Source organism: Lampris incognitus, chromosome 12 (genome assembly GCF_029633865.1).
Source record: "Lampris incognitus isolate fLamInc1 chromosome 12, fLamInc1.hap2, whole genome shotgun sequence".
Lineage (NCBI taxonomy): Eukaryota > Metazoa > Chordata > Actinopteri > Lampriformes > Lampridae > Lampris > Lampris incognitus.
In genome coordinates this window covers 50,913,055-50,985,143 of record NC_079222.1, presented here as the reverse complement: position 1 = coordinate 50,985,143, position 72,089 = coordinate 50,913,055, and the positions used below count along the sequence as shown (strand labels likewise).

Below are 72,089 nucleotides of genomic sequence, written 5' to 3'. Positions count from 1 at the left end.
CAGCAGTCAAATGTCTTGTGGCCTTCGCCTGATGCAGTCCCTCTCCAAAGCTTCGGGACTTTACCTTCGTATTAGTAAACGTGAACTCCTGCCTGTCCGAGATTGTTTAGTGGTTTCTGTTACAGATTCATAGCATAACTTGCCACATAATTAGTACTGCAATGGGATAACGAGAGCAACAACCAGTATTTATTCCCAGACCAGTATCGTGTGGCAAGCCTGAGCCCCCGGCCAGGGCTCTCCTGCACGGTATTTGTGGGGACAGCTTGCAGCTAGCTCGCTCTCTCCGTTTCACTGGTTCATCTGTTTTGGGTGCAGCAGAGTTTTACCTTGTCTCGGGTTAATTAGGCTGCCTCCAGTTAATTAGGCTGTCTCGAGACAGCTGCGACCGCACCCCACTTACCTATATTAAAAAAAGAAAGAAAAGTTCACACAGTTGGCTGATGGATGCGTGGCAGTAATCGTTCGCTCCGGCGTTTTCCTGCAGTTGGTTCCCTAACATGTGTTCCTCACCACTGACTTCACCTCGTCACAGTTAGCACAACGGCGGCCGACGTGGACGAACCTGTGGATCATCTGTCATCACTTTCACACTAAATGCATTCCTTCTTTTTCTGTATCTACAGACTACGGGTGTTTTTACGTACTCTTTTCAACACGGTTCAAAACCTAACAGCACAAAAAGGAGCAAGACAGCAGTTTGCTATATTTCTACAGCCGTACCGCGCTAACTCACGTTCAAAACCTACCAGAAACTCAGACCCACCACAGCTGAATCCCGTTTTAGCGCAGACCTACCCAGGGGGGTTTCTTTCTTCTAGCTGATTATACGTTTGTAGTGAGAGTAGGGTGCAGGTGGAGGAGAGCCTGGAGAGGTGGAGGTATGCACTGGAGAGAAGAGGGATGAAAGTCAGTAGGAGCAAGACAGAATACCTATGGGTGAATGAGAGGGAGGACAGTGGAATGGTGAGGATGCAAGGAGTGGAGGTGACGAAGGCGTATGAGTTTAAATACTTGGGGTCAACTGTCCAAAGTAACAGGGAGTGCAGAAGAGAGGTGAAGAAGAGAGTGCAGGCAGGGTGGAGTGGGTGGAGAAGAGTGTCAGGAGTGATGTGTGACAGAAGGGTACCAGCAAGAGTTAAAGGGAAGGTTTACAGGATGGTAGTGAGACCAGCTATGTTATATGGTTTGGAGACAGTGGCACTGATGAGAAGACAGGAGGTGGAGCTGGAGGTGGCAGAGATGAAGATGATAAGATTTTCATTGGGAGTGATGAAGAAGGACAGGATTAGGAACGAGTCTATAAGAGGGACAGCTCAGGTTGGACGGTTTGGAGACAAAGCAAGAGAGACAAGATGGAGATGGTTTGGACATGTGTGGAGGAGAGATGCTGGGTATACTGGGAGAAGGATGCTGAATATGGAGCTGCCAGGGAAGAGGAGAAGAGGAAGGCCAAAGAGGAGGTTTATGGATGTGGTGAGGGAGGACATGCAGGTGGCTGGTGTGGCAGAGGAAGACGCAGAGGACAGAAAGAGATGGAAACAGATGATCCGCTGTGGCACCCCCTAACGGGAGCAGCCCAGAGTAGTAGTAGTAGTAGTAGTAGTAGTAGTAGAAGTAGTAGTAGTAGTAGTAGTAGTAGCAGGAGGAGTAGTAGTAGAAGTAGTAGAAGTAGTAGTAGTAGAAGAAATAGTAGTAGTAATAGAAGTAGTAGTAGTAGTAGAAGTAGTAGTAGTAGTAGTAGGGGGTTATGCGTTTAGTCGTGTGTGTGTGTGTGTGTGTGTGTGTGTGTGTGTGTGTGTGTGTGTGTGTGTGTGTGTGTGTCCGCGGCTAATCTCGATAGCTACTGACCCTGTCAGGCTAAAACGTGTTGTACAGTTGTGAGGGAACGATGAAGAACCGTCGTGGTTGTGGTGATTAACAACAGTGGAAAAACGTCTGTTCTCACTAGCGCCTCTCCCTCTCTTCACTCACTCTCTTGCTCGCTCGACCAGCACTGCTTTCCACCACTGTCCTCTCTGAGTCAACAGTGCGCATGCGTGACCCACATCTAGGGTTGAATCAGACCAGGCAGCGATAGTGTCAAAAGCAAAACACGATGTGTTCGGGTGTGAGTGTTGGAATTAACATTCCCTGCTGATCTCAGCACAGGGAAGCGCTGGAACACTGGATGCACCACTAATAACTCACCTTGTTCACCTCCCCCGATGTTACATCTCTGCTATAGCAATACAAAGTCAAGATTAATCACAGCCACGGCTGCAGATCATCTCAGTAGCATCCCGCTTCTTCCAGTGGGCGAAAACAGGAGCGGTTTGTTGTCAAATCCGTGCACTGGAGGAGGCGAGATATCCACGATATCCGGAGACCTGTGCTCTGCTGAGTGCACTCCTCGTTTGTTTTGTTTTTCATTCAAGTGCATTGCCATCTATACAAATGGGAATTATTTGGAATGAGTTTTTATGGAAACATGGACCAAGCCAGAGGCAGAGGAGTGGCCGGCACAGCACAAGCGTGGCCAGGAGAGGGAGAGCAGCATGTTGGTGTAGTGAAAGATGACTGAGAAGAACACCCAAGAGCTGTAATCTCAGATGAGATTATGGCTCCTATAACTGATCATTTCATAAACCACGGGTTGTGGCATTTTACAACTCATTTGCAGTCACAGCGCGGTTTGCAGCCCATCCCGGCATGGTGACTTTCCCTACCACCGTATGCTCATTTCCCCAACCCGGAGGCAAATCATTTTCCTCATGCAGGTTGAAGGTTTGTGAACACTGTCCACGTGATCAGGTGTCCCTTCTGGATGCAGGGAATGTGGATGCTTGGCCATATCTGCAGAAGATCACCAGGGATGGATCTGCTTTGCAGAGAGATTCTTTCCCAGGTGTATTGCAAGAGAGGCCATAAAGCGTGACGTGGATGAGAACTTGTGGCCAAATTTAGAAGATAGGGTTCAGTAGCATTGCTCGATACCTACATCTGTATCGATCGGTAGATAACTTATATATAGTATAAGTATTACACCTTTTTGTGTGACAGCACTGGAATTACTGTGGCTTCAGTTTGTGTATTTTGGAAATACTATTTACAAAAATGGAAAAAATAAAGAATACTGAAGCATTTCTGATTCATTATGGCGTGGAAGAATGAGAGATAGAGATCGTATCCCATACACTGCACCACCCCGAGAGTGCTGTTTAATTTTAACACCCCGTCAGAACCGGACAGAACTGACGGGAAAGGAGAGGCAAGAGGCAAAGATGGGTTTAGAATGGCAGCTCCTGTGTCCCATACACCGCATGACCCCTGGAGTGCTCTTTTATTTTGCCTCTCCCCAGTGGTTTCCCAACAATGGCTTCCCCTAACGAGGTCACTCTGGAACACATGAATCTTGGTCACGGTCCACAGCAAGTCAGTCAGTAGCATAGTCGTCTTCCCAGCCCGAGTCAACCCCCAAACAAACAATCATCTGAACGTGATCGGAAGTCCCATGAGCCCTTGCGCTTCCCCAGCGTATAGCCGCCATCAGTCCAGCAACCATCTTCCCCGATCGCTACATAGCCCCTCCCTGAGGGGTCAATTGTCCTCGATGACTCCATCCCCCAAGACATAGTTTCTCAAATGTCCAGGGGGCCATTGCCGGCTAACAGGCCGCCCAGGGCTCACAGTAAGCACAACTGGAGGAGAAGCACACTGATCGGCGCATGGGTTGCTACTGGCACCCCTGGCCCCAACAGCAGTCAGAGCAAGGGGGCAGTATGAAGAGAGCCTGTCCTGGTGCAGCGCCACCATGCACCGCCTCAGACAGCCGGTTTACAAACTCTCTGGGCCCCTGCCCATGGCTGCAAAGCTTGGGGAAAATCTCCCTCTTACGAACGAGACAATACACCCATACCTTGTCCCCTCACATGAAGGAAGGCTGCCAAAGACACCGGGTGCTGGAGGCCTTCTTCTGCCGATCCCTCATTCTCCAGAGGTAGTCCATCTGTCCCCCCCCCCCCCCGGTAATCTCAGGCTCAGGCGGTGGCATGTTGCATGTTAAAGTCTTGCAAGTCCACTGGTGTCTGGAGTGCCCACCCGAACATGGGGGCAGCGGGTGTGCACTTGCTCGACTCCTGAACAGCAGCCCAGTAGGACCACAGGACCAAGAGCAGGTGGCGGTCCCAGTCCTGCTGGTGTTGGCTGGTGAGGATGGCAAGTTGAGTGACTAGGACCACTCCACTAGCCATCACTTGAACTGCTCCACCAGCCATCACTTTGAGGATGGAGCGGTGTTGTCCTCGTCTTCTTCACCCTCAGCCACTGGCAGACCTCACTGAAGACCTGGCACTTGAAGTTCTGCCCCTGGTCACTGTGGAGCTCGGTGGGAACTCTGAGGTGGGCGAACATCTCATCCAGCAGCCTCTCCGCTGTCGCAGTGGCGCTCTGATCTGGCACCGCATATGTCTTGTACTTTATAGTACTTATACTAGTCATGAATGGACCGGAGACCAAGGCTTAACGTTGACCTTTTACTAGGCATCTCCTCAAGTCTCTACACTCGCGCATGCGCGCTCATTACATATCAAAACCTGCTCACTACATCTCCCCCTTTTAAACTGACACTTTCAGGATCTTTACAGAAAAATTAAATCATATGTTAATAAAGCCTAATGCTGATTTGACCAACAAGGCAGGAGAACAGCTGGCACCTTAAACCGCTCTGTAAACGTGAGCATACATAGACTGGTTAAATGAACTTCACATTTCACATCTCATATCTAGACACACATTTCACATCTCCTATCTAGACACACATTTCACATCTCATATCTAGACACACATTTCACATCTCATATGTAGACACACATTTCACATCTCATATCTGGACACACATTTCACATCTCATTTTCCTTTTTTTTTAACCTATGAACATATCAAGACAAGTACATAACCTAACTGAGGGGTAGGGTAGACTACCTGATCCTCCCTGTTGTGGTATGGAGGTTATTCTGCTCCGTGTATACTCACAACACTAAACTACAAACTCAGTCTTTTAACAGGCTTGACTACCCTGCCAACCCTGGTGTGTAGCCCAGAGTCCGGCTGGCTTCCAGACGGTGAAGGCACTACTCTCAAATGAGAACGGTTTCTTCGGAGACTGCCTGTTGAGGTTTGGATCACGTATGAACGTGGTGTCCCTGCTGATCCAGAGACGACTCCTGTGTGTGGAACATTCCGTATCCAAACTCTCTGACCTGGCTGGAGTGGTGGTGTCTCCCGTGCTCTATGTCGTCTGTTGTATCCTTCAGCCTGTTGTCTTTTAAGCTCCTGGTCTTTCAACTCAAAAGCTCTCGAGTCTGGCCATGCTGGTTTGAGAGTGCGTGGACACACCGGAAGGGGTGTTTGGATGTTGCGCCCCATCAGGACCTGTGCCGGTGATACTCCATGGGCAAGAGGAGTTGCTCTGTACGCCATAAGCGCTTTGTGAGGGTCCTCACTCTTCTGCAACAAGGATTTCCCAGTCTTTACTGCACGTTCAGCTTCCCCATTGCTTTGAGGGTAACGGGGGCTACTGGTAACATGTTGAAAGTTGTAATCTTTAGCAAAATCTGCGAACTCTGCGGCAGCACACTGCGATCCGTTGTCTGTGACGAGTGTATCCGGCACCCCGTGGCGGCTAAAGATGACTTTTATCTTCACAATCACAGCTGTTGCTGAAGTGCTTGTTAAATGGGCAACCTCAGTGTATCTTGAATAGTAATCAATGACTACTAAATACTGACCCTTCTTCCACTCAAATAAGTCAGCTGCTAGCCGTTCCCATGGGCGTGATGGCAAGGGTGTGGTCATCACAGCTTCTGTGGCGTTTTGACTCTCTTTAGCACAAATTTCCCACTGACGTACCTTCTCTCTGATCTGTTTTGTCAGCCCAGGCCACCACACTGCTTCATGGGCCCTGGCCATGCATTTCACCATCCCCTGGTGACCCTGGTGAATTTTGTCCAAGATGTCCTGTTGCATGCTTGCTGGAATCAGTCTTCTCTTTCCTTTCATCAACAGGCCATCCACCATCAACAGGTCGTTTCTGTATTGCCAGAAAGGCTTTAACTGTGGCGCAGAACTGCTTCTTTCCCATCCTGTGTGGATCAGGGAGGACAGCTGCTTACACACTGGATCTTCTTCTTGTGCTCTTCTTATTTGTTGCAACTTCTCAGGTGAGGCCGGGAGTTGCTGAATGACCTCATCGATTTGAGCTGTGACGTCGTTCTGAAGCGCAAGGTCTTCCTCTGTTGTAGTACGCTGGAGTGGAGCTCTTGATAGAGCGTCAGCTGCAATAAGATTTTTCCCTGGTACATGTACGATTGAGTAGGAAAAATGCAGAAGTCTCAATCTTAAGTGCATTATACGAGGCGGGACGTCATCCAGCGGCCTTGAGCTGAGAAGACTGATTAACGGTTTGTGGTCGGTTCGCATCACAAAGTGTAGGCCCAGGAGGTAGGTCTGAAATCTTTCGCAAGCCCAGGTGACAGCAAGGGCCTCCTTTTCAATTTGGGCATATCTGCGCTCTGTTTCAGTCATGCTGCGAGATATGAAAGCCACTGGCCTCCAGTCTCCAGGTTCTTGAAGCTGAGATAAGACCCCTCCTAATCCGTAAGACGATGCGTCTGCTGACACCCTGGTCGGTTTCTCTGGACTATACTGGGCAAGGACAGTAGATGAACTGAGCTCGTTTTTCACCTTTTCAAAGGCACACTACTGCACTGCTCCTCACATCCACATGTTTTCTGCTTTCAGGAGTTCTCTGATTGGCCCAGCGAGCTCTGCGATGTTGGGAGAGAATTTCCCCACATAGTTGACCATCCCCATGAAGCGTTTTACGTCAGCCACATCTTTGGGTGGTGGCATCTCTCTAATTGCCCTAATCTTCTCAGGATCTGCTTGTATGCCCTCTGAACTGACAACGTGTCCGAGAAATTTGACCTGTTTCACTGCGAACTGACATTTAGAGTTAGGCCCCGCTGCTGCAGTCTTTGCACCACTTGATGCACCCAGCCATCATGCTCTTTGGGCGTGGCACCGAACACCAGGATGTCATCCGCATGACACAAAGTTCCTTCTAGGCCGTCAAGCATCTGCGTTAAATGCTTCTGAAAGTGTTCTGGCGCGGATGATATTCCAAAGGGAAGCCGAATAAAACAATAACGGCCAAATGGTGTGACGAAGGTGGTGAGTGGGGCTGAATCTTTGTGCAAAGGCACCTGCCAAAAACCGGCAGTGGCATCCAGTTGGGAAAAGAATCCTAGCTCCAGCTAGCTCCAGCTAGCGTCTCATCAACAGCTGGAAGAATATGTCGCTCCCTGCACACATTTTCGTTCAGGCGGGTCAGGTTGACACATATTCGCATTTTTCCATTAAGTTTTGGTACTACGACCATTCCTGGGCACCACTCTGTAGCTTCCCCTATGGGAGAAATAACGCCCATTTCCTCCATCCTTTTTAACTCTTCTTGAACTTTTCCTCTTAAGGGCAATGGCACACGGTGTGGCACAGCGAGGGCAAAGGGAGTGGCATTTTCTTTTAATTTAATTTTGTATTCTCCCTCTAGCTTACCTAAGCCTGTGAAAACTCTGGGATATACGCCCATTTCACGCCGTGGCCATCTTGGATTTTTAAAAAACCAAGTGGTGGGAATTTAGCCACGCCCCCTTCTTACTCAATCAGAAATCAACGCAGCCGGGGCCAGCAGCAGCAGCAAACATAGTTTGGACTACCAACCTCGAGTGCCTACCGTCATTTACCACGAATGAAAACTAAGCTGGATCTTTTCTTTTTCCAGTACTTTCTGCCTCTGCTGTGCCAGTGAGGAGAGACACACACACAGGGCTGTATTCAAAGAAGCTGTTTAACCACAATAAAATACAAAATAAGATACATTTCATTTTTATACTGTACATTCAATATTTATACATTAGATTGTCCCATCTACAATATTTTCATTCTTTGTCCTTTAACTTTAACAAAACTGTTGGTTCATTTTAAACTAAAATATGTTCGGTCAATTGTCATTCTGTTGTAGCAATAAACTGGAACTCACTACCAACTCAAATCATCAGTTGTTTACTAAACTAAGATAGTGATTGCTCATCTCAAGGTGTGGGCTAAAAAATGGGACTGTACTGAAATGAAGTTAAATATGTTTCAATCTATCTAAGGTTTGTGTGCGCTATTTTCTTGTCAGCTGAATTTAACAAAGGTTTAAAACAGTGGTCCCTGAACATTTGTTAGGAGAGCACACAGTCCACAGTTGGTTGACTGTTCCACTTAGTGAAAGGGGTATGACTCCATCAAAAATGTGGTACTCCTTTATGCGTCTTACTGACCGTTCGACGTGTATTCTCAAGCCAGCAATACTCTGTGTGTCTGTGAGCTCATCACAGCTAAACTGTCCACTTGGGCCTAAAAATGCAGGGATGACAAGTTTTACATCTATTTCATCGAGCAGGTCTTTGATAAGGAAGCCCTTATCGGCCATGACCTCATCACCTGACTCTAAGAGGTCCAGAACACCTGACCTCTTAGTTATCTCCTTATGACAAATACATCCTGTGTATAGATTACTTACCAGGCTAACTGACCCTGAGGAAGTGATCCCAATTAGGGATTTCAGTGTAGTTTTACTTTTATAATGGGAGTATGTCATGGTGTTCAAAACCTTCGAACTAGCTGTCTCGATGCGGATCTCTGTGCAGTCTAGTATCACTCTTGTGTTTGGGTAGAATTCCCTGAATACTGGTGGCATTAGCTCATCTATTGCTGCTCTACTAGGCCATATTGGGAGGGTCCCTAACATAAAGAGCAAATAGTTGGCCCACGTCGTACAGTTCCTGATAACTGTGGCCGGTGACACATTGAATCATACAGATAAATCAAGAGCAAAAAAGCCCTGCCTCACACGGCACAAGAACAGGAAAAACTGATCAATCAGCGATAAATGCTCTGCATGGAAGCCAGACACAGAAATGTGTTCTAGGTTATGGCTGTTCCTTTGCATTTGAGTCCATCGCACCATGGACTCTGCAGTAGGCTGTAAAGCTAGGAAGAGTGCTTTGAGGGGGTGGTAATCCTTAAAACCAGTGTAAAACCTGATCAGATTGGGCGCACACTGGAAGCGTTCTAGACCAAAACGCTCACTTTTCAGCTTTTTATTTTCGTCCTCCAGGAAAGCGATGCGTTTCTTTACTGCGTCAAGCTGGTCTTCCACAGAAAGGGGCTTCACGTCGTAGTCATGATCACGTAGAGTCGCCCAAACCTCACTGGACACATGAGGATATGTCATACATGTGGGAAGCAATATAAATCCACACATTTTCCTGTTATCAAGATGATGTGTCAGAACAGAGCTATCCACTATTGAAAGAATAGTGAATATATACACTACCGTTCAAAAGTTTGGGATCACATTGAAATGTCCATATTTTTGAAGGAAAAGCACTGTACTTTTCAATGAAGATAACTTTAAACTAGTCTTAACTTTAAAGAAATACACTCTATACATTGCTAATGTGGTAAATGACTATTCTAGCTGCAAATGTCTGGTTTTTGGTGCAATATCTACATAGGTGTATAGAGGCCCATTTCAAGCAACTATCACTCCAGTGTTCTAATGGTACAATGTGTTTGCTCATTGGCTCAGAAGGCTAATTGATGATTAGAAAACCCTTGTGCAATCATGTTCACACATCTGAAAACAGTTTAGCTCGTTACAGAAGCTACAAAACTGACCTTCCTTTGAGCAGATTGAGTTTCTGGAGCATCACATTTGTGGGGTCAATTAAACGCTCAAAATGGCCAGAAAAAGAGAACTTTCATCTGAAACTCGACAGTCTATTCTTGTTCTTAGAAATGAAGGCTATTCCATGCGAGAAATTGCTAAGAAATTGAAGATTTCCTACACCGGTGTGTACTACTCCCTTCAGAGGACAGCACAAACAGGCTCTAACCAGAGTAGAAAAAGAAGTGGGAGGCCGCGTTGCACAACTGAGCAAGAAGATAAGTACATTAGAGTCTCTAGTTTGAGAAACAGACGCCTCACAGGTCCCCAACTGGCATCTTCATTAAATAGTACCCGCAAAACACCAGTGTCAACATCTACAGTGAAGAGGCGGCTGCGGGATTCTGGGCTTCAGGGCAGAGTGGCAAAGAAAAAGCCATATCTGAGACTGACCAATAAAAGAAAAAGATTAAGATGGGCAAAAGAACACAGACATTGGACAGAGGAAGACTGGAAAAAAGTGTTGTGGATGGATGAATCCAAGTTTGAGGTGTTTGGATCACAAAGAAGAACGTTTGTGAGACGCAGAACAAATGAAAAGATGCTGGAAGAATGCCTGACGCCATCTGTTAAGCATGGTGGAGGTAATGTGATGGTCTAGGGTTGCTTTGGTGCTGGTAAGGTGGGAGATTTGTACAGGGTAAAAGGGATTCTGAATAAGGAAGGCTATCACTCCATTTTGCAACGCCATGCCATACCCAGTGGACAGCGCTTGATTGGAGCCAATTTCATCCTACAACAGGACAATGACCCTAAACACACCTCCAAATTGTGCAAGAACTATTTAGAGCAGAAGCAGGCAGCTGGTATTCTATCGGTAATGGAGTGGCCAGCGCAGTCACCAGATCTGAACCCCATTGAGCTGTTGTGGGAGCAGCTTGACCGTATGGTACGCAAGAAGTGCCCATCCAACCAATCCAACTTGTGGGAGCTGCTTCTGGAAGCGTGGGGTGCAATTTCTCCAGATTACCTCAACAAATTAACAGCTAGAATGCCAAAGGTCTGCAATGCTGTAATTGCTGCAAATGGAGGATTCTTTGACGAAAGCAAAGTTTGATGCAAAAAAAATCTTATTTCAAATACAAATCATTATTTCTAACCTTGTCAATGTCTTGACTCTATTTTCTATTCATTTCACAACATATGGTGGTGAATAAGTGTGACTTTTCATGGAAAACACAAAATTGTTTGGGTGATCCCAAACTTTTGAACGGTAGTGTATATATATACATATTATACAATGCAGTAATCTACATGTTTGAAAAATTGTATTGTACTGACAGTAACAACTCACCTATCTCCCTCATGTTCCTCTTCATGTTCCTCTTAATCTTCTTCCGCTATTAAGTCACCAATGCGACTACAAACAGGAGCAAACATTTTTCAACGTCAAACTTCTGTCTCCCTTCTAATGTTTTAGTCACAGTGAAACTGGTCACCTCAATATTATTTAACTGGCTGTACATGGTGCAACCTCTGCAGCTCAACGCATACAGTAACGTTAAATGTATATGCAACCTCTGCAGCTCAATGCATACAGTAGGCCTACATGTACATAATGTCTGTTGCAATAATAGCAGGAGGAGTAAACATTTAGCCATATGGCATCTTAATGTGTCAGTTGAATTTAGGATGGTACACAGCAGTACGACATGTTGCTTCCAGCAGTGTTTTCAATGAACTAAGAAGGGGGCGTGGCTAAATTCCCACCGCTTGGTTTTTTTTAATCCAAGATGGCCACGGCGTGAAATGGGCGTATTGTTCTTTGTAGCTTACCTCAGCTGCTGTGATAGCTTGCACAGGGCTGAGCAGGCAGAGGTCTTGTATCGCTGGTAAGCCAAGCAAAGGAGTCACTAACCCTGGTACACATACACCTGCTGCTTCACTACAATTCCACTGTGACTAATATCCGCAGCAACATGTCCCTTCACCTCTATGGGAGAGTTACTTGGTCCACACAGTCTTTTGGTTGTCAGTAGCAGCTTTCCATGTCGCTTTTGTGAATACAGATGTGCCGGGATAGCTGTCACTGCAGCGCCGTGTCCAACTTGAACGTCATCTGCTGACCATTCACTGCAACCGAGTTCTGCCAGAATGTGTTGGATTCTGTACAATTCACCGTGCCCAGGATCAATGTCTCTACGCTTTCATCCAAGTCATGTTCCTTAATTTCTTCCACTCTCATTTTCCTTTTACAAACAGTGGCAAAATGCCCCCTCTTCTTACATTTCCTGCACTCAGCAGTGCGCGCGGGACATGCATTGAACGAATTTTCATGTGTCTTCCCACATCTGCCACATTTAGTATTTGCATTATTTTGCCCTCTTTCCTTTGGTTTAAAACCACTTTTTCCGTGTGGAGAGTATTTCTGTTTGAACTTGAATCTAACTGCGTCCATGTTTGCCTCTGTGCCATCTGTGCTACTCTGTCTCAATGCAGGCTGTTGCTTTTTAATTTCCTCAGTCTGGCGGATTTGTGTGACAGCTTCCACGAGAGTCAACTCAGAATCTAGCTGTAACTTCTCTGCAAGTCCATGGTCTCTGGTACCTACCACAAGGAGGTCTCTGGTCATCTCGTCTTGGAGAATACTGACATACTGACACTGCTCAGCCAGTTGATGCACAGCAGTAATAACGCTTCAGCCGTCTCACCAGGCTCCTGGCTACGTTTGCTGAATTTAGCTCTTTCCTAGACCACATTATGCTTGCATATGAGGTGTTTATGAACGCTTGCTTTACTTGGTCCTACTTTGTCTTGTCCTCCTCCGTCAGCGCTGACGTGGTCAGAACGTCCTCCGCCATGTCTCCCATAGTGTAAACTAGCGAGTTAGCTTGATACTCTCGACTCTTTGCATTTAGTCCTGCTGCCGCTATGCGGAATCTTTCTAAACCTCGGATCCAATTAGGCCACTACCAAAGTCTCCCAGGTCAAATGCTTCAGGCGGACTTACTGAAAATAGAGAATCCATTCTGTTTTACCTTCCCAATGCTCCTCTCAAACGTTGCATCAACGCAGCTCCACGTTAGCTCTGCTAGCTCTGCTAGCTCACTCGGCCACTTCAGAAGCTCTTTTCTCACGGAGTCAAACTGCACGGATCATTCCGCTCACTTGCGTCGGGTGATTGTAGAGCCGAAGGAACGGAGAAGACCGTAGGTTCACACTTTAGCCGTGTAGGCAACTTTCTTTAATCCACGGTAAATCAGAGAGACAACCAAACCACAGCTCGACTGAGCGGAGGTGGCAAGAATAATCAGAAAACTGGCTGGACAACCATAACTTAACCCTGCGTTAACCTGCCAGGGCAACCATGACTTAACCCTTAGTTCCTGGGTTGAATTCTGTCCCCAATACGTGTCCACCACATGAGCCCCCCCAGAATTCGCCCTAGTAATCGAAGTCAGGCAGGCGCGGGGGGACGACAGGCCGTCCGCGGCGGCTCCGGATAACAGGGGCCGGAGTGTCTCTGGGAGGCATTGACGCGGGCCTGTGGAGGTCGGCCTGAGGAGCAGAAGAGGCAGCTCGGGCCTCCACGGGGGGAGGAGGCGGAGCCGGGGGACGACCGCGACGAGGAGGTTGTGCTAACTCCAACGGCTGCGTCAAGTCCAGGTGTGCGGGTTTAACTCGGTCCACTGAAACATGCTCGGCCGTGCCCCCAAAATCCACCACCAGGTGCTTAGTTCCCCGTTCCAGGACGCGGAAGGGGCCGTCATAAGGGGGTTGCAAAGGGGGGCGGTGTGCGTCGTGACGGATGAACACGTAGTCCGCTGACTGCAGACCTGGGGGCACCTGGGACACCGGAGCGCCGTTTGGGCGGTAGGGACGGGTGTGAAAGCTCTGACCCCGCCCAGCAAGGAGGCTCGTTGGTCCACAGCTGACCAGGGACGCGTTGCATTGGGCATGAAATCGCCTGGGACTCGCAGCGGCGTGCCGTACACCAGCTCCGCAGAGGAGGCTTGTAGGTCTTCCTTCGGGGCGGTCCGCAGGCCCAGCATGACCCATGGGAGCTTGTCGACCCAGTTGCAGTCCTTGAGAGTAGCCCGAAGCGCAGCCTTCATGGACCGGTGGAAGCGCTCACATAGGCCGTTCGCCTGAGGGTGGTAGGCGGTAGTGCGATGAAGCTTGACGCCCAGAGCCTCACCCACAGCACTCCATAGCTCTGAGGTAAACTGTGGCCCGCGGTCGGATGAAAGGTCGGAAGGCGTACCGAAACGTGAGACCCACGACCCAATAAAAGCCCGGGCCACATCAGCAGACGTCGTGGATGCCAGGGGAACAGCTTCAGGCCAGCGCGTAGTCCTGTCCACCACAGTGAAGAGGTAGGTGAACCCCTGGGAGGGGGGTAGGGGACCAACCAGGTCGACTTGGACATGGTCAAATCATCTCTCCGGCACTGCGAAGCGTTCCAGGGGCGCCTTAATGTGGCGGTGTATCTTAGCCCGCTGACAGGCAACACACGAGTCGGCCCACGCTTTCACGTCTCTCTTAAGTCCCTCCCACACAAACTTAGCAGAGGTCAGGCGCACGGATGGCTTACCGCCTGGATGAGAGAGGCCGTGCACAGCTTCAAATACGGGGCGTCTCCAGCTGTGCGGGACGATGGGCCTGGGCTGTCCTGTGGAGACGTCACACAGGAGGGTGACACCTGTGTCGCTGAAAGGAACGTCCTGCAGGCGGAGCCCCGTGTCGGAGGCCCGGAGACGGAGGATGCTCGGGTCCGTGGCCTGGTCAGCAGCCATCTGTGCATAGTCAAGGCCTAGGTGGACCGCTCCAATCACTGCCCTAGAGAGGCAGTCAGCTACCTGGTTAGACTTACCAGCGACGTGCTGGATGTCGGTAGTGAATTCCGAAATGTAGGAGAGTTGTCGCTGCTGGCGAGCGGACCATGGCTCGGCCGTCTTGGACATGGCAAACGTGAGGGGCTTGTGGTCCACGTACGCAGTAAACTCGCGGCCCTCTAACAGGAAACGGAAATGCCGGACGGCGAGCCAGAGACCGAGGAGTTCCCTGTCAAAAGTACTATACTTGCGCTCTCGGGGTGTAAGCTGGCGACTGAAAAAGGCCAAAGGCTGCCAAGCCCCCCCCACCCACTGTTCGTGAACCGCACCAACAGCATAGTCCGATGCATCCGTGGTTATGGAAATAGGCGCTGTAGGTGAAGGATGCGCTAGCAGGGTAGCCTGGGAGTGCGCAGCTTTAGTCTCGGTGAACGCACGGTCCCGCTCTGCTGTCCAGTCGACCGCATGGTTGGGGGACATGCCTTTCAGCGCATCGTACAGTGGCCGGATGATAAAGGCGGCTCGGGGAATGAAGCGGTGGTAGAATGTCACCATCCCGATGAACTCCCTGAGCGCACGAGCTGTTTGGGGGCGCGGAAAGGCCGCCACCGCTTCCACCTTTGAGGGCAGGGGGACCGCCCCGTCCCCAGTGATGCGGTGCCCGAGGAAATCAATGGCCGTCAGCCCAAACCGGCACTTCGCCGGGTTGACGATCAGCCCATGCTGGCTGAGGCGTGTGAAGAGGGCGTGAAGATGGGACAGGTGTTCTTCCTCGGAGGCGCTGGCGATGAGTATGTCGTCCAAATAGACGAAGATGAAAGGAAGGCCACGGAGCACTGAATCCATCAGCCGCTGAAAGGACTGGGCCGCGTTTTTGAGTCCAAATGGCATTCGTAGGAATTCAAATAGGCCGAATGGGGTAGTCACCGCTGTCTTGGGGATGTCTGAGGGGTGCACGGGAACTTGATGATAACCACGGACCAGGTCGACTTTTGAGAAGACGCATTTGCCAGACAGGTTTGCAGAAAAGTCCTGGATATGCGGGACAGGATAGCGGTCGGGCGTGGTGGCGTCATTTAGTCGGCGGTAGTCCCCGCATGGGCGCCAACCTCCATCAGGCTTAGCGACGATGTGGAGTGGGGACGCCCACGGGCTGTCAGAGCGGCGGATGATCCCCATGCGTTCCAGGTGCTCGAACTCAGACTTGGCAATGGCGAGTTTGGCGGGGTCGAGACGCCTGGCTCTGGCGTAGACCGGGGGCCCCTTCGTAGCAATGTGATGCTCCACCCCATGCTTAGCGGTGGGTGCAGAGAAGGTAGGCTGGGTGAGGTCAGGGAACTCAGCGAGGAGGCGGTTGAACTTGTCTGCCTCTGAGAGAAAGTTGGCTAGACCTGCATAGGCCGCTTCCCTCCGCGTACATGCGAAGGAGGAGAAGGTTAAGGCGTCGACCAGACGGCTGTTCTGAATGTCCACTAGCAAACCGTAAGCGCACAAAAAATCAGCTCCGAGGAGGGGAAGCGTTACATTGGCCATGACGAACTCCCACGTGAAACGTTGTCCACCAAAACACAGTTCTACAGACCGCACGCCGTAGGTGTGGATAGGGCTGCCGTCAGCCGTCGTCAACTGGGGGCCCCGCTCCCCGCCCATGATGTCGACGTCAGTAGCAGGGAGCACGCTTCTCTGTGCGCCCGTGTCACAGAGAAATCGCCGACCGGAGATGGTGTCGAGGATGAAGAGTAGCCTGCTCGTATCGCCAACACTCATGGCCACTACTGAGTGTTGGCCCTCTCGTTTCCCGTCGGCCTGTAGTTGCAGGGGGAACGGCACCATTTAGCTTTCGCACCAAATCGAGCGTGGTACATACAGAGTCCAGAGGGCTTGTAGCGGTCTGACGCTGTGGCGCCACCGTCGGGCCACGCCCGCGATGTCGGCGGGGGGCCAGTGAAGGTAGGAGCCAGCACCCCGGCATGGGAGGAACGTTGCGTAGCGACGAAGAATCGATCAGCCTCCTTTGCCAGCTCACGGGGATCAGTGATGGTGGAGTTAGCGAGCGCAGTCTGGACGTGGGGCGGCATGTTGCGCAGAAACAGCTCCATAAACAGGAAACATGGCTTTTCTTGACCCAGTAGGTTTAACATCCTGCTCATTAGCTCCGATGGTTTGCCATCTCCCAAGCCCTGAATTGCGAAGAGGCGACGTGCTCTCTCCGTTGTTGACAGTTCAAAAGTCTCAAGGAGGAGATGTTTAAGTGCGGCCTATTTACCATCGGCCGGTGGGTTGGTTATGAAACCGCTTATCCTGGAAGCCGTAGCGCCCCCCAGCGCCGCCACTACGTAGTAGCACCTGGTCTCGTCTGCTGTTATGTCTCTGAGCGCGAACTGTGCCTCAGCCTGTGTGAACCACGTAGCCGCGGAAGACTCCCAAAACTCCGGCAGTTTAATTGCAACGGCGTTCGTAGCCATAATGTGTGTGGTTTCAGAAAACTTATCCGAAAACCGACGTCGGGGTCACCAGTGTAGAGCCGAAGTAACGGAGAAGACCGTAGGTTCACACTTTAGCCGTGTAGGCAACTTTCTTTAATCCACGGTAAATCAGAGAGACAACCAAACCACAGCTCGACTGAGCGGAGGTGGCAAGAATAACCAGAAAACTGGCTGGACAACCATAACTTAACCCTGCGTTAACCTGCCAGGGCAACCATGACTTAACCCTGCGGTAACCTGCCAGGGCAACCATGACTTAACCCTTAGTTCCTGGGTTGAATTCTGTCCCCAATACGTGTCCACCACATGATGGTATTTATCTCAGAGGCGAGGACGACGACCTCTGACACCATGGCTTGTACTTTATAGTACTTATATTAGTAATGAATGGCCAAGGCATAACGTTGACCTTTCACTAAGCATAAGTCTCTACACTCGCGCATGCGCGCTCATTACATATCAAAACCTGCTCACTACAACATACACCTCTGGTCACTTTGTGAAGTAATCCATAGCCACATGGAAATAGTGGTTGCCAGAGTCGGTGATGGGGAAAGGCCCATGGATGTCCACCCCGACCCGCTCCATTGGGGCCCCCACCAAGTACTGCTAGAGTGGGGCGTGGGAGTGCTGGAGTGCAGGAGTCACAGCAGTGTACATGGAGCTCCACGTCTTGTCAACAGCCAAGCCAGTAGAACCGCCCCCGGAGGCGGTGGAGGGTCTTGGCATTGCCATAGTGCCCCGCCCCCACCGAGCTATGGACCATCTGGAGAACCTAGGGCAGAGCACACGGGGCACCAATAGCTGAGATAGGTCACTCTTGTCACCTCTGATACACCAACCTGTCGCGGAGCTCAAAGTTGCCCCACTGCAAGTGGTAGGCCTTTACCTCGGGCCCCAGCGTTGACGCCTCTGTCCACTTGGGGCGCCACTCTGTCTCAAGCCAGACCCTCACCAGTGCCAGGGTCACATCTGCCTCCTGCTGCTGCCTTAGTTGCTACATGGTAAATGGGGACCACATCTCCTCATTGGCTGCCTGGATGGCCGCCACCGTTGGCGTCATCTGGTCATGTTCCTCTTGCTGCTGGCAGTAGCGGCACTCCAATGCTGCACTGCGACACCAGGAGAGCGTGTCGGCGTGCCATGATGTCGCCCCGCCCGATGCTGGATTTCAAAGTCATACCCTTGAAAGGTATCCAGCCATTGGGCCACTTGATACTCAGGGTGTTTGAAGCTTCAACAGCCAGGTAAGTGAAGAGTGGTGCGAATGAGGAAGTGGCTGCTGTGTAAATATACCCGGCAGTGTTGTACCATCAGAACCACTGTCAACAGCTTGCGTCGGGTGATGCAGTAGTTCTTTTCTGCCCGCCTCAGGGTGCGACTGAAGTAGGCCACGGCTCGGCTCCCCGTTTTCTCCCCATTGGGAGAGGAAAGCTCCGACCCCCACGTTATTGGCATCAGTGTCCACAATGAAGGACTGTTGGGCATCGGGGTGGGCCAGAAATGGGGCTTAAGTGAGAGCTGCCTTGAGTCACGTGAAGGCTGCGGCACAGGCATCATCCCAGTTGAATGGCCGGCCTTTGTCAGTCAAGCGGTGGAGTGGACTGGCATAGTGGTGAATTTCCAGACGAAACGGTGGTAGTAGTGTCCAAATCTTTATAGGCTCACATATGACTGGGTTATCAGTAAATTTGGACATAGGGTGAGCCCAAGGGAGTGCTGAGCATAGAAGCTAGAGCAAAGATATACGAGAGACAGATGACATCAAAATAGCTAACCGAAATTCGGTGCCTAGGAATTTAGACTGCCAAAAGGACAGTGTCCTTACATTACGGGACGAGTAATATCGCTGAAAATTTGATAAGGCCATTCCACCAGCTTCACGGGTTTTCTGAAGGACCGCTTTGCATATCTGAGGCATTTTCCCATTCCAAATAAATGATAAATTACTTTAACTAGCGAAGAGAAGGATGTCTTTTTTAAAAAAAAACTGGTATAGATTGAAAGAGGTATCAAAATTTGGATAAAACATTAATTTTAACTGCACTAATACGACCTGCAAGAGATAGAGGGAGTCCAGACCAGTGTTCTAGATCAAGTTTAGTATGGCTTAGCAGAGTTAGAAAGTTACGTTTAAAAAGACCATTATATCTCCATGAGCATGTTACAACGATGCAAAGATAAGTCAATTTGTTAGGTGAAATCTTGAACGGAAGAGCGCCAAACGGACATTTATCTGCCGTGGAGTTAATTGGGATTAGGTTGCTTTTATGTAAATTGAGTTTATATCCAGAAATAAATTCCAAAATCCCTCAATAATATCAAGATCTTAGGGATGCAGATCAAGGGGTAAGATACAAAAACCAACAGGTCATTAGCAAAAAGTGGTAGGTTATGTTCCTGGTCTCTATGAATACCATGGATGTTGTGGTCGCTACGCAGGACTATGGCCAGAGGTTCTATTACTATTGCGAAGAGCAGGGGGCTTAAAGGGCACCCCTCTAGTTACTCTGTGTAACTGGAAAGAGGAAGAGATTTTATCATTTGTATGTATTGAGGCCTTCGGGGACAAGTACAATAATCTATCCCAGGATATAAAATTATCACTGAAACCAAATTTTGCAAAGTAAAAAAATGGTAATCCCACTCCACCTGGTCGAAAGCCTCTTCTGCATCAAATGATACCACCACCTCAGGGGTCTGAGAAGGCATAGAATAAAGAATGTGAAAAAGATGATGAAGATTAAAAAAAAGAGTGCCTGTTTTTGACAAATCCAGTCTGGTCTGTGGGAATTATAATTGGAAGCACTGTCTCTAAAAGGCTGAGCTAAGACTTTAGTCAGTATCTTCACATCAGTATTAAGTAGTGAGATAGGTTGGTAAGATGCACAATCAAGGGGGTTCTTACCCTTCTTGAGCAATATAGAAATTGAGCCCTCACATAAATACAGAGGGAGAGAGTGAGCATTGAATGACTCCCAAAACATAGTGGGGAAACAAACTTTGAAAATGTCTTATAAAATTCAGTTGGGAAACCATGTGGACCTGGATACTTGCTTCTCCGTATGGTTCCGATGGCTTGCATTATTTCAATTTCAGAGATCCATCCATTATTCCTTGCAGCTTATCCCAACTGGGTAAGCAGCATGGAATAATTCGCGGGATGCTGGAGCCTATCCCAGCAGTCATTGGGCAGCAGGCGGGGAGACACCCTGGACAGTCCATCACAGGGCTGACACATTCACACCTATGGACATTTAGCATGACTGAGTCACCTGACCTACATGTCTTTGGGCTGTGGGAGGAAACCGGAGCACCCGGGGGAAACCCACGCAGACACGGGGAGAACATGCAAACTCTACACAGAGGACGACCCGGGATGACCCCCAAGGTTGGACAACTTCGAAATTCGAACCCAGGACCTTCTTGCTGTGAGGCAACCGCGCTACTCACTGCGCCACCGTGCCGCCCAATTTCAGAGATGGGCTCCTCAAATCTATCTTTAACATTCATATCAATGGAGGGGATCTCAAGTTTTTGGAAAAAAATAATTCGTTCTGATCTTCAGGAGGGCCAGAAACATAAAGTTTTGGATAGAAATTACAAAATGTATCGTTTATTTCATCATGTTCAGTAGTGACTATACCCGAGGGAGTACGAATGTCTGCAGTGGTTTGACGAGCATATGCTTGGCGAAGCTGATGTGCAAGAATTCCTGCTGGATTTCACCCCCGTTCATAATTATTGGAGCTCGATTTCACAAGGAGACGCTCTGGATGTCCACTTGACAAAACTTCAAATTCTGTCTGTAGTGAAAGACGTTTTCTATATAGTTGGGACGATGGGGAAGTTCTATCAAATTTCAGGATTTGATCCTGTAAGGCGTTAATACTGTAGCGAATTCGGGGGGCAGTCTGGGAAACCGTCGCCACAGCCGGGACGCGAACCCGTGTCCCCCACTCCGCAGGCGACAACGTTAACCAGTCGACTAAAGGGCCCGACCCGTTAGTCAAGGACCAACGTGCCTACTTATCCATGCACGTTGAAATACGTTGCATTTTACATTTTCGGGCGTACGCAGAGTAAGACATAAGTTGACCCCTCAAATAAGATTTTAAAGTTGACATGGATATGGCTGCAGATCTTCTAACTCCTAAATTCTAACTCCATGTCTGGTTTGTGGACCAAAAAAAATACCTTCTTTAATCTTGGCATCAGTTATTCTTGGAAACATCTGTCTCAAATAGCAAAATCCATCACCTTCTTTGTTCATTGCTTTCACAAAATTCTTCATCAGTCCGAGCTATATATGAAAAAGAGGCAGAAATATCTTTGTTGGTCGACAAGTGGTTTAGGTACCACACTTTCTGCCCTGGAACGAAATGCTTAGGGAGCGGCCAGTTCCTTTTAATGTAATGTGACTCTTCAGCGCGGCTATCGCGTTCACACAGGAAACAACAGTACTTTGTATATCCGAGCTGCATTCCTAGTAGCAGTGCCAGTACTTTTAGATCACCACAGACGTTCCAGTCGTAATTGTTGTACTGTATGTGTTTCAACAACAGCTCCATGTTATTGTAGGTTTCTTTCATGTGTACTGCATAGCCAATGGGTATTGAAGGGTGGACATGGCCATTGTGTAACAGGACAGCTTTCGGGCTGAACTTTTACGAATCTATAAAAAGACGCCATTGTTGTGGGTCATGCAAACAACCCAAAGCCATGGACAATCCATCAATGTCAGTGCAGAAACAGAGGTTGTCAACCTGTGTAAAGAAGTTTGTCAAATGCTCTTTATGGTTCCGAAAGATAGATACTTTTGCACCTGGTGACAGCAAACCCCATCCTTGCAATCTGGAACTGCTTTAGCTTTTAACCAATCTAAGTCCCCGACTAGGTCATTTAATTCTGGCTATGTTATCAGATGAGGATAACCAGGCTTAAAGGGTTCAACATCTGGATCAGTGTCGTTTTCCACATCTGGCATCTTCATCTGCCTCATCTAGGCTCCATGTCTCTAGTGGCTTTGGTACTGGCAAACTGTCATCATATGGCACTGGTCTCACGGCTGAAGGCAGATTGGGGTATTCAATAGATTTCTTATTTTTAGTACAGAAAGCATTGGTAGGCCAGAAGTAACAGTCCGTCACGTGATCCTTCTGTTCTCGCCATATCATTGGGACTGCAAATGCCATTGACTTCCGAATACTTCTGAGCCAAGCTCTCAGGTTGCCAGCACATGTTGCACAACAACGTGAGGAGCCCAGGGGTTCTCTTGGTCACCAATGTTACATCCGAAGTACAGCTCATAGGCTTTCTTAATAAGTGCAGTCTTGGTGCGTCTTTGAGCTTTAAGCGTTTACTCACCACAGATGTAATAGTATGTGCTGCAGCTGCTGCAGCACTGGCGAGACATTTCTGCTGTATTAAATCTTCCTGAAGACAATAAATCCGAAGTATACTCACTGCGCTACTGCCTGAAGAACATGTACATCAACATGCGTCCAAGCAGCATCTGTACATGTGAGCAGCTTCTATAGCCTGTCTGAAGCATCTAACCTGACTCAGCATGCCCAGGTATGGCTACGACAACATGTTTTGTTTGTTTGTTTTTTTATTTTCCCCCCTTTTTCTCCCCAATTGTACTTGGACATTACCCCGCTCCGGTCGCTGCTCCATCTCCTCTGCCGATCCGGGGAGGGCTGCAGACTACCACATGTCTCCTCCGAAACATGTGGAGTCGCGAGCCGCTTCTTTTCTCCTGACAGTGAGGAGTTTCACCAGGGGGATGTAGCGCGTGGGAGGGTCACGCTATTCCTCCCAGTCCCCCCCCCCCACGACAAGACGCCTCGACCGACCAGAGGAGGCGCTAATGCAGCGAGCGACCAGGACACATACCCACATCCGGCTTACCCGCCCGCAGACACGGCCAATAGACTCTTTTATGACCTAAGTCACGCATAGTATGCGCGCGCATTTTGGCAGCAAAATCGCGTGATCACTTTACAACTGTAAAAGGGTCTATAGTGTCCATGGGGACGCCTGACCTAGCCGGAGGCAACGCGGGGATTCGGGCCGGCGATCCCCGTGTTGGTAGACAACGGAATACGGAATACGTGCGGGGAAAGGATGCTTCTAAAAGACTGATCTCTCTCCACCAGGGTTCCCGCAGCGTCGCTGACTACTCAGTTGAGTTCCGTACGCTATCAGCGGAGAGCGGATGGAACAACGAGTCCCTCTAGGCCGGGTTTTCCAACGGTCTAAGCGAATCCATAAAGGACGAATTGGTTTCCTACCCCGAGCCTGGAGGGTTGGAGGAATTGGTTACCCTGGCCATTCGTGTGGACAACCGTCTCCGGGAGCGGAGGAGAGAGAGGACGCGCCGCTTTCCTGGTCACAACAACTTTCCACGGGCCACACCTCCAAACTCTGGGGGCCGAGCTCGCTCGACTGAGGCTGACGTCCTCCGAGAAAGCCCGAGGCGTGACTCTTCCCCAGCTTCGGAGCCGATGCAACTCGGCCGCTTCCGGCTCAAACCGGAGGAGCGTCAACGCCGCATCACCGAGAACAGCTGCTTGTATTGTGGTCAGCCTGGTCACTTTCTCGCCTCCTGCCCTCACCGTCCGTCAAACTAGCAGGCTCACGAGGGAGGGGGAGGATCCTCGTGAGCCCAACTGTCTGCCCTCTCTCCTCGTCCACGTACCCAGTTGCAAGCTACCATCAGTTTTAAAGGTCAGTCCACTAAACTTTTGGCTTTAATTGACTCTGGAGCTGATGAAAGCTTTTTGGATACAAGTGTTGTGAAGCAGTTAGGTCTTGCCACTGTGAGTCTGGACCAGCCTCTTGAAGCTAATGCCCTGGATGGACGTCTCCTGGCCCGGATAACCTCTAAGACCGAGCCTGTGCGCCTCCTGTTGTCGGGAAACCATCAAGAGGAGTTAAGTTTTTTTGTTATCAATTCTCCATTTGTTCCCATTATACTTGGTCATCCCTGGCTGGTTAAGCATAGTCCCCATATTGATTGGTCATCGGCCAGAATTTCAAGTTTGAGTCCCGTCTGTCATGCCATATGCCTCCAGTCTGCTCTGCCTCAGTCTGTCCCCTGTCAGGTGTCAAGCTCCGAAACCTCTGACCTGTCACTGGTGCCTTCAGAGTACCATGACCTCCAAGCCGTATTCAACAAGCAGCAAGCTCTCTCCCTGCTTCCTCATCGCCCCTGTGATTGCGCTATTGACTTGCTGCCGGGCACTTCCCTCCCCAGCAGCCGTCTATATAGCCTCTCCAAGCCTGAGCGGGAGTCCATGGAGAGGTACATCGAGGGCTCCTTGGCGGCTGGTCTTATTCGCCCGTCATCGTCACCCCTTGGTGCAGGGTTCTTCTTTGTGGCCAAGAAGGACAAAACCCTCCGGCCGTGTATTGACTATAGAGGCCTCAATAACATCACAGTCAAGAATAAGTACCCTCTGTCCCTCATGACTTCTGCTTTTGATTCTCTCCAGGGAGCCACAGTGTTCACTAAACTAGACCTCCGCAATGCTTACCACCTGGTCCGGGTTCGAGACGGAGATGAATGGAAGACTGCCTTCAACACCCCCCTGGGGCATTTTGAATATCTGGTGATGGCGTTTGGTCACACTAATGCCCCAGCTGTCTTCCAGAGTCTGATCAATGACGTCCTACGTGACATGTTGGATCGTTTCTTTTTTGTTTACCTGGATGATATCCTGATTTTTTCCAGAGACCTGTCAGAGCATGTCATGCACGTCCACCAAGTCCTTCAACGGCTTCTGGAGAACCGCCTTTTCGTAAAAGCAGAGAAGTGCGAATTCCATGCCCCTTCAGTCACCTTCCTGGGCTACATCGTGGCCGATGGGCAGGTGACAATGGACCCCGCCAAGGTCAGAGCGGTTCTTGAGTGGCCAAGCCCGACCAGCCGTAAGCAGCTTCAGAGGTTCCTCGGGTTTGCCAACTTCTACAGACGGTTCATCCGCAACTGCAGCCGCGTTGCGGCCCCACTAACCGCTCTTACCTCCAACTCCAGACCGTTCCTGTGGACCCCTGTAGCAGAGGCAGCTTTCCAAGCCCTCAAGCACCGCTTCACCACAGCTCCTATCCTCATCCAGCCAGACCCAACCAAGCAGTCCGTTGTAGAAGTGGACGCCTCTGAGATTGGGGTGGGGGCGGTCCTTTCCCAGCGCTCCAGTGAGGACGGCAAGACACACTCCTGTGCCTTCCTGTCTCGCCGTCTCTCCCCAGCTGAAAGGAACTATGATGTGGGGAATCGTGAGCTCCTGGCGGTGAAATTGGCACTGGAGGAATGGCGACATTTTCTGGAGGGGTCTGAGCTTCCTTTTGTAGTGTGGACTGACCATAAGAACCTGGAATACATCCAGTCAGCAAAGCGACTCACCGCGCGCCAAGCCAGGTGGGCGCTCTTTTTTGGTCGTTTTAATTTTTCTTTGACGTACAGACCTGGCTCCAGGAATGCCAAGCCCGATGCTCTGTCTCGTGTGCATGGGGAGGAGTCTGAGCCCAAGCTCCAACCTGACACCATCGTTCCCTCTACCTGTGTGGTTGCGGCTGCGGCTGTCACCTGGAACATTGAAAGGGAGGTCATGGCGGCACAACAGACTCAGCCTGACCCAGGTAACGGTCCCCCTGGGCGCTTGTTTGTTCCAGATGCTGTTAAATCTAGTGTGTTGCAGTGGGCTCACTCTTCCAAACTTACCTGCCATCCTGGAGTAACCCGTACCCTGGCCTTCCTCCGCAGGCGGTTCTGGTGGCCTTCCATGAGGGAGGATACTGGGTCTTTTGTTTCTGCCTGTCCTGTTTGTGCCCAGAATAAGCCCTCCACTCGGGCCAGTGCCGGTCTGCTGCGCCCCCTGCCTGTTTCACACCGTCCCTGGTCGCATCTGTCCTTGGATTTCGTCTCTGGTCTGCCCGCCTCCGACGGTAACACCGTCGTACTGACTGTTGTTGATCGCTTCAGTAAATTTGTTCATTTTTTGCCCTTGTCTAAACTGCCTTCGGCTCGAGAGACTGCGGATCTGCTGGTCAGGGAGGTTTTCCGGGTCCACGGTCTTCCCCGTGATATAGTGTCTGACCGTGGCCCCCAGTTCTGCGGTCTGGAAGGCTTTCTGCTCTGCCATCGGTGCCACCGTCAGGCTGTCATCGGGGTTCCATCCTCAGACCAACGGCCAGGCCGAGCGGGCCAACCAGGCACTGGCGACTGTTCTCCGCTGTCTGGTGTCTGCCAACCCATCCTCTTGGTCCTCACAACTTCCCTGGGTAGAATATGCCCATAACACCTTGCCATCGTCTGCTACTCGGTTGTCCCCTTTTCAATGCCTTTACGGCTATCAGCCCCCCCCCCTTTTTCCTTCTCAAGAGGTAGACATTCCGGTCCCGTCTGTCCAGGCCCATGTCCGTCGGTGCCGTCGGACCTGGCGGCGAGCCCGTGCTGCACTGCTCAGGGCCTCCGGCCGTTACCAGCGCTTGGCGGATCGTCATCGCACCCCTGCTCCGGACTACTCCCCCGGTGACCAGGTATGGCTCTCTACCAAGGACCTACCCTGGAAATCGGACGCTAAAAAACTGTCCCCCAGGTATATTTGTCCCTTTTCCATTGTCAAAGTCACTAACCCCTCTGTGGTCTGTCTGAAGCTGCACCGCACTCTCCGGGTTCACCCTTCCTTCCATGTGTCCTGCCTCAAACCTGTCTCTACCAGCCCTCTAGTTCCCCCGCCGCCCCCACCTCATCGTATGATCAACGATCATCCGGCTTACACTGTTCGTCGTCTCCTGGACTCTCGTCGCCGCGGTCGCGGCCTGCAGTATCTCGTTGACTGGGAGGGATATGGCCCGGAGGAAAGGTGTTGGGTCCCTCGTCGCCTTGTCCTGGACGCGAACCTCATCCGAGACTTCCACAGGACGCACCCTGACGGGCCTGGTAGGTCGCCCGGTGGCGCCCCTCGGAGGGGGGGTACTGTCACAGCCTCTCTCCCTTGACATCAAAGCAATCGCCTGCTCTCCCTTGACATCAAAGCAATCGCCATCACCCTTAAAAAGCCTCCACTGTGGACCAGTCTTCGCTGGAACGTCGCCATTCATGGACTTCTGCCTGCCAGTCTACCTGCCACTGAGCCAGCTCCTGCTCTACCCCTGAGATCGGTCACTTCAATAAAGACTTGATTTCTTCCCTTACCTGGTTGTCCCGTCTGCTTTTGGGTTCTTTCCTGATACGTGACATCTTGAGCCCAAACGGCATGCGCAGGAACTCGAACAGTCCGAACGGAGTTGTCACAGCCGTTTTGGGGACATCAGCGGGATGGACGGGCACCTGGTGGTATCCACGGACGAGGTCTACCTTGGAAAAGATCACTTTCCAGCCAGGTGGGCGGAGAAATCTTGGATGTGAGGGACCGGGTAGTGGTCCGGTGTTGTTGCGTCATTGAGCCGACGGTAGTCACCACATGGACGCCACCCACCGCCAGGCTTAGGCACTGTGTGGAGGGGTGAAGCCCACGGGCTGCTGGAGCGACGGATGATGCCAAGGCGCTCCATGTTCTCAAACTCCGCCTTGGCGACAGAGAGCTTGGTCGGGTCGAGGCGCCGAGCACGGGCATGCACCGGTGGGCCAGTGGTGACGATGTGGTGCTCAACCCCATGTTTGGTCGTAGATGACGAGAATGTGGGCTGAGTGAGGTCAGGGAACTCAGAGAGAAGATGGAGAAACACGTCCTTGTTGGAGAGCATACTGGACAGCCTGACGGAGCCGGTATCGCTGAGTGCACACGCGTGTGAAGCGAAGGTGACGGCGTCAATCAGGCGTCTATTCCTGACGTCCACCAGCAGCCCATGAGCACAAAGGAAATCTGCACCGAGGAGGGGAAATGCCACGTCGGCGGTGACAAAATCCCAGCTGAACCGCTGTCCGTTAAAACACATGTCAATGTGCCTCGTGCCGTACGTACGGATAGAGCTGCCGTTAGCAGCTTCCATGGGAGGGCCGTGAGCGCCCGACAGGGCGTCCACACTCGATGCAGGTACGACACTCCTCTGCGCCCCAGTGTCGCATAGGAAACGCCGCCAAGATGGAGTCTTGCAGGAAAAGTAGCCTGTTGTCCTCCACGCCGACGCCCATGGCCACTAGTGAGCGCCGGCCTTGGCGTTTCCCGACGAGCTGAAATTGCACGGGGAGGTGCACTTTTTCGCCTTGGCCCCGAACTTTGCAGGGTAAAAGCACAGGCCGGGCTCCTGTCGCCGACCGGGGGTTGCCGCGGCGACCACCATGGAGTCACCAGGTGGTGGCGTGTGGGGGTGGGCAGGGGTGAGCGCGGACGCGCAGTGCTGCTGTTGGCTGGCCAGGAAGAACTTGTCAGCTTCTTCAGCTAGCTTGCAGCAATCGGTAATGCTGGTGTTGGCCAAAGCGGCCCGCACCTGAGCAGGCAGTTGTCACAGAAACAGTTGGACAAAGAGGAAATCAGGTGTGTGCGCCGGTCCCAGCAGATTCAGCATTGTGTCCATGAGCTCGGATGGCTTGCTGTCACCCAAGCCTTGCAGAGAAAAGAGACGGTGGGCCCTCTCGGCGTCGGAAAGTTCATAAATCTTCAAGAGGTGATCTTTGAGCCCCTTGTATTTGTCTGCCGCCGGAGGATTTGTAAGGAGACTCACCACTCTAGCTGCAGTCGAACACCCGAGCGCCGATACCACGTAGTAGTATTTAGTAGCATCATCCGTTATCTTGCGGATAGCAAACCGCGCTTCCGCCTGGGCGAACCACGTCGTTGCCGATGACTCCCAGAACTCTGGCAATTTGAGAGAAACCGCGTTGATTTCGTCAACCATGTTCGTTCGAAAGATTGTCTCTGATAACTACCAAGAGACAAACGTCGGGGTCACCAGTGTAGAGGAGCTCAAGCAGGAGTCGTGACAACTTTCTCTTTCGGCTACACAACGTGCACCATTTATTCCTTCCACCATTACAACAACCACAAAAACCCGCGCAGCGGAAGTGCGTCACTGTAAACACGAACCGAGGAAACAGCAGCTGTAAACAAACGTTCCTACTAGCTCAGTAAGGGGAATTATGTGGCCCCATAACCACTACAATAGAAAGATGCATGAGTGTACACCATGAAAATATAAAACTATACAAATACAACCATACACTTACATACAACCATGCATACATTTTAAAACGCCATTACAACAATATACAACACAAACACAAACAAACACAAAAACAGACACCGAAGACTTCAGCTGTCCATCTTCTGTTCCGTATTGCACAGTGCGGCTGCTGGGGGCAGGGTTGCTGCTTCCAGCCAGTTTGTTTTGCACCGGACGTGTGTATAATTGCTGCTTTTCTGTAACAGTGTGTCTGTATTGTCTGCTTTTGTCTGTGGGAACCAGTCATGGAGTGGATGTTGTGGCAGTGTCATGTCTGTTGACCAGCTAAACGGCTGTGCCCGTTCCCTCCGGCCCTGGGGAGACGGGAGTTGCGGTGGTGGGCTGCAGCCTCTGGAGAGGATCCCGAGGGCCCTTTTTGCACCCTCTCCAGCAGTGCAGCCTGGCTCTTGTTGCACCCCGCCGGAGGAACACTGCCATACTTCAAACCTTCCCTTGCATTCCTTGCAAAATGTATGTATGTGCTGTTTAGAATGAACCACAATCCCGCTCTGTATCTGCGCTCTGTGTTTTGCTGTGCACTCACAAACACCCGGCTAGAAACACTGGACCACATTGTTCTGTCTCCGACGCTCTCGAACACACACCACCCCATGAATTCACAATGGAAGCCATCTGTGGAACACCCCCTTTCAGCCCCCTCCCCCTCTCTCTCGCCCATCTCTATGCTGATCTGTGTGTGCGCGCGCGCTCGCGCGCATCTGCTGGGTGGTGACGTAATCAGGACTGGTCTGGTCTATCGTCTGTGTAAACAGCTGATTAGGATCACAGGAAAGTGATACGGAGAATAAATCCAGCAACTTTCTGTGCCCACTTCACACGCACCATGCACTGTAAAGTATACGCCAGACTGCTGAGAATACATGAACGTTCACAATACTGACGCACAAACCTTGCATTTTACAAACTCCCCAGGTCGCATGCTGAGTCCTTTGTTCTCAACCCACTGCCCGTCCCGATGAAAACCAGTCACATGAAAATGTCTGAAAGAGCAGACCAAGGTAAAGACTATGGCATCTTAAAGGAGCAGAAACTCCGTCAGTGTTGTCTAGAGGGCAGTGGCCACCTGAGCACTTCTCCACCAGAGCACTTCTCCACCAGAGCACTTCTCCGCCAGAGCACTTCTCCGCCAGAGCACTTCTCCACCAGAGCACTTCTCCTCCAGCTGCGTACATGCGCACGACGCCTGGTCCGCGCCACAGCCTGCGTACGAGATGCCTCCCATGCCAGGAATCCATGAATCCATGGATGGCTGGGATTAGTCGTGTTCGGGATTAGTCGTGTTCGGGATTAGTCGTGTTCGGGATTAGTCGCGTTCGGGGTTAGTCGTGTTCGGGGTTAGTCGTGTTCGGGGTTATTCGCGTTGAAGGCGATACTACGTTCCCGTCGGAGGCGTTGCGCCGTAGACGCCGGGCAACATTTGCAGCGTGCCACGGTGAATGGAGGACAGTTTCCACGTTTTCTCTCAGGGAGATAGAGGTCTGGAGTAGACCACCGAGACGTCTTCAGGAGACGGAACCATGTATCCAGGACTAACACGCCACATGTTGCGTCTGCACAGGTTACTGGACTACGTGATGATATAGCCGGTTCTCCCAGACCTCTCCCACGTCAGTATTTACCATAGCCGTGTTGCCAGTCTACGGTAAAAGTACACGTTTTGGCCCCCACGTCTTTGGATAACTCCAAACTTACAGGTAAGAACGAGGGCGCCCTGTGGGAGTTCTTCTCCAAATCAAACTTTTACTCCTCCAGACGTCTTCATTTTGTATTGGTGCCTTTTTCGTTTAGTTATTGGCTTTGCATAGAGGACTTTATACCATGTGTCCGAGGACTAGGAAAAACACCCACACGGTGAACTGACACGGATGAGACGTGAGGATTCGCTTTTAACGACTATCCAAACAAAACGCATTTGCTCTCAAATGTGTTTTGACCCTTGGATTATGTCAGCGGTCCTCCAACTCATCCATCCATACACCACCCTTACGCATACACAACTCATAGCATCACTTCTTATGTGACTGGTACACCTTTTGCCAGGACGGTGCTGCGTTGTTGTATTGTTGCTGAGTGTGTTTCCCTCCATGATGATGTGTTGTGGAGCATCTCCTGCTGGAGGTGATCATCTGAGGAGGTCAAGGCATCATGCTTACACTCCTGCTCTGGCTTTACTCGGTGCAAAGTAGACCAGCGGTTCCACACGTTTTCTGCAGGGCCTCATTTTGTAGATAAACATATTTTCAAGCCCCCTCCCCCCCCCCCACACACACATTCACCCACATAAACACACTGTTAGACACGTCCTTTGCTTGCAAACTCCTATATAATGTGTGTGACCCGTCTGTAAGTCGTACAGAACTGCAGCTCCAGCTTGTGACATCTTGCTGCAAAAAACCGGACGAGGAACCAGTCCCTTCCAGACCAGAGGCATTAAAGGAGGCACTGCAGCGTGCATGTTCTGCTCTTTCACTGTGTTACAACATTCGTTGCTCTCAACAGATTTGCTCAAAATTGCATCTCTGCACGAAAATGGCAAGTTTACCAACTCCCCCGAGTATAAACAGAAACCTGAACTCTTCCTCTGCAAGAATTACACTTCTAGTCCTGCAGTCTCTCCAGTGACTGGTGTTGGCTTCTTTTGTGCTGCAAATCAGGGATGCGGCTGTGAGACTGCCACTCTTCTGCCACTCTATTTTTCCCCATGGTGCCACACAACTGCCGCCCTGGGCTATGCGTCACGAATTGTGGTCACTCACTCACTAATGGACGACCTGAGAGGGACGTTTAGCAGGACGCTACTCACATCCGGCGTCTGGACAGTTTCATGGGGGGGGGGATTTTTGCCCCTTTTTCTCCCCAATTGTACTCGTCCAATTACTCCACTCTTCCGAGCCCTCCCGGCCGCTGCTCCACCCCCTCTGCCCATCCGGGGAGGGTTGTAGACCACCACATGTCTCCTCCCATACATGTGGAGTCACCAGCCACTTCTTTTCACCTGACAGTGAGGAGTTTCACCAGGGGGACGTAGTGCCTGGGAGGATCACGCTATTCCTCCCAGTCCCCCCCCCCGACAAGACGCCTCGACCGACCAGAGGAGGCGCTAATGCAGCGAGCGACCAGGACACATACCCACATCCGGCTTCCCACCCGCAGACACGGCCAATTGTGTCTGTAGGGACGCCCGACCAAGCCGGAGGCAACACTGGGATTCAAACCGGCGATCCCCGTGTTGTTAGGCAACGGAATAGGCCGCTACGCCTCTAATTCGTCCCTAATTAGCCTTCTTCTGTGTTGCTTTACAGCGTTTGGCAACCACAATGTGGCCAAATATCAGTGTGCAACTTCACTTTATAGTGTTCACCCAAAGTCATGTATGTTAGCCCCCCCCCCTTCATGCCCCCCAGTTTGAGAACCACTGAATTAGACTGATTAGGGAAATGATTCTGTCATGGCAATTTGATCATATGTCATGTATTCTGGCTTCAGCTTCTCATTCAGCACTGTTCGTGGCATGGTGTGAGGTTGAGATATTTTGAGTTTGAGTTTGAAATGTTTGAGCTTGCGTGAGGACACTTGGTTGCTTAGAAACTTTCCATGTGGGGAGGTTTGTGTTGGCCTTGTCTAAAATTGTGTAAATCATATCGTCACTTTTAAGACATTGCTTTTAGTTGCAGAGTTTTCGTTTTCGTTTAGTTTATTTAGCTTAGTTTATTTAGTTAGTTTAGTTTAGTTAGTTAGTTTAGTTAGCTTAGTTTAGTTTAGTTTAATTTAGTTAGTTTAATTAGGTTTATTTTACTTAGTTTAGTTAGCTTAGTTTAGTTTAATTTAGTTCGTTTAATTAGGTTTATTTTACTTAGTTTAGTTAGCTTAGTTTAGTTTAATTTAGTTAGTTTAATTTAGTTTAGTTAGTTAGTTAGTTTAATTTAGTTAGTTTGTTTTATTTTATTTTAGTTGGTTTAGTGTAGTTAGTTAGTTTATTTTAATTAGTTTAGTTTAGTTTTGTTAGTTTATTTCATTTTATTTTAGATAGTTTATTTTATTTTAGTTAATTTAGTTAGTTTATTTTAGTTTACGTAGTTTAGTTAGTTTATTTACGTTAGTTTATTTACGTTAGTTTAGTTTAGTTAGTTTGGTTAGTTTAGTTTAGTTTAGTTATTTTATTTTATTTTAGTTATTTTAGTTTAGTTAGTTAGTTTATGTTGGTTTATTTTAGTTTATTTTAATTAGTTTAGTTTAGTTAGTTTAGTGTAGTGTAGTTAGTTAGTTTATTTTAATTAGTTTAGTTTAGTTAGTTTGGTTAGTTTAGTTATTTTATTTTATTTTATTTTAGTTAGTTTAGTTTAGTTAGTTAGTTTATGTTGGTTTATTTTAGTTAGTTTATTTAAATTAGTTTAGTTAGTTTAGTGTAGTGTAGTTAGTTAGTTTATTTTAATTAGTTTAGTTAGTTTGGTTAGTTTAGTTAGTTTATTTTATTTTATTTTAGATAGTTTAGTTAGTTAGTTTGGGTTAGTTTGGGTTAGTTCAATTAAGTTAGTTTAGTTATTTTAGTTTAGTTTAGTTGGAGTTTGAGTTTCAGCTGCGCTGAGTGCTTTCTGGTTAGCGCTGGTAAGCTAGAGGCAGGCCAGCTCAGTTTTTAGGATGACCCTGCTCCAGTCTTACACCTCCCTCTACTCTCTCCTAACTTCCTTTAGTTTCTTTCCCTTGTGTGTCATAAAATCCCAATTCAGCGGTGACTTGCTTTTTCCCCCAAGTGCAAGAAGTACGTGCCCCTCTCCCTCCATGGCGCGGTCCTGTTATTATTCACAGACTGGTGTACTGACATGTTATGTGGGCCTGAAATGAGAACTTGTCAGTGGTCTGTAAATATGACCAGAAGAGCCTGTCTGCCAGCGTGCCGTGTAGCCGAGGGGTTGGTAAGGCGTAGCTAAACAACGGGATGGGGGCTGGAGAGAGAGAGAAATACACTTGTTTTATGAGATGTTGTGACAAAGGAAGAGCAGAGGGTGTTGGAGGGGTGGGTTTGGGAGACTGGTTAAGATCTTCAGAGGTAATGTTTGATGAAGATAGTGTGACGCTCCATAAATTCTCCTGTGCGTTCAGGGATTATTTCCCCCCTAACCAATCAGTTTAATCTCTCTCAACAGGAAGCTCCTTGTACCTTCAAGTGCCTACTTAGGAAATTCCTGCAACAATTCAAACAACGAAAACACTCTGCCTTCATCAAGCTGACAGGACACTGTGCTGCCAGAGCTGCCATGTTGTCAGGACCTGGACTCTCAACACACCAAGGTGAGACGAAGCACGACGACATGTCTTCTCCCATAAAAAACGACACCCCGTGTACTTTTTAAAAAACATAATATATCATTAAGAGCCTCCACAACGTTCAGAACAGCCTCCTGCATGGTTTATAAACTGTATCCGGAAGTTAATAATCGTATTGCCTAGTTTTCTTTTTAATGGCTTTGGATGACTTGGTAAGTAGGGGGTCGTGTTAACCAGTCAGGTGGGCCAGAACTCTACCAGCTGATGTGATGCATAACTCTGCATGGGGGGGTGCATTTGTATTGTTTTGTGACATATAACAGCTGGGTGGGGTGGGGTGGGGTGGGGTGGGGTGGTGGGGGTAGTTTTTGAGTGGAGGATCATGGAGGAACATGGAGTAGATCAGCAGGAATCAGGAATCAGGAACACTTTATTTGTCGTTTCCGTACATGAAATGACACATAATATGGTTTCCCCAGCCCACAGCAGTGCAACACAAAGACAAAAACGCATCCAAAAACTGCAAGAACTTCAAGAACACACATACTAACTAATACACATGTCTACACAGACACATATATCAAAACAAAAACCACTGTCCAAGGGAACAAACACCAGCCAGGATGACTGTGGGGACTGCTGGCCTGCCCCGCTTCTGTGTCCTGTCAGACCGCACTGGTGCTTCCTCCTCATGCACAGCTCCGGGCAGGGCCGTGGTCCTTGGGCCCACCGGAGGTAGCGGACCAAGCTTTCCCAGCTGATCCAGCACCAGCTCTCCTAGCCAGACACCTTCGACCCACCTCCCCGCACTCCACACGACAACACCAAAAACACCACAGTCAACACCAGGCGAGGCCGCGGCCAGACCGCCCTCGGTGTTATGGGAACTGCCGGTCTGCATGGGCTAGCAGTTAGCTTAGCCTGCCCCGCTTCCGCGTCCTGTCAGACCGCCCTCGGTGTTATGGGAACTGCCGGTCTGCATGGGCTAGCAGTTAGCTTAGCCTGCCCCGCTTCCGCGTCCTGTCAGACCGCCCTCGGTGTTATGGGAACTGCCGGTCTGCATGGGCTAGCAGTTAGCTTAGCCTGCCCCGCTTCCGCGTCCTGTCAGACCGCCCTCGGTGTTATGGGAACTGCCGGTCTGCATGGGCTAGCAGTTAGCTTAGCCTGCCCCGCTTCCGCGTCCTGTCAGACCGCCCTCGGTGTTATGGGAACTGCCGGTCTGCATGGGCTAGCAGTTAGCTTAGCCTGCCCCGCTTCCGCGTCCTGTCAGACCGCCCTCGGGGTTAGCTCCTTGGTCGCAGCTCCGGGCAGGGCCGTGGTCCCTGGGCCCACAGCAGACCAAGCTCTCCCAGCCATCAAACCAAGACAACATTTAAACACAGACGTGGACTAAAGGCCCAAACATACTCCGCCGGACTAAAAGCGGACTAAAAGCGGACGTCCGCAAGCCCAGATTTTACGACTGCGATGAGTCCGCGCCGGCCTTTAGTCACTGCATGGACGGTACTGGGTGAGGCCTCTGCAAACGGAAATCGTGGAGTGGATTCTGTGGCAAAGGGTGTTTAGGAGCCAACTGCCTCAGCAAAAGAGAGAAAGATAGACAACGTAACGGCAAATCTGTCACATCCTGCCTGGTGTTGTGCCATCAGCCGTTTACATGTGCCACAACACAATGCTACACAGAGCTGCATGCTGACTCGGGTTTCAGTCGGTCCTAAACACACCAGTATTGTGACGGTGTAATGGTCAGTGAGCTGGACTCCAAATCTCAAGGTTTAAGGATCAAGACTTGTTTGGCAACAGGCTGCATGTTTCCCCTTGTATAAGACTGATTTTCAACAAATCCCAAAATCATGCAACACATTTGGCATTAAATTGAGATAGATTTTAGATATTAACATTTGGCATTGATTTTATTGTTGTTGTTGGCCACAGTAAACCATAAAGGGTGTCAGTGTGTTGAAAAGATGATTGTTCAAAACATCTGAAAACATGGAAACCGCACAAAAACAATCGTGCTGCATGTTAATTTACTACTTCATGTGCAGCGACACCTTACAAGACGGACACGCTTTCAATGTGTTCAGTCATTTCCTGTGACGTCAGAGGATCCAGCACATGGACCGGAGCTGGGCGGCTTGGTCCTCTGCTGGAGGTGCAGGACATACATAACATTGAGCTTAGTCGAGGGCCTCGTGCGTGTTGGGAAAGGTGTTCAGTTGTCTTTTTGGTTTTGTTTGTTTGTTTGTTTTTTGTGTTTGTGTTTTTGTTTTTTTTTTGTAAAATTATTTCAATTTCATGCAACCTACAGCAGCTTTCTGTACCCCAGTCCACTCTGCAGACCCCTGCAGCACAGGGAACTGGTCTGGTGCACATTAGTGACCACGTGATTACACACACAATGCTAGATTGTGTTGTGATGCACTAAAGTGGGAGCAATGTTAAACATGTAACAATCCTTCAACACACCCCCTCCCCTCCTCCCCCCCTCCCCACGCCCCTCTTTCTTGCTCTCTCCCTGCCGTGGACATAGCACCTTCCCTAAAGACCCTGTGCCACGTGACACAGTAAGACACAGTGCAGTATCAGTGGACCTAGCGGCACCTCTGTGTCTCGGTTTGTTTGTATGTAAGACGCTGAACACAGATGAGCGGATCGTAGTATTCATCTATCTCTTGACATTTCTACTTGATGTTTATTTTATCATGTTATATTCATTCTATCATATTGTTCACTTGAGACACAAGGGGGGAGGGAGGGGGTGCTCCAGTCATCGGGGCACCACACTGCTCAGCCTCCCTGGGAAGGTCTACTCTAGGGTGCTGGAAAGGAGGCTCCGGCCGATCGGCGAACCAGGAGGAACAATGTGGATTCTGTCCTGGCCGTGGAACAACGGACCACCTCTTTACCCTTGCGGAAGTGCAGAGGGGGCATGGGGGTTTGACCAGCCAGTCTACATGTGTTTTGTGCACTTGGAGAAGGCTTATGACTGTGTACCCTGGGGCACTCTGTGTGTGGGGGGGGGGGTATTGTGGGAGTATGGGGTACCGGGGTAGTTGCTACAAGCCATCCAGTCCTTGTATAACCAAAGTGAGAGCTGTGTCCACATTCTCATCACAAAGTCAAACAGGTTTTCGGTGGGTATCGGACTCCGCCAAGGTTGTCCCTTGTCTCCAATTCTGTTTGTGATATTCATGGACAGGATCTCAAGGCACAGCTGAGGTGAGGAGTGTGTCCGATTTGGGAACCTCAGGACTGCATCTCTGCTCGTCGCAGATGATGTGGTTTTGTTGGCTTCATCAGAACACGACCTCCAGTGTGCACTGGGGCGGTTTGCAGCTGAGTGTGAAATGGCCGGGATGAGAGTCAGCACCTCCAAGTCTGAGGCCATAAACATGGTGGATTGCTCCCTCCGGGTTGGGGATGAGTTGTTGCCTCAAGTGAAGGAGTTCAAGTACCTCGGGGTCTTGTTCACGAGTGAGGGTAGGATGGAGCGGGAGATTGACAGGCGGATTGGTGCAGCATCAGCAGTAATGCGGACGTTGTACCGGACCGTTGTGGTGAAGAGGGAGCTGAGCCAGAAGACAAAGCTCTCAGTTTACCAGTCAGTCTTGGTTCCAGCCCTCACCTATGGTCATGAGCTTTGGGTAGTGACCGAAAGCGTGAGATCGTGGATACAAGCGGCTGAAATGAGTTTCCTCCGTAGGGTGTCTGGGCTCAGCCTTAGAGATAGGGTGAGGAGCTCGGACATCTGGAGGGAGCTCGGAGTAGAGCCGCTGCTCCTTCGTGTCGAAAGGAGCCAGTTGAGGTGGTTCGGACATCTGATTAGGATGCCTCCTGGGTGCTTCAACTGGGAGGAGACCCCGGGGTAGACCCAGAACTCGCTGGAGGGACTACATGTCTAATCTGGCCTGGGAACGCCTTGGGATCCCGCAGGAAGAGCTGGAGGGCGTTGCTGGGGAGAGGGATAGCTGGAGTGCCCTACTTAGCTTGCAGCTGCCGCGACCCGAAGCGGCTGGTGATGAGATGAGATGAGATGAGATGTGATAAGATGAGATATGATGAGATGTGATGAAATGTGATGAGATGAGATGAGATGAGATGTGATGTGATGAGATGTGATGAGATGAGATGAGAAGAGAAGAGATGAGATGAGATGAGATGAGATGAGATGAGATGAGATGAGATGAGATGAGATGAGATGAGATGTGATGAGATGTGATGAGATGTGATGAGATGAGATAAGATGGGATGGGATGAGATGAGATGAGAAGAGAAGAGATGAGAAGAGATGAGATGAGATGAGATGAGACGAGACACAGCATCGCTCCCATATATAATCAGCTGAAGGGCAGACTGTGTACCGACATGGCTGTAGTGTGACTTGGACGTGGTAGTTTGTGTCTGCAGCACTTGTCCTCAGCTGTCCGGGCTGTCTAAGTGCAGGGAAGTACAAGGCGAGTGCTCTGTGGTGCCAGCACGCCACATTTCATCTGGTTTACGAGGCCCTCTGGGCATGTTGTCATTTAGTGTCTTGCCACACTACTGTCCTCTACTTTCCCTGTATGTCCATGAGGTTTTCTAGCTTTCGTTCTCCTGTTTGCCGTACTTGGATAATGTATTAGTTTGTAGGGAAGAGATTTGACACACGGACTTGGTGAGAAGGATGGCGCCGTTCTGTGTTATGGTCTGAGGCATGTGTGTATTTGTGCATGTGTTTGTGTCTATGAGTGTGTTTTTCTGTTTCTACTTGATGTGTGTTTGGTGTGTCCGTATCTTTTTGTCTTTTTACGTGAAGCCGGTTTTGGATATACCTCATCTGCTATATTTGGCCCCTGACAGATGTTCAGTGGTTCCAGGGGAACCTATGATAGATGACTTAGTGCTAACGGTCTGTTTGTTAGCTGGCTTCATCTCACCGTCTTCCTCCCTCAAAGGGGAAGGTGACGCAGTGTGAGGATCCTGGGGGTCTTGATGCATGCTCAATAACCCAGGTAAGAAAACCAAAGACGGCTGAATCGCTTCGTGGGAATACAACGTTATGTTATAAAACACAGGTTATCGAGAGATCCGTTTCATCACTCAGCTGAGTGACGTCTTTAGTCAAGCGTTGCTCCCAGAGGAACTGGGTCAGCCTGCCCGGACCGGAAGACTCCTCCGGGAGGCTGTGAAAGAATCTGGAGTAGTAGGAGGCTGGGCTGGAGGAGGGAAGGGGTTAGGGGGATGCGAGGATGATGATAATTGTGATAATTCCAATTGTCTAGTTGGTAAAGGACACAGGGAATTGTGCTACAGTATGTCGACCTTTGTGTTGGGTCTCACTTTGTACCTGCCCTTACTTTCTCCCTTGTCCGCCCTTCTTCTGCCCCTTTCTGTTGCAGTGTGCGTCCTGTCTTGAGGTTCTTGTGAGTTGATGCATCATTTTTTCCCTGGAGATGGTCGCTGCTCCACTTCCTAGAATGTTCCTGCCCCGCTGCGTTTTCCTGCTGCTCTGGGTCCTGCTGCTTCTCCTGGTCCAGTCCCCCCCGACCCGCTGCAGGGCTGCGACCGACGACCCAGAAACTAGTAAGACTCAACAAGAAGCAATTCACACGTTTGTCCTCTTGTGTGTGTGTGTGGGTGTGTGTGTGTGTGTGGGTGTGTGTGCATGTGCTGGCGAGGCTCTTTTGTGCCTGGGTTCCACATCTTGGTTTGCTCCTAGGCGAGGTGTTGCTTTAAAAAGCAACTGTGTGAAGTCCCAGGATTCCGTGTTTCTCTATAAAACCTCCCTGTGAGCAAATTGCTGCAATAAGAAAGCCAGTTCAAGGTTTGGCCGTGTTTGACTTTGAAGCCTCTTACCATGGTTTAAGTGATTTTTCATGGTGAGACCAAGGCTTGGCTCCCAGAGCACTGGTTATGGTCTGCACATCCTGTCCAGACACATGGCACAGACACACACACACACACACACACACACACACACACACACGGCTCTGCAGCTGGCTGTTAACGCTGGTCAGATTCCTTAGGAGTAGTCAGCTGGGTAAAAATACAGTCATGTCTGCAGGGAGCGCTGCCCAGCATGCCCTCATGCCAGTGTGTATGTTAGGGTGTGTGAGTGGGCATGCATACCTCGCGGATGTGTTTTCCTGTCTTCATCCCAGCCATCTGCCTGCCAGCTGAACACAAGTGTGTGCAACACTGTTGTTTTTGAGCTCATGCTCCTTTTTTCTGTCCCTCAGTCGGGAGCACATCAGAATTAACTTCTCCGCCGCCGCCGCCGCTGCTGCTCCTTTTTTCCATAAACAAAGCCTGCTTTCATTTTCCCACCTCACTCCGCTCTGTTCTTTCAAATGACAGTTTAGCTCTCGGGGTTCAAACCACTTCCCTCCCCCCGCTCTCTGGTTTTTCCGAGTGGGCTCGGTCCTTCAGGTCCTTGATGTTGGTGCCGTTGCGTTTCTAAAAGCCAGCACAGTCCAACCAGTCGCACCCGCTTCTCGTCTGGGGACTGAACGCATGTCTGTCTGATCTGCAGGGCACTTCCCTAATCTGCAGTGCAGATAGCGCATGGCCTGCTTTAAAGTTTGACTTAGATTTCTATCTTTAGGCTGTTTTTGCATTATTACCATTTTCCACCGGCCCCCCCCCCTCCCCCCCTCCCCCTGTCCTAAAATAACTTGGGGTTTGCAGGAAGAGCTTTAAGGATTTGCGTGTTTGAGTATTTAACAAGCTGTTAATGGTTAGGGCGTGGAAGCAGGAAGTCTCTGAAGCTCTGGAGATGGTGGCCTGCTGCAGCGTGCTACGGTTTCTGCGCCGTCTGGTGGGGGCGGAGCTTAAAGCCTGCTCCACCCACACGGGCTGCCCTCGCCGCTCTCTGCCGTCACAACGTATACACACGCCGAGCAGCCTGACGTGACGTCTGCACATGTTGGACACGTTGCGTCCAGGTGACCTGACTCCACCCTCCCTGACTTGACATCTACCCGTCTATCTTAGGCGATACTGTTCAGTCATCTGAAGATGAAGGCGATGACGATGATGACGACGATGAGTCATCCTCGGAGGAAAATAAACTGTCAGATGAAATGTCAAGCAGCAATGGAAAACTCCAACGTAAGCATCGTATTTATTTCCTCTCTACTTTCTCCACTGCTGGAGTCCAGCTTCTAATGCGTTTGTCACCAATCCACACGGACTGTCGATGATATTTAATACTCGACTTTTTCTGCATTTCTTCCGTTCCCTCCTTTCCCCACTAGCTCTGGGCCCTAAGTGGGTCACGCCAGACAAGATGGAGAAGCGGCTCCATGCCGTTCCTGCAAGTAAGACCGTTAAATTCCGATGCCAAGCCACAGGGAACCCCGTCCCCCATCTCCGCTGGTATAAGAATGGCAAGGAATTCAAGAAGGACCAGCGAATTGGTGGATTCAAGGTGTGTTTCTGTCAGTGAAAACAGCAGAACGTTAAGTCGTATGTCCATAAAACAGGACTGCGACGTGTCCTGTGTCTTCATACTGCAGCGGTGTGTAGCATGTACACAGCATGCCCCAGCCATTAAAACTCCGTGGGCCCCAGTGTAAACCCTGCGGCATCACCAAAACTGATTTTTACAACCCCTGTGGGGTAATTTTCTTTTTATCTTTGTTTTTATTTTTTGGCACCTGTACCCTTTTGTTTTCAGATCAGGGACCACATGTGGACTCTGATAATGGAGTCAGTGGTGCCATCCGATAAGGGGAACTACACCTGTGTGGTGCAGAATGAATATGGCAGCCTCAAGCATACCTACCTGCTGGATGTAGTAGGTATGTTTTTATCAGTATATTTGTCAGTTATATTTATCTTAGTTATTTATTTATTATTCATATTTGATCATATCTATATTTATACTTATGTACTTATTTATATATTTATTCATGCATGATTTATATACTTTTTAGATACTTATTGATATCTATATACTTATTTATTTATTTATTTTAGTTATATTTGCGATATATTCATCAGTATATTCTAAAAGGATTCCCTTGTGTATTTGTGGTGTCGGTTGTCTCTGAAGTGCGTCCCTGTGTGTTGCAGAGCGTTCGCCACACAGACCCATCCTGCAGGCGGGGCTGCCTGCCAACAGAACTGCGGTAGTGGGCACTGATGTGGACTTCGTGTGCCGGGTGTTCAGCGACCCTCAGCCGCACATCCAGTGGCTCAAACACATCAGTGTCAACGGAAGCAGACAGGGACCAGACGGTCTGTCTTACGTCCGTGTCTTAAAGGTACGTATGAAAACCTTTTCTCGCCCTGAGTGTTATTTGTCAGTTGTTATGGTGTCTTTAGCCACGGTGGACCTGTTTTTGGATGTGTCTAGTGTGCGTTTTATTTGCCCCATTGTGGAACTTCTGTGGGGTTGGCTTGGTACAGAAACCCAGTGTATTAGGCCTGTCTTATGGTATTTATAGGCTGTTAATTGTGTTATATCCATCCACCCATCCATCCATTATCCAAGCCGCGTATCCATCCATGCATCCATCCATGCATCCATCCATCCATCCGTCCATCTACCCATCCATCCATCCATTCATCCATCTATTAATCCATCCATCCATTATCCAAGCCGCTTATCCACCCACCCATCCATCCATGCATCCATCCATCCATCCGTCAATCTACCCATCCATCCATCCATCCGTCCATCTACCCATCCATCCATTCATCCATCTATTAATCCATCCATCCATTATCCAAGCCGCTTATCCATCCATGCATCCATCCATCCATCCATCCATCCGTCCATCCATTCATCCATCTATTAATCCATCCATCCATTATCCAAGCTGCTTATCCACCCACCCATCCATCCATCCATCCATCCATCCATCCATCCATCCATCCATCCATCCATCCATCCATCCATCCATCCATTCATCCATCTATTAATCCATCCATCTATTAATCCATCCATCCATCCATCCATCCATCCATCCATCCATCCATCCATCCATTCATCCATCTATTAATCCATCCATCCATTATCCAAGCCGCTTATCCAGCCATCCATCCATTTTTTGAAGCACTTTGTAACATTGTTATTTATTAGCACCTTTTCGAAAGGTGCTAATAAATAAAATTATTATTATTATCATTGTCATTATTATTATTATTATTATTATTATTATTATTATTATCCATCATCCAAGCCGCTTATCCTCCTCACAGGGTCGCGGGGATGCTGGAGCCTATCCCAGCAGTCCTCTATCAGCATACCTCCATTACTTTTTATTGTTTTGAAGTGGACGTCACGGTTGCTTTTATTGGCTCGTGGATTCTTAAGCAGTGATGATGCCCTCCTGTGTATGTAGAGCTGTTTATGTCCCGGGTCATTCCTGGGATTCTGTGCATGGGTGAAAAACCCCGTGTCCCCTTTGGGAATTAATAAAGTGCATCCAATCCAATCCAATCCAATCCAATCCAGTCCAATCCAGTCCAATCCAATCCAATCCAATCCAATCCAATCCAGTCCAGTCTAATCCAGTCCAGTCCAATCCAATCCAATCCAATCCAATCCAATCCAATCCAATCCAATCCAACCCAATCCAATCCAATCCAATCCAGTCCAATCCAATCCAATCCAATCCAATTCAGTCCAGTCCAGTCCAATCCAGTCCAGTCTATTCCAGTCCAGTCCAATCCAATCCAATCCAATCCAATCCAATCCAACCCAATCCAATCCAATCCAATCCAATCCAATCCAACCCAATCCAATCCAATCCAATCCAACCCAATCCAATCCAATCCAACCCAATCCAATCCAATCCAATCCAATCCAACCCAATCCAATCCAATCCAATCCAGTCCAATCCAATCCAATCCAATCCAGTCCAGTCCTGTCCAGTCCAGTCCAATCCAGTCCAATCCAATCCAGCCCAGTCCAGTCCAATCCAATCCAATCCAATCCAATCCAATCCAATCCAATCCAATCCAATTTGGAAATGTTTGGTCCCAAGTACTATATCAATACCGATATTGTTTAGATAAAAGTAAACACCAGTTTTCAGCATGAGTCCACCTACTTACAATTTGAAAAAGATGAAAAAAATTGGAAATTAAGAAGAACGAGGGTGAGGTGAGGGGGCTGAAGGTGGCAGTTGTGTATATATTATATATGTACATATATAGTATGTATATAGTATACATATAGTATGTATATAGTATGATATGGCCCAGTTTAGCTGGCTAACACCCAGTGGCGTAACAAGTCCACCCTGGGTCCATATGCAAGGCTCTGGGACTGAAGTCTACCACGAGTCAAGTTCTACGTGATGTGGTACCACACATGTCAGTATAACTCCACCATGGTCCAGTTGTGCTCACCCTTTCTGAGTCCAGGAGCACTTTGAGACTCTGAATGCAGCACCAGATCTAGTCTTAGCAGGATGATTTGAGGAGCTCCATCACACAACATATGTGCTTGTACACACATGCACACACATACACAATGTACTAATGTGTTCTTACTGTGTTACCTGTGCTTGGACAGTGTGTGTGAGGGCAGTGAAGTGTGTGTGAAGTGTGTGTGAAGTGTGTGTGAAGTGTGTGTTGTCCACTGAGGTTGTCAGTCTCAGGCATCAGATGAGCAGCAAGGAAGCTTGACCGTCCAGCAGGTCCTGGTGAACTTGTTGATCGCCATTCTCAGGAAGTGACTTTCTGAAGGGCGACTGCTGGGGTCCGTAGTCCCCTTTAACCCCTGAACTCCCTTTGTATGGACGGGGAAATGAGCTTGGGATCTGGCACAGATTATTTCATGATGCCTCTCCACATGTCCCCCCACTGATACATGCTGGTGACAGAAAAGACAAAAGCTTGTCCTGGAAACTTGAAAAGGAATTTGACCTTGCCATTTTGGGTGGGAAGTATAGCTTCTTGCCATCTTCTTTGATGGCCCTTCTTCATTTGCTGTGTTTTAATCAAAATGTAATGAAGGAAAATAAATTCCAGCGATAGATTCTGACGACGGGCAGAGCTGTTTTGAACGGGACGGCTGTTCAACAATTCCTGATTAGCCACAGACTTTTTTTTTGCAGCTTTTCACTCTGCACACAAGTTTCCAATGGCCGCCAGTTATGTACACAACCGCTATGTAAGATACGTTTACCACTCTTACTTTATGTTTACAAAAGATGTCAAGGTCTACTGCTCAAGCTTCTGCAGTTGACCTGTCAGTCACTATCAGCCGGTTGGGGACCACTGCCTTAGCCAACATCATCTAGTAATGCATGCCTATGGAGTCCTTGTGGAGCCAGGGTTCCACAAGCCTTTTTCACACTGGGGCCCGGTTTTACATGGAGAACATTTTTGCAGCCCGGCCACGCTGCCATCCAACATCCAACAAGGTGTGGTGTCACGACACAAACCCTGTTGGACACTCACACCGCCTCGCAGCAAGAAGCTCCTGGCTTCAAACCCTGTATTTGTCTAACCTTGGGGGTCATCCCTGGACGCCCTCTGTGTGCATGTTCTCTAGGTGCTCCAGGTTCCCCCCACCATCAAGAAGACATGCATGTTAGGGTTAATACTCCCGTCTGTGCCCCTGAGCAAGGCATGGAAAGGAGAACTGGAGTTGCTGCACGGCGGCTGCCCACTGCTGTGTACCTGCTTGTTAAGACTCTGATGTATTGCTGCAGTGCTTACTGAACAACTCCCCCCCCCCTTACATGTTTGTTTTTCTCAGACAGCTGGTTTCAACACGACGGATAAGGAGATGGAGGTTTTGACTCTGAAGAACGTCACCCGGGATGATGCTGGAGAGTACACCTGTTTTGCAGGAAACTCTATCGGGGTCTCCCACCACTCGGCATGGCTCACCGTTGTCGAAGGTAGCCTGAAATGTGCGTCTACTCATATGAAGCCTCTATGACACTGCGCCACAGAACCTGACCGAAGCAGATCTTCCAGACCGGGATGTGACCCTCCAGCCTTAACCTGTGTCCTTTCATGTCTACTCTAAACCCCCTCTTAGATCTGCCACCCTCCCCCGTGCCTTCTCAGACCTACTTGGAGATTTTCATCTATTGTTTCGGCTTCTTCATCATGATCATCTTCGTTGCCGTAGCAACCATCTGCCGGCTCTACTGCGCGCCAAAGAAAAGTGACTTTAACAGTCAACTGGCTGTCCAAAAACTGGCTAAGAGCATACCTCTTAGGAGACAGGTATGAAATCCTACCGTTTCTTCCTCTGTCCTCTTCTTCAGCCGCCATAATGTAAAAACAGATGCTGATTGAGGTTTGCGAGTCCACTTCCCAAGATAGTCTGGCTCGCACCACGTTTGGATCTCAGCCAGATGTAAATGCAATTTGCACAAAGTGCTTGCATCAGTGATAAGTACTGTCCTGCTGTCCAGAGGCTGGAGACATCGTCCCCACAGCCGGTAGCTAAATGTGCTGGAACCCATTCTGAAGGCTGCCAGTCACTCACACTCGTCTCTGGCATGCAGCCGCTCCAGCACCGGCAAGCAGGTTTCTGTACTGCTGTTCAGCTCAGAAACCCCGACCGTCTTATTTGTCACTTCATTCCATGCACTTGTGCACATGAAACGAAACGAACATGGTTTCCCCACAGCAGTGCAACACGAAGACAACAACACACATCCAAAAACTACAACAACTACAAGAACACACATCCAAACTAACACACACATCCACACTCACACACATATCCACACTAACACACATATCCACACTAACACACATATCCACACTAACACACATATCCACACTAACACACATATCCACACTAACACACATATCCACACTAACACACATATCCACACTAACACACATATCCAAAGTAACACACACATCCACACTAACACACATATCCAAACTAACGCACATATCCACACTAACACACATATCCACACTAACACACATATCCACACTAACACACATATCCACACTAACACACATATCCAAACTAACACACATATCTACACTAACACACATATCCAAACTAACACACATATCTAAACTAACACACATATCCACACTAACACACATATCCAAACTAACACACATATCTACACTAACACACATATCCAAACTAACACACATATCTAAACTAACACACATATCCACACTAACACACATATCCACACTAACACACATATCCACACTAAAACACACATCCAAACTAACACACATATCCAAAGTAACACACATATCCACACTAACACACACATCCAAACTAACACACATATCCACACTAACACAGATATCCAAACTAGCATACATATCTAAACTAACACACATATCCAAACTAACACGCACATCCAAACTAACACACATATCCAAACTAACACGCACATCCAAACTAACACACGTATCCAAACTAACACACATATCCAAACTAGCAAACATATCCAAACTAACATACATATCTAAACTAACACACATATCTAAACTAACACATATATCCAAACTAACACACATATCCAAACTAACACACACATCCAAACTAACACACATATCCACACTAACACACATATCCACACTAAAACACACATCCAAACTAACACACATATCCAAAGTAACACACATATCCACACTAACACACACATCCAAACTAACACACATATCCAAAGTAACACACATATCCACACTAACACACACATCCAAACTAACACACATATCCACACTAACACAGATATCCAAACTAGCATACATATCTAAACTAACACACATATCTAAACTAACACATATATCCAAACTAACACGCACATCCAAACTAACACACATATCCAAACTAGCAAACATATCCAAACTAACATACATATCTAAACTAACACACATATCTAAACTAACACATATATCCAAACTAACACACACATCCAAACTAACACACATATCCAAAGTAACACACATATCCACACTAACACACACATCCAAACTAACACACATATCCACACTAACACAGATATCCAAACTAGCATACATATCTAAACTAACACACATATCTAAACTAACACATATATCCAAACTAACACGCACATCCAAACTAACACACATATCCAAACTAGCAAACATATCCAAACTAACATACATATCTAAACTAACACACATATCTAAACTAACACATATATCCAAACTAACACACATATCCAAACTAACACACACATCCAAACTAACACACATATCCACACTAACACACATATCCACACTAACACACATATCCAAACTAACACACATATCCAAACTAACACACTAACACAGGCTAGGCTAGGCTAGGCTAGGCTAAACTAGGCTAGGCTAGGCCAGGCTAGGCCAGGTTAGGCCAGGCAGGCTAGGCTAAGCTAGGCTAGGCTAGGCCAGCTAGGCCAGGCCAGGCTAGACTAAGCTAGGCTAAACCCAGCGGTCAGCAGAATGTCAGACCGCATGTGCACATAAAGAAGGTGTTGACGAGGTTTTCTCACCAGGTGTAAGTTGGACACAGTAAAAACCCTGGAAACGGGACTACCCCTTAAACTCAGTGGACACTTCTGATTTTGTGAACAGCAGTTTCAAACAGAGTAAACATGTTCACATTTACTTTTTTCTACTTTGTGACCCATTCCTGGCTATTTTATTTCCATGGCCTCCAAGATGGTAAAAATCATGCCCTGAAAAAAAAAATGAAGGACACACAACACACAGACATCCTGTCCTTCCTTTGCCCTCCTAGGTGTCAGTTGAGTCCTCGTCCTCCCTTCAGTCAGGGATGTGTCTGATACGTCAGTCCCGTCTCTCCAGTGCGACCACCACCATCCTGACGGGGGTGTCAGAGTACGAGCTTCTGCAGGACCCTCTGTGGGAGCTGTCTCGTGACAGGTACTGCAGCAGATTATGACATATTGTCTTCAGGAAGCAATATAAACTTCATTTAAAGTGGTGTATTTGTGATTTCGATACTGTATGATTTACTGTATACTATATATATATATATATATACACTACCGTTCAAAAGTTTGGGATCACCCAAACAATTTCGTGTTTTCCATGAAAAGTCACACTTATTCACCACCATATGTTGTGAAATGAATAGAAAATAGAGTCAAGACATTGACAAGGTTAGAAATAATGATTTGTATTTGAAATAAGATTTTTTTTACATCAAACTTTGCTTTCGTTAAAGAATCCTCCATTTGCAGCAATTACAGCATTGCAGACCTTTGGCATTCTAGCTGTTAATTTGTTGAGGTAATCTGGAGAAATTGCACCCCACGCTTCCAGAAGCAGCTCCCACAAGTTGGATTGGTTGGATGGGCACTTCTTTGAGCAGATTGAGTTTCTGGAGCATCACATTTGTGGGGTCAATTAAACGCTCAAAATGGCCAGAAAAAGAGAACTTTCATCTGAAACTCGACAGTCTATTCTTGTTCTTAGAAATGAAGGCTATTCCATGCGAGAAATTGCTAAGAAATTGAAGATTTCCTACACCGGTGTGTACTACTCCCTTCAGAGGACAGCACAAACAGGCTCTAACAGGTACTATTTAATGAAGATGCCAGTTGGGGACCTGTGAGGCGTCTGTTTCTCAAACTAGAGACTCTAATGTACTTATCTTCTTGCTCAGTTGTGCAACGCGGCCTCCCACTTCTTTTTCTACTCTGGTTAGAGCCTGTTTGTGCTGTCCTCTGAAGGGAGTAGTACACACCGGTGTAGGAAATCTTCAATTTCTTAGCAATTTCTCACATGGAATAGCCTTCATTTCTAAGAACAAGAATAGACTGTCGAGTTTCAGATGAAAGTTCTCTTTTTCTGGCCATTTTGAGCGTTTAATTGACCCCACAAATGTGATGCTCCAGAAACTCAATCTGCTCAAAGAAGTGCCCATCCAACCAATCCAACTTGTGGGAGCTGCTTCTGGAAGCGTGGGGTGCAATTTCTCCAGATTACCTCAACAAATTAACAGCTAGAATGCCAAAGGTCTGCAATGCTGTAATTGCTGCAAATGGAGGATTCTTTGACGAAAGCAAAGTTTGATGTAAAAAAAATCTTATTTCAAATACAAATCATTATTTCTAACCTTGTCAATGTCTTGACTCTATTTTCTATTCATTTCACAACATATGGTGGTGAATAAGTGTGACTTTTCATGGAAAACACAAAATTGTTTGGGTGATCCCAAACTTTTGAACGGTAGTGTATATATATATATATATATATGAAATAACACTTTAATTCATAGCAGTACAAGCCTCTTTCGTGTGTCGCTGTATGATTGACTGAATATGGAGCTGCCAGGGAAGAGGAGAAGAGGAAGGTCAAAGAGGAGGTTTATGGATGTGGTGAGGGAGGACATGCAGGTGGCTGGTGTGACAGAGGAAGATGCAGAGGACAGGAAGAGATGGAGATGGATGACCCACTGTGGCGAACCCCTAACGGGAGCAGCCGAAAGTAGGAATCAGGAATCAAGAATCAGGAACATTAATTTGTCATTTCATTTCAAGCACCTGCGTACATGAAAGGAAAGGAAACATGGTTTCCCCAGCCCACAGCGGTGCAACACGAAGACAAAACATCCAAACCACAAGAGCACATATATCCAACATATCAAAAAGATAAATAAATAAAAATTCACTGTCCAAGAGCGCGAACACCAGGATGACTGGCGGACCTGCTGGTCTGCATGGGCTAGCAGTTAGCTTAGCCTGCCCCACTTCCACGTCCTGTCAGACTGTCCTCGGTGTTTCCTCCTCGGATGCACCGCCAAGCAGGACCATGATCCATGGGCCCACCGGACCCAGCAGACCAGGCTCCCCCAGCCGACCCAACAAAAAAAGAAAGAAAGTCGTAGTAGTAGTAGTAGTAGGAGTAGTAGCAGTAGTAGTGGTAGTAGTAGTGGAAGTAGTAGTAGCAGTAGTAGTGGTAGTAGTAGTAGTCGTAGTAGTAGTAGTGGTGGTAGTAGTAGAAGTAGTAGTAGTAGCAGCGGTGGTAGTGGTAGTAGTAGTAGCAGCGGTAGTAGTAGTAGCAGCGGTGGTAGTAGTAGTAGTAGTGGAAGTAGTAGCAGCAGCAGTAGTAGTAGTAGCAGTAGTAGTAATAGATACTGTGTGATGGAATGAAGCGTTAGCAGCATTGTGTGTCTGTGTACTGTTCTCAGGTTGACCTTAGGGAAGCCTCTGGGAGAGGGCTGCTTTGGTCAGGTTGTCCTCGCTGAGCTTGTCGGGGTTAACAAAAATAAACCCACACGCATCACCAAGGTTGCTGTAAAGATGCTAAAAGGTAAGATGTCTTCTACAATCTACAAGTAAGTTCTGGTTCTCAAATCTGCTGTGCACGCATCTGATGTCCGACATCTGTCTGTTTTGCAGTGGATGCCACAGAGAAGGATCTGTCAGACCTCATCTCTGAAATGGAAATGATGAAGATGATTGGCAAACACAAGAACATCATCAACCTGCTGGGAGCCTGTACTCAGGATGGTGTGTGGACTATGGTTTGTGTATGATGGTAATTTGTGTCATTTGTTCAGGGTAAGTGTGTTAACTGACCCCGCTGCCGCCGCAGGCCCTCTCTATGTGGTGGTGGAGTACGCATCACAAGGCAATCTGAGGGAGTACCTCCGTGGACATCGGCCAGTCGGTCTGGAGTACTGGAGCGGCCCGAAGCAGACGCCCTTGTGCAATTTGGAGATAAGGGAGCTGGTGTCTGCTGCTTACCAGGTGGCTCGAGGAATGGTGTATCTAGCTTCGAGGAAGGTATGTTTTTATCTGGTTCTCTTTCATTTACTCCTAATTAGCTCATTTTTTAGCTCGTTGAGGACACACAACTGCTTGGAATTGACACAGCCGCTTGACAGTGTATTCACAGAGACCTGGCAGCCAGGAATGTCCTCGTCACAGAAGAAAATGTGATGAAGATAGCTGATTTTGGTCTCGCCAGAGATATCCATCACATCGACTACTACAAGAAGACCACCAATGTAAGCGGAGCAGATGGATGTCAGTATCTGTTGTTAAAGTATGCTACTTAAAGGTATAAGGTGAAGAACAGGTGGCTGGAGAATGATATGTTCATTCTCTTCCAGGGTCGTCTGCCAGTGAAATGGATGGCGCCAGAGGCTTTGTTTGACCGTATCTACACACACCAAAGTGATGTGTGAGTGTCATTTTCCTTTTATTTTTTGTTGACTGCGGGACTTTATTAGACTATTATTTTTCTTTAATGTTGATTAATCTGTCATGCAGGTGGTCGTTTGGGGTTTTGCTTTGGGAAATATTCACGCTAGGGGGCTCTCCCTACCCCGGTGTTCCTGTAGAAGAGCTTTTCAAACTGCTGAAGGAAGGACATCGCATGGAGAGACCTTCTGCATGCCCTCAGGAGCTGTAAGTACACACACACACACACACACACACACACACAGACACACACACTTCTGCTACCCAGAAAACCTGAGACGTTTACAAAGTTCTTCACCGTTTCTCATACTGTGGTGTGTTTGGAAGGTACCTGATGATGAAAGACTGTTGGCATGCTGTCCCATCACGTAGACCCACTTTCCAACATCTGGTGGAGGATTTAGAACGTACTCTTTCTCTGCTGTCTGACCAGGTAATGCAGTACACTGATTTTCAAGGTCGGTATTGACGTATCTCGAAAGACAAAGAAGCTCCTCTCTGACCTTCTAACCCTCTCACCAGGAATACCTTGATCTATCTGTTCCTGGGGTCCAGTACTCTCCGGTGGGCTCAGACACCTATAGCTCCTCTGCCACAGCCCACCCCTGCAACTCCACCTAAGTTTCCTGGGACTTCTCTTCCTGGAAAACCTTTCCTATCTTCTCTGCTGTGCAGATGAGCGGAGAAACAAGCTACTTCCTTCTAGTCCTGCAGTAGTTTTGAAGTTTTGGCTAAAGTGATGTGAACAACAGCTGTGCTGAACAGGACTCTAAGTCTGCTACATCTTATCTTCCAGCTAGGCATCCGGCTAGGCATCCAGCTAGGCACCCAGCTAGGCACCCAGGAGGACCTTACGCAGCTCTGTCTAGAGTAACTCTGTTGTAACTGGTGTAAAGACTGAGCTTTCTGGAAGATAAACAGTATAGATTGGTGACTTTATTGAGGCCAGTGCTGCCAACTGAACTGGCCTTCTGATAATACCAATAAAACTGTTTCTAACATTGAATATTGTAAATAATTTCCATCATATTGCCAAAGATAATGCCAATGTTTGCTAATGTCAAAGAACAACAGCAATGCATTTGACTTCTTGTTAAAGTTAGCATACATGCAAACACTATGTCTTTAGTTGAAGATTAACAGTATTAAAATATGTTTCTAATTGCTCTTTGGGTTCGGATGATTTTGTTAGCATGAGTTTAAAAAGTGGAACGGTGCAGTTGCTGCGTCGGATGAAACATTCAGATGTAGGGATATTATGGATTCATGTCTGCATGCGTAGGACAGAAAGATTGATAGCGTGAAGAGAAACTTGGTAAGTTCATTTGCATCATCTATCAGAGCAACCTGGACCCCACACAGGACCAGCTTGCTAACTACAAACACAGGAATCAGGAATCAGGAATTAGGAACACTGTCATTTCATTTCATGCACTGGCGTACATGAAATGAAACTAAGCATTGTTTCCCTCAGCCCACAGCAGTGCAACACAAAGACAAAAACATATATCCAAATATCTAAAAACTACAAGAACACATATCAAACTACAAAAAAATCAGTTAGCTTAGTCTTCCCCACTTCCACGTCCTATCTGAACGCCTTCGGTGCTTCCTCCTTAGGCACAGCTCTAGGCCTGGTGATGGTCCTTGGGCCCACTGGACAGCGAAGACCAGGCTCCCCCAGCTGATCCAACTCTCTCCCAGCCAGATACCTTCAACACACCTCCGCCACCAGACCACCCTCAGTGTTATCGGAACTGCTGGTCTGCATGGGCTAGCACTTAGCTTAGCCTGCCCCATTTCTGCGTGCAGTCAGACCACCCTCAGTGTTTGCTCTTTGGGTGCAGCTCCAGGCAGGGCCGTGGTCCCTGGGCCCACAGGACGCAGCAGACCAAGCTCTCCCAGCTGATCCAGCACCAGCTCTCCCAGCCATCAAATGAAGATGTGGACAGACGTGGACAAAGACCCAAATGTGGACACACTGGCACTGGCCGAGGCCCCTGCAAACGTTATACCGTGCCACCATCTTCCTACACCGGAAGCGGAAAAAACACTCATGCATAGACTCTAGCACTGACGAGTATGAGCAGCCTCTTAACAAGTGTTCTGGTGAATCACAGAGCAATACGTCCCACACCCACCCATGGGAGGGTTACATAAAGACATTAGTGAAACTCTGCAGAAAGCAGCAATGTGGAACGGGTGAGCAAAGGTTTTGTCCAAAGTACATATGAGACTGAATCAGTCACGTGATTGTGTTTGAACAATATTGGCCTCTGGCTCCACACTTCACTTCCTGTCCCATCTTCTTCCTGTTTCTAAGACAGTAATGCCATCTAGACTACGTGGTTCCTGTAGTTCATATTTATCTCCAAAGGATTTGCTTAACTTGTTGAACTTTGTTTGAGACATGATCAGCTACACTGGCTCTGCTGTATTTTGTTTTCAGGCACGAACTTGAGCGGAAAACAAGCTGAGCGGTGTGTTTTCTCAGGGTTGGGATATGGAACTGTTAACACACAGACACCTGGCCTGTATCTGGTAGACAACAGTGACACCTTGACACATACACACCAATGAGAGCCGTCGGTGTTCACCACTCAGCCGTCCCTCCACTCAGCCATCCCTCCACGGTGTGTCAGTGAGTTCACTTCTCCACAGTTTAACTTTCTCACTTCCCCATGGAAGGTAATGAGCCATTACGTTTAGATGAGGAGCCATTACTGCTCAGCCGTTACATTTCTGAGACAGATGGCGACAATGACCATAACGACATCCACTGGGGTGTCACTGAGAACTAAGGTGCCAAGTGCCAGGACAAGCGTAGGGACTTCCCATAACCACTTTATACATCCCATGGATGGGCAGTGGCTCTATTTTAGGGATGTCGGTTCTCAGCTGTGTCAGCATCCAGTAGTGCTGGGTGTGTGTGTGTCTAACCCTAACCCTAACCCTAAGACGCTGCTGGCGACTCCACACGTATGGGAGGAGGCATGTGGTAGTGTGCAGCCCTCCCCGGATCGGCAGAGGAGGTGGAGCAGAGACCGGGACGGCTCGGAAGAGTGGGGTAATTGGCCAAGTACAATTGGGGAGAACGAGGGGGGGGGGAGTCATTGTGTTACAGTAGTTTATTTCCCCTCCTATCTTAGAGCCTGCAGCCTAAGTAAAAGATTGGACATTTTCTCAACAGTCACGTGACCACAGCTAAATTGTTGGGGGGGGGGTCCCTCCCGAGACTAGACAACTTGTGTTACGTTGCAGCTCATGTCATGGTAGACAGGGTTTAAATGGAAGCCTGAGGTAAACCAAACCGGAGGTTATGAGCAAGAAGACGACTAAGGGACGGAGTTATTATAACACACGTTCCTCCTCACAGCTGTACACCGACACACACCAGGGTGTGTTATAATCCTGGGCCACAGCCAGACTCACACGGCCTTGTTTGGAAAAGGAGGAGACGCTGAGGAGCGGAGACAAGGGATGGCTTAAAGCGGCAAAGTACACATTTGGCAAGGTGGCGAAGGAGGCTAAATGGAGGTATTCCGAGAAGATGGAACAGCACTTCTCAGCCAACGACTCCACCTCGGTCTGGAAAGGACTGAAAAAGATCACCGAACCCAAACCCAAACCCAAACCCAAACCTTGCCCCGTGCTGACAGGCCCCAGACCTGCTGTGAGTTCTCCTGCCGTTTCACAAGACGAAGGGACGGTTTGGACTGTACCTCCCAGCCCCCCAGCCATCAGCCGCTGTACTCCAGCACCTCCATCCAACCCAGCCCCCCCTCCCCCCTTCCATGGGCCCCATTGCCATTTCCATTACCAACACCTCCCCCCAACTCCCAGTGAGAGCACACCACTCCCCCCAACCACATCTTCTCTCTTGGTTCAGGGAAGGCATGTTAACAGGCTGTTCAGCAACACAGCTGGACCCGAAGCTCCACCCTTAAACACCGGCCAGACCAGCAGTCAGGCTTCACATACATTTAAAAAAAAAAATCCGGATAGCGTAGCGGTCTACTCCGCTGCCTACCAACACGGGGATCGCCGGTTCGAATCCCCATGTTATCCCCCGCTTGGTCGGGCGTACCTACAGACACAATGGGCCGTTTCTGCAGGTGGGAACCCGGATGTGGGTATGTGTCCTGGTTGCTGCCTCCTCGGTTGGGGGTGGGGCTGGAGGAATAGTGTGATCCTCCCACGCGCAGTGTCCCCCTGGTGAAACTCCTCACTGTCAGGTGAAAAGAAGCGGCTGGCGACTCCACATGTATGGGAGGAGGCATGCGGTAGTCTGCAGTCCTCCCCGGATCAGCAGAGGGGGTGGAGCAGCGACCGGGACAGCTCGGAAGAGGGGGGTAATTGGCCAAGTACAATTGGGAAGAAAAGGGGGATATATATACGTATATATAATCCTGTGAGTCAAGTAACTTATTTGAGGAAGTAAAAACCTGTTTCATATATACATATATATATATATTGTGGTGACCCACATCTATATAACTAGAGACATTCACCTAAGAGAGAATGCACTTCCGCTTCCGGTCCAGAGAGTTCAGTGTCGTTGTCGAATATATGACATGCTAAGTTGGAGCTAGTAAACTACCTCGACTACGTCTACTCTCACGTCTCCTGTCTCGTTGTTTTCTAACTCCACATTGGTGACCCCGACGTGATCGAACAACTAATACGAGTATGTTTGACAACGACGACGCCGGTGCTAACAACATGGCTATTGCTAACGCTAGCATTTACACCGCTACTGTGAAGCTACCCGACTTTTGGCAGCATAATCCACGGCCGTGGTTTCAACATGTGGAAGCCCAGTTCCAGCTGAGAGGGATAACGCAGGATGCAACGCAGTACTTCCACGTAGTGGCGGCGTTAGACGCATCGACAACGGCGCGAGCAATGACGCTGTTGGAAGCTCCGCCAGCTGCTGGCAAGTACGATGCTATAAAGACATTCCTCCTGAAACTATTTGAACTGTCGGAGCTGGAGAAGGCAGACCGTTTACTGTCCCCGAATGGCCTCGGCGACGGCAAACCGTCTGAGTTAATGGAACAAATGCTGTCTGTGCTGGGATCGGCTGATCCGGCCTTTCTTTTCACACACATTTTTCTGAGGCAGCTCCCCGCACCTGTACGCACAGCACTGGCCAGTTCTCCTCTCGCCGCCTCCAAGGACTACCGTTCTCTGGCTGCTGAAGCAGACAGGGTTTTCCTGGCCAACCGGCAACAGTTTGTGCACGCCCTGCTACCCCACCAGACCGCCCCACCACCACCTGTGTACGACTATATGGACACCGCGGCTGCGGTGACAGCCCGCCGCCAACCTGACGACGGGCTCTGTTATTACCATGCCAGGTTTGGGGCAAAAGCAAAACGGTGTCGCAAACCCTGCAGTTACAGGGTTCAGGGAAACGCCAAGGCCGGCGCTCGTTAACGGCTATGGGCGCCGGCCGTGACTGCAAGCTGTTGTTCATCAGAGACTCCTTGTCGGGCCGGCGGCTGCTGGTTGACTCTGGCGCTCAACGCAGCACACTACCAGCACGAGCTGTGGACACGATGACCGACAGTCACGGCCCCCAGATGGACGCCGCCAACGGCAGCGTTTTCGACTATGGAGCGCCTCGGCATTGTCCGCCGTTCTGACAGCCCGTGGGCTTCCCCTCTTCACATGGTTACTAAGTCCGACGGGGGTTGGCGCCCGTGCGGGGACTACCGTCGCCTAAACAATGCCACGACCCCCGACCGGTACCCCATACCGCACATACAAGATTTCTCTACCCACCTGGCGGGCGCTGCCATCTATTCCAAAATCGACTTAGTGCGGGGGTATCACCAAGTGCCGGTCCACCCACTGGATGTCCCAAAAACGGCTGTCATCACACCCTTTGGGCTCTTTGAGTTCTTACGTATGCCTTTCGGCCTTAAAGGGGCGGCGCAGACGTTTCAGCGCCTTATGGATTCTGTGCTCCGCGACATGCCATTTTTGTTTGTGTACTTAGACGACATCCTCGTGGCCAGCGCGTCGGCGGAGGAACACATGACGCACCTCAGACAGCTGTTTGACAGGCTCAGCGAACACGGCCTCATCATCAACCCAGCTAAGTGTCAGTTCGGGGAGTCGTCCATCACCTTCCTCGGGCACCACATCACTCCACAGGGGGCCGTTCCCCTCCCTGCCAGGGTTGAGGCTGTCACCATGTTCCCCCGCCCCCGCACTGTACAGTCGCTGCAGGAATTCCTGGGCATGGTGAACTTTTATAACCGTTTCCTGCCCCGTGCCGCCCACATCATGTGTCCCCTGTATGAGGCCCTGCGGGGTAAGAAGTCTAAGGACGAGCTGCACTGGTCTTCGGGGATGGATGAGGCTTTTGTGGCCGCCAAGACCGCGCTGGCCAACGCTGCGCTGCTAGCTCACCCGTCGCCTGCCGCCCCCATAGCCCTTACAACGGATGCCTCCGACTACGCCGTGGGGGCCGTGTGTGAGCAGTGGGTGGGGGGGGGGCTGGCAGCCATTGGCGTTCTTCAGTAAACAACTCCGTGAGAGCGAGCGCAAATACAGCACCTTTGATAGGGAACTACTGGGTCTCTTCCTCGCAACCAGACACTTTAGGTTCCTATTGGAGGGCCGACAGTTCACCGCTTTCGTGGACCACAAACCGCTGACGTTCTGTATGGCCAAAACCTCAGAACCGTGGTCTGGGCGTCAGCAGCGTCATCTCGCGGCGGTTTCCGAGTTTACCACGGACATACAACACGTGTCGGGCAAGGATAACTCCGTCGCCGACTGCCTTTCACAGGCGGTTGTTAACGCCGTTCACTTGGGACTCGACTACGCCGCTATGGCAGCGGACCAAGCCAAGGACGCGACCGTTCAAGACTACCGGTCGACCCCTACGGCGCTACGGCTGGAGGACGTGACGTTCGACGCGGCCAACACCACCCTCCTCTGTGACATCTCCACTGGTCAACCGCGCCCCCTGGTGCCTACTTCTTGGCGGCGCCGAGTTTTCGACACCGTCCACGGCCTTTCCCACCCGGGAGTGAAGGCCTCGACCAAGCTGGTGAGCGTCAAGTTCGTTTGGCCTGGGCTCCGTAAGGATGTTAGAGCCTGGGCCGGCTCTTGTGTGGCGTGCCAACGCGCCAAGGTGCACCGCCATACCAAGGCCCCTTTGGCGCCGTTTGTGGTTCCAGAGAGGCGGTTTGACCACGTCAATGTTGACCTGGTGGGTCCCCTGCCCCCCTCCCGTGGTTATACGTTCCTCCTCACTATTGTGGACAGGGCCACCAGGTGGCCAGAGGCTATTCCCTTGTCCTCCACGACGGCAGCAGAGGTAGCACGGGCGTTCATCGGCTGCTGGGTGGCCCGTTTCGGCACACCGGGTGACATCACGAGCGACCGGGGCTCCCAGTTTACCTCGGAGCTCTGGACGGCGGTCGCTGAGCACCTGGGGATGAAGATCCACCGCACTACGGCGTACAACCCGCAGAGCAACGGACTTTGTGAGCGGTTCCATCGGGACATGAAAGCCGCTCTGCGGGCAAGCCTCACTGGCTGCGACTGGATGGACCGGCTCCCATGGGTCATGCTCGGCCTGCGTTCGGCCCCGAAGGAAGACCTCCAGACCTCCTCCGCTGAGCTGGTGTATGGCCAGCCCCTGCGAGTTCCGGGGGAGTTTCTTCCGGATGCTACGACTCCCTGGTCGGCCGCCTCTCACCTCAGTGCGTCCCGGAGCGCTGCCGGTGCCTTCGCTCCCGTTCCGATGTCTCAACACTGCCTCCCCCGGTCCTACGTCCCCAAGGATCTGCCATCGGCGAGGTACGTCTTCATTAGGCACGACAGCCATCGGTCCCCGCTGCAGCCCCCATACGACGGGCCCTTCCGCGTCCTGGAGGCGGGGGATAAGAACTTTGTGGTGGACATGGGGGGCAGGCCGGAGCGGGTCGCTATAGACCGTCTCAAGCCTGCTCACTTGGACATTGGGGAGCCAATGCAATTGGCCCTACCCCCGCGGCGGGGACGCCCTCCTAGGTCGGCCCCGGCACCTGCCTCTGTTCCTGCTTCGGCCCCGCCTATGGCCCGGGTTTCGGCCCCATCTGTTTCCCCTCCTGTGAAGCGCAGCCGTTATGGCCGCAGGGTCCGCCCCCCGACTCGTCACTTGTTTTCCCCGTGACTTTGCACTATGTCATTGACTGTTCTATTGTAGAGTCTATTTTTATGTTCATGAGTTGCGCTTTTGCTGTTTTGCATTGTTTTGTGTAGGTGAATTCTGGGGGGGCCTGTGTGGTGACCCACATCTATATAACTAGAGACATTCACCTAAGAGAGAATGCACTTCCGCTTCCGGTCCAGAGAGTTCAGTGTCGTTGTCGAATATATGACATGTAAAGTTGGAGCTAGTAAACTACCTCGACTACGTCTACTCTCACGTCTCCTGTCTCGTTGTTTTCTAACTCCACAATATATATATATATATATAGAGAGAGAGAGAGAGAGAGAGAGAGAGAGAGAGAGAGAGAGAGAGAGAGAGAGAGAGAGAGAGAGAGAGAGAGAGAGAGAGAGAGATAGATAGATAGATAGATAGATAGATAGATAGATAGATAGATAGATAGATAGATAGATAGATAGATAGATAGATATAAAGGCACTGTTCCGGCTCGCCCAGCCGTGCTCCCTTCCCAACGTGATCTCGCTGGTACGCCCGGGACCTCTGAGCGCGCTTGTCAACGGGAACGAGCCAGGCGCGCTCCGTCTGACACCTGAAGCTTGTCGGCTCATCCCGCGCCTGCAGCCAATCAGCTCGTCTGGGCGGGGCTTAAATTTGCTGGTCTCCCAAACTCATTGCAAGTTCGTGCCGTAACCTCCTCGTTGAAGTGGTTACTCTTCCCTCCCTGTGCAGCATCCTCTCCGAGTTTATCTCAGCCCTTGATTTACTATTTTCCCTGTGGAATCATGCTGCCGCGTCCCCCATTTGGATTACCAGTGCGTTTTCTTGTACTTCCTCTGTTTGTTGTGGACTACCTGCAAAGTGGATTACTGGACTCTTTTCGTTGCCGTGCTTGTTTTCTCGTTAGACCTTAAAGGGACATTTCGGCTCATTTTGGACTTCCTGTTTCCTAAGTTGCTCCTTGTCCTCCTGTGTTGACCTTGTATGAACTATTAATAAATTACGCCAGTTTCGGCTAACTCTATCTCAGCCTGGTGTCGTGCGCTTGGGGTCTTCCACAAACTCTAAAAGACACATCACTATAAAGAGACACCACTATAAAGAGACTTCACTTTAAAGACACACCCGTATAAAGAAACATCAGTATGAAGAGACATCACTATAATCACTTTAAAGAGACATCACTATAATCGCTTTAAAGACACATCACTTTAAAGAGACATCACTTTAAAGACACATGACCTAACAGAGACATCACTATAAAGAGACATCATGATAAAAAGACATCACTGTAAAGAGACATCACTATAAAGAGATATCACTTTAAAGAGATATCACTATAAAGACACATCACTATAAAGAGTGCTAATAATAAAACTTATATATTTATTATAACTAAAACTTATAATAAATAAGTGCTAAGAACAAGTAACAGGGTAGTAGTTCTTGAAGAGGTGAGTTTTCAACCTGCGCTGAAAGATGGGCAGCGACTCCTCTGTCCTGACATCAGTGGGGAGTCCATTCCACCACTGTGGGGCCGGGACAGAAAAGAGCCGTGACCGGGTGGATTGGCAGCAGGGGCCTCTGAGCGACAGGGCAACCAGGCGTCCTCAGACAGCAGAGCGAAGTGGTCGGGCGGGGGTGTAGGGCTTGACCATGGCCTGGAGATAGGAAGACGCTGTTCCTTTCACTGCCCTGTAGGCTAGCACCAGAGTCTTAAACTGGATGCGAGCAGCTACTGGGAGCCAGTGTAGGGACATGAGAAGGGGAGTTGTGTGGGAGAACTTAGGATGGTTGAACACCAGACGAGCTGCAGCTTTCTGAACAAGCACCAGAGGTCTGATGGCCAGCAAGCAGGGAGTTGCCGTAGTCCAGCCGGGAGATGCCCAGAGCCTGGATGAGCACCTGTGCCATCTCGTCGGTGAGGAATGGGCGAATCCTCCTGATGTTATAAAGGAGAAATATGCAGGAGCGAGCAACCGATGCAACGTTTTCAGCAAACGAGAGTTGGTCATCCAGGATCACACCCAGATTAATCACAGTCCAAGTTGACGTCACCACGGTGTTGTCAATGGTGATGGCAGGTCTCGGTGCGGGCAACCTTTCCCCGTGAGGAACATCAGCTCTGTCTTGTCCAGATTGAGCTTCTGATGGTGTGTCGCCATCCACTCCGAGATGTCAGTCAAGCATGCAAGAATGCGTGTCTCTACTTGTGTGTCAGAGGGAGGAAAGGACAAGATCAACTGGGTGTCATCGGCATAACAATGGTAAGAGAAGTCATGCGAGCGAATAACAGAACCTAGGGATGTCGTGTACAGGGAGAAAAGGAGAGGACCCAGAACCAAACCCTGTGGAACGCCTGTAGTCAGTCTGTGAGGCTCCGACACAGATCCCCTCCATGTCACCTGGTAGGAGCGACCCGTCAGGTAGGTTGCAAACATTGAGAGTGCAGAGCCTGTGACACCCAGCCCCTCGAGGGTAGAGAGGAGGAACTGGTGGTTCACTGTGTCGAACACAGCTGACAGGTCCAGGAATATCAGAACAGAGGAGAGAGAGTTTGCTCTCGCAGAGTGCAGCAATTCTGTCACTGCAAGGAGGGCCGTCTATGTCGAGTGACCCACCCTGAACCCAGACTGGTTGGGGTCCAGGAGGTGGTTCTGGTGGAGGTACAAAGAAAGTTGGTTAAAGACAGAACGTTCGAAAGGTTTGGATAGAAAGGGTAGAAGGGAAACTGGTCTGTAGTTTTCTACGTCAGAGGGGTTAAGTGATGGTTTCTTGAAAAGGGGGTGACTCTAGCAGTCTTGAAGGCAGATGGAAAGCATCCTGCCTGGAGGGAGGTGTTGATGAGGTGGGTTAGATAGGGAAGGAGTTCAGGTACTATAGACTGAAGAAGAGGGGAGAGGACCAGGTCAAGGGAGCATGTGGTGGGGCGACTGGATGTGATGAGGTTAAGAACCTCATCGGGGGAGAGGGGAGACAGGTGGGATAGGGTGGCACGTGGAGAGGTGAGGGAGGGTGCAGAGGGTGGGATAGTGCAAGCAGCACTAACTGGGTGGTGAGAAAAGGAGGATCTGATGTCGTTTACCTTCTTGTCAAAGAAGTTAGAGAAGTTATCAGGGAGAAGGGAGGAAGTAGGAGGAGGATGTGGGGGTTGAAGAAGTGTAGAGAAGGTTTCAAAGAGTTTCTTAGGATTAGAGGCAGAGGATAGGATTTTAGAGCGATAGAAGGCAGCCTTAGCAGCAGAAAGGGAGGAGGAGAACGTGGAAAGAAGAGACTGGAAGTTGAAAAGGTCCTCTGGGAGTTTGCCTTTTCTCCATTTGCGCTCTGCCTCTCTCAGGCTCCGTCTGTCAGTACGTAATGAGTCGGTCAGCCAAGGGGCAGGTGGAGTTGGGCCTGCATGCCTGGAGGTGAGGGGACAGAGATTGTCCAGAGAAGAGGAGAGGGTAGAGAGAAGAAGATCAGTAGCAGTGTCAGGGGGTAGGAGAGAGAAAGAATCAGGTGTAGGGAGGATAGCGGTAACAGAGGAAGAAAGATCAGTCGCGGAGAGAGAATGGAGGTGTCTACAGGTGGAAACCATGTGGGTAGGGGAAGGGGCTGAGGGGGGTGAAGAGAGAGAGAGAGAGTAGGACATGAAATAGTGGTCAGAGAGCTGGAGGGGAGTAACATGAGATTGGAAATAGGACAGTGTCTAGTAAAGATAAGGTACAGCTGGTTGCCGGCCTTGTGGGTAGGAGGAGAGGGTGAGAGGTGAAGCTCAAAGGAGGAGAGGAAAGAGAAGCGAATCTAGCTTGTTAGTGTGGTTGTTGAAGTCAACGAGAAGAATAAGTGCAGAGTCATCAAGAGGGAAGTGCGAGACAAGTGTGTCAAGCTCCTCTAGAAACTCACCAAGGGGGCCTGGTGGGCGGTAAACAACCACGATGGTGAGTTTGACTGGATAAGAGACAGTAACAGCATGAAATTCAAAAGAGGGCGGAGAAAATTGTGGAATGGAAACAAGAGAGTATTTCCATTTCGGAGATATTAGCAGGCCAGTACCACCACCTCGCCTCCCAGTTCTGGGAGTGGGAGAAAAAGGGTACACATCAGACAGAGCTGCGGTTGTGGAAGTATTTTCTGGCATGATCCAGGTCTCAGTTAGAGCAAAAAAGTTGAGGGAGATCAAGGATGCATAGCCTGAGATAAACTCAGCTTTCGGCACCGCAGACTAGCAATTCCAGAGCCCTCCCGTCACCACTTGCTCAACGTGAGTGGAGAGAGTGGGATAGATGAGATTGGTAGGGTCACAGCGCCTAGGAGTGACCCAACGTCTATGCCAGCCCCAGGAAGAGGAAAGGACAGGTATGTGAAGGAAACACATAGTCTATACTAGGTCCAAAAAATACAGATGACTGACTGGATCTAAAAAGAGCAGTCCGTGCTTGACGAAGTCTTGGCTTGAAAAAGTCGCGCTTGGCTTTGTTCACTGTAGCCTTTGTTCAACCTAGACCTGTTTGCCTGATGCTTGGAAATAGCAGCAGTGATTTAAAGAACACTGACTGCTAATTGTCTGCCATGACGGCAGGCCACTCCCTGGCCACTTAACACCCAATTGGCCAAAGAGGTACACTGAAAAGAGGCCTATTGCCCAGAAACTGGACACTTATGTAAAACTCTATCAAACCTCACACAATACTATTAAAACTGCAAACAGCAAGTTACCAAGGAATATATTTATAAGCTAAAAGGATAACTAAGTCAAAACAGCTAGGCAACAAGAAATATTTAAGGGCACACTAGGTGAAAAAACAGCTACATCTACATTAAGCAAATAAGACAAATAAGTAAATAGAATAAGACAGCTACAGCTAGAATAAGATCCCACTAGGAACCAGCAGCAGATGTATAGAGAAAATGACTAATACTCAAGCAGCTGGAATAAGACTAATAGCAACTTGTTAAGCAAGAAAGATGGTACTTACTCTGTACTAGAAGAACCAGCAATTCAGAATCACTCCAGAAGTTAATATGCACACTGGATTGAAACTGAATGAGGCCAGACTTATAAATCCCTGTGATGTTCTGGCAACACCTTGGCCACTTAACACCCAACTGGCCAAAGAGGTACACTAAAAATGGGCCTATTGCCCAGAAACTGGTCACTTATATAAAATGTTATCAAACCTCACACAATAGTATTAACACTGCAAACAGCAAGTTACCAAGGAATATATTTATAAGCTAAAAGGATAACTAAGTCAAAACAGCTTGGCAACAAGAAATATTTAAGGACACACTAGTTGAAAAACAGCTACAGCTACAATAAGATCCCACTAAGAACCAGAAGCAGATGTATAGACAAAAGGACTAATACCCAAGCAGCTGGAATAAGACTAGTAGCAACGTGTTAAGCAAGAAAGATGATACTTACTCTATTCTAGATGAACCAGCATTTCAGAATCACTCCAGAAGTTAAGATGCACATTAAGATGCACATCCCTACAAAGAGACATCACTATAAACACTCATCACTTTAAAGAAACATCTCTATAAAGAGACTTCACTATAAAGAGGACACCACTTGTAAAGAGACAATGCTATAAAGAGACATCACTTTGAAGAAACATCAATATAAAGAGACATCACTTTAAAGAGACATTACTCTAAAGAGACATCACTATAAACAGACATTACTCTAAAGAAACATCACTATAAAGAGACATCACTTTAAAGAGACATCACTATAAAGGACAAAAAATTGCATCGGATCTGAAATTGGACGACCGCATTGATGTCACCGCCCGGAAGCAAGCCTTTATTACCCTGAAAGTCTACAAACCACATTTTAAAACAAACAGACATGTAGGCTGATCAACCCTTCTAACCGGAAGTAGGTAAGCTGAGAAAAAAACATTACTGAAGATATGAATAACATAGAAACAGGACGGTTATGAAGAAGGTTTCCTTAAACCAGTGGAAGAACACCGATCAGGTAGTGGAATGGTTTAGAGACACAGAAGACCAGGTAGCGGAATGGTTTAGAAACACAGAAGACCAGGTAGTGGAATGGTTTAGAGACACAGAAGACCAGGTAGTGGAATGGTTTAGAGACACAGAAGACCAGGTAGCGGAATGGTTTAGAGACACAGAAGACCAGGTAGTGGAATGGTTTAGAGACACAGAAGACCAGGTAGTGGAATGGTTTAGAGACACAGAAGACCAGGTAGCGGAATGGTTTAGGGACACAGAAGACCAGGTAGCGGAATGGTTTAGAGACACAGAAGACCAGGTAGTGGAATGGTTTAGAGACACAGAAGACCAGGTAGTGGAATGGTTTAGAGACACAGAAGACCAGGTAGCGGAATGGTTTAGAGACACAGAAGACCAGGTAGCGGAATGGTTTAGAGACACAGAAGACCAGGTAGCGGAATGGTTTAGAGACACAGAAGACCAGGTAGTGGAATGGTTTAGAGAAACAGAAGACCAGGTAGTGGAATGGTTTAGAAACACAGAAGACCTGGTAGTGGAATGGTTTAGAGACACAGAAGACCAGGTAGCGGAATGGTTTAGAGACACAGAAGACCAGGTAGCGGAATGGTTTAGAGACACAGAAGACCAGGTAGCGGAATGGTTTAGAGACACAGAAGACCAGGTAGCGGAATGGTTTAGAGACACAGAAGACCAGGTAGCGGAATGGTTTAGAGACACAGAAGACCAGGTAGCGGAATGGTTTAGAGACACAGAAGACCAGGTAGTGGAATGGTTTAGAGACACAGAGGACAAGAGCAGACACACGTTCATATGCTGAGATATTTGTGAGTTTTACACCCCCGTAACTAAAGAGCTACTAGACAAATCTACTGACTTTGTCCCAGCACACACCACAATATCCCACCAAGACAGAGACATAGTAGACCAAGACAGAGACATAGTAGACCAAGACAGAGACATAATAGACCAAAACAGAGACATAATAGACCAGGACAGAGACATAGTAGACCAGGGCAGAGATTTAATAGACCAGGACAGAGACATAGTAGACCAAGACAGGGACATAGTAGATCAAGACAGGGACATAGTAGACCAGGACAGAGATTTAATAGACCAAGACAGAGACATAGTAGACCAGGGCAGGGACATAGTAGACCAGGGCAGAGACATAATAGACCAGGGCAGAGACATAATAGTCCATACCAAAGAGTCAATCTTATACCACAAGGGAATCCCATGGCAGAAGCAAGGTAACAGCAAATCTGACGTGTCCATGGACAGCTTCGACGGGGCAGAGACATGAGCTATTGGGCTTGTACTTGTCTCAACTACAGGTCCTGGACATCAATGTGGGGCTAAATAGAGAAAATGTGTAGTGTATTTGCAAACAATGGACTAAAAATTTCAGTTGAGGCTAACAAAACCAGATCGACTTCCTCCACATCTCATTAGACCTTAGAAATGGCACATACAGGCCTTACATGAAGCCCAACAATATACTGCAATACATCCACAGAGGAAGCAGTCATCCACCCTCTCAGACTCAGCGTCGAACATCACCTGGTATAATCCACCTACAGCGACACCGTGTGGCCTCTAATATTGGAAAACAAATTTTCAAGCTTCTGGATGAGTGCTTTACCCCAGACCACCAACTGAGGAAAATATTCAACAGAAACACAGTCAAAATGAGCTACAGCTGCATGCCAGATGTTCAGCAGGTTATTTCATGCCACAACACAAGCATCATGGCCACGGCACAGACCCCCTCACCACAACCATATACCTCCAACTGCAACTGCCGTGTTAAGCCATCGTGTCCTCTTGAAGGAAAATGCCAGGCAGAGGGAGTCATCTACCAGGCATCGGTGACAAGGGAAGACAACTGCAATGTGGACACTTACGTTGGACTGACAGAGGACCTTTTAAAATGATGTTTAACGCCCATATGAGCAGCTTCAGCAATAAGCACGCAAGACATGCAGCGGCCTTCAGCCGCCATGTGTGGTCATTGGTAGACAAGAGTATCAGTTATTCTGGCTCATGGAAAATCCTTACAAAGAGTAGTGCATATTCAGTTAGGGGTAAAAGATGTAACCTGTGCTTGGCAGAAAAGTATTTTACTATTTGCAGACCTGATATGTCCACCTAGAATAATAGAAACGAATTGGCCACCAGTTGTAGACAACGAAAAAAATATCTCCTTTGTAACTATAAGTAAAACATCTTTATGATCCCCCCTCCCCCATTAGATGATACACATATGACGTTTATTAGATGTTGTAATGTTTTATATTTTAACTGCCCGCCCTTCTAACTGTGCCCCAACACAGAGAAAGAGTGATAGAAGCTAGGTTAAGAGGAGAGAAAGAGTAATAGAAGCTAGGTTAAGAGGAGAGAAAGAGTAATAGAAGCTAGGTTAAGAGGAGAGAAAGAGCGATAGAAGCTAGGTTAAGAGGAGAGAAAGAGTAATAGAAGCTAGGTTAAGAGGAGAGAAAGAGCGATAGAAGCTAGGTTAAGAGGAGAGAAAGAGCGATAGAAGCTAGGTTAAGAGGAGAGGAAGAGCGATAGAAGCTAGGTTAAGAGGAGAGGAAGAGCGATAGAAGCTAGGTTAAGAGGAGAGAAAGAGCGATAGAAGCTAGGTTAAGAGGAGAGAAAGAGCGATAGAAGCTAGGTTAAGAGGAGAGGAAGAATGATAGAAGCTAGGTTAAGAGGAGAGAAAGAGCAATAGAAACTAGGTTAAGAGGAGAGGAAGAGTGATAGAAGCTAGGCTAAGAGGAGAGGAAGAGTGATAGAAGCTAGGTTAAGAGGAGAGAAAGAGGGATAGAAGCTAGGTTAAGAGGAGAGAAAGAGTGATAGAAGCTAGGTTAAGAGGAGAGAAAGAGTGACAGAAGCTAGGTTAAGAGGAGAGAAAGAGCGATAGAAGCTAGGGTAAGAGGAGAGAAAGAGCGATAGAAGCTAGGTTAAGAGGAGAGAAAGAGTGATAGAGACTAGGCTGAGGAGAGAAAGAGTGACAGAAGCTAGGTTAAGAGGAGAGAAAGAGTAATAGAAGCTAGGTTAAGAGGAGAGAAAGAGTAACAGAAGCTAGGTTAAGAGGAGAGAAAGAGTGATAGAAGCTAGGTTAAGAGGAGAGAAAGAGTGACAGAAGCCAGGTTAAGAGGAGAGAAAGAGCGATAGAAGCTAGGTTAAGAGGAGAGGAAGAGTAATAGAAGCTAGGTTAAGAGGAGAGAGAGAGAGTGATAGAAGCTAGGTTAAGAGGAGAGAAAGAGAGATAGAGGCTAGGTTAAGAGGAGAGAAAGAGTGACAGAAGCTAGGTTAAGAGGTGAGAAAGAGCGATAGAAGCTAGGTTAAGAGGAGAGAAAGAGTGACAGAAGCTAGGTTAAGAGGAGAGAAAGAGCGATAGAAGCTAGGTTAAGAGGAGACAAAGAGTGATAGAAGCTAGGTTAAGAGGAGAGAAAGAGTAACAGAAGCTAGGTTAAGAGGAGAGAAAGAGTGATAGAAGCTAGGTTAAGAGGAGAGAAAGAGAGATAGAAGCTAGGTTAAGAGGAGAGAAAGAGTGACAGAAGCTAGGTTAAGAGGAGAGAAAGAGCGATAGAAGCTAGGTTAAGAGAAGAGAAAGAGTGATAGAAGCTAGGTTAAGAGGAGAGAAAGAGTAACAGAAGCTAGGTTAAGAGGAGAGAAAGAGTGATAGAAGCTAGGTTAAGAGGAGAGAAAGAGTGACAGAAGCAAGGTTAAGAGGAGAGAAAGAGCGATAGAAGCTAGGTTAAGAGGAGAGAAAGAGCGATAGAAGCTAGGTTAAGAGGAGAGAAAGAGTAACAGAAGCTAGGTTAAGAGGAGAGAAAGAGTGATAGAAGCTAGGTTAAGAGGAGAGAAAGAGTGATAGAAGCTAGGTTAAGAGGAGAGAAAGAGTAATAGAAGATAGGTTAAGAGGAGAGAAACAGTAACAGAAGCTAGGTTAAGAGGAGAGAAAGAGTAATAGAAGCTAGGTTAAGAGGAGAGAAAGAGGGATAGAAGCTAGGTTAAGAGGAGAGAAAGAGTGATAGAAGCTAGGTTAAGAGGAGAGAAAGAGTAACAGAAGCTAGGTTAAGAAGAGAGAAAGAGTAATAGAAGCTAGGTTAAGAGGAGAGAAAGAGTAATAGAAGCTAGGTGAAGAGGAGAGAAAGAGTAATAGAAGCTAGGTTAAGAGGAGAGAAAGAGTAATAGAAGCTAGATGAAGAGGAGAGGAAGAGCAATAGAAGCTAGGTGAAGAGGAGAGAAAGAGTAATAGAAGCTAGGTTAAGAGGAGAGAAAGAGTAATAGAAGCTAGGTTAAGAGGAGAGGAAGAGTAATAGAAGCTAGGTTAAGAGTAACAGAAGAGTAATAGAAGCTAGTTTAAGAGGAGAGGAAGAGTAATAGAAGCTAGGTTAAGAGTAACAGAAGAGTAATAGAAGCTAGGTTAAGAGGAGAGAAAGAGTAATAAAAACTAGGTTAAGAGGAGAGGAAGAGTAATAGAAGCTAGGTGAAGAGGAGAGGAAGAGTAATAGAAGCTAGGTTAAGAGTAACAGAAGAGTAATAGAAGCTAGGTTAAGAGGAGAGAAAGAGTAATAAAAACTAGGTTAAGAGGAGAGGAAGAGTAATAGAAGGTAGGTGAAGAGGAGAGGAAGAGTAATAGAAGCTAGGTTAAGAGTAACAGAAGAGTAATAGAAGCTAGGTTAAGAGGAGAGGAAGAGTAGTAGAAGCTAGGTGAAGCGGAGAGAAAGAGTAATAGAAGCTAGGTGAAGAGGAGAGAAAGTGTAATAGAAGCTAGGTTAAGAGTAACAGAAGAGTAATAGAAGCTAGGTTAAGAGGAGAGAAAGAGTGACAGAAGCTAGGTTAAGAGGAGAGAAAGAGTAATAAAAACTAGGTTAAGAGGAGAGGAAGAGTAATAGAAGCTAGGTTAAGAGGAGAGGAAGAGTAATAGAAGCTAGGTTAAGAGTAACAGAAGAGTAATAAAAACTAGGTTAAGAGGAGAGGAAGAGTAATAGAAGCTAGGTTAAGTCTAACAGAAGAGTAATAGAAGCTGGGTGAAGAGGACAGAAGGAGTAATAGAAGCTAGATGAAGATGAGAGAATGTGTAATAGAAGCTAGGATAAGAGGAGAGGAAAAGTAATAGAAGCTAGGTGAAGAGGAGAGAAAGAGTAATAGAAGCTAGGTGAAGAGGAGAGAAAGAGTGATAGAAGCTGGGTGAAGAGGAGAGAAAGAGTAATAGAAGCTAGGTGAAGAGGAGAGAAAGAATGATAGAAGCTAGGTGAAGAGGAGAGAAGGAGAAATAGAAGC

The 72,089-nt window shown here is 48.6% G+C and overlaps 1 protein-coding gene across 1 annotated transcript; it reads left to right on the top strand.

Annotated features, from left to right (window-relative positions):
* Positions 1–30,385: 30,385 nt before the first annotated feature.
* Positions 30,386–53,792, top strand: LOC130121878 (fibroblast growth factor receptor 1-A-like). The gene is made up of 18 exons (XM_056290826.1): positions 30,386–30,964; positions 34,415–34,559; positions 39,917–40,100; positions 41,511–41,627; positions 41,774–41,946; positions 42,196–42,319; positions 42,594–42,784; positions 46,237–46,381; positions 46,525–46,715; positions 49,222–49,367; positions 51,640–51,761; positions 51,851–51,961; positions 52,047–52,237; positions 52,339–52,461; positions 52,567–52,637; positions 52,727–52,864; positions 52,985–53,090; positions 53,180–53,792. The coding sequence occupies exons 3-18, from the start codon at positions 39,971–39,973 to the stop codon at positions 53,276–53,278; spliced, it is 2,178 nt and encodes a 725-aa protein (XP_056146801.1). The 5' UTR covers positions 30,386–30,964; positions 34,415–34,559; positions 39,917–39,970; the 3' UTR covers positions 53,279–53,792.
* The last annotated feature ends 18,297 nt before the right edge of the window (positions 53,793–72,089 follow it).

Coding starts and splice junctions, on each gene's coding strand:
- LOC130121878 (XM_056290826.1), top strand. CDS start 39,971: ATGGTCGCTGCTCCACTTCCTAGAATGTTCCTGCCCCGCTGCGTTTTC. Junction 46,382..46,524: donor ATGGCTCACCGTTGTCGAAG/GTAGCCTGAAAT, acceptor ACCCCCTCTTAG/ATCTGCCACCCTCCCCCGTG. Junction 52,865..52,984: donor TCTGCATGCCCTCAGGAGCT/GTAAGTACACAC, acceptor TGTGTTTGGAAG/GTACCTGATGATGAAAGACT.